The sequence below is a fragment of the Protomyctophum bolini genome (genome assembly GCF_963924005.1).
Source record: "Protomyctophum bolini genome assembly, chromosome: 8".
Classification (NCBI taxonomy): Eukaryota; Metazoa; Chordata; class Actinopteri; order Myctophiformes; family Myctophidae; genus Protomyctophum; species Protomyctophum bolini.
In genome coordinates, this window is record NC_137869.1 from 30,125,253 (window position 1) to 30,196,380 (window position 71,128).

The 71,128-nt window shown below is 41.2% G+C and overlaps 6 protein-coding genes across 9 annotated transcripts; 3 read left to right on the forward strand and 3 right to left on the reverse strand.

Moving 5' to 3' along the window:
• The first annotated feature begins 17,665 nt into the window (after positions 1-17,665).
• On the forward strand, positions 17,666-24,545 carry tmem161a (transmembrane protein 161A). The gene is made up of 11 exons (XM_080769703.1): positions 17,666-17,802; positions 18,359-18,462; positions 18,589-18,672; positions 19,114-19,208; positions 19,764-19,920; positions 20,372-20,587; positions 20,758-20,901; positions 21,071-21,184; positions 21,271-21,445; positions 22,853-22,949; positions 23,045-24,545. The coding sequence occupies exons 1-11, from the start codon at positions 17,800-17,802 to the stop codon at positions 23,347-23,349; spliced, it is 1,494 nt and encodes a 497-aa protein (XP_080625829.1). The 5' UTR covers positions 17,666-17,799; the 3' UTR covers positions 23,350-24,545.
• Positions 24,546-29,168: 4,623 nt separating this feature from the next.
• Positions 29,169-43,771, reverse strand: mef2b (myocyte enhancer factor 2b). Of its 3 annotated transcripts, none has more exons than XM_080771362.1 (9): positions 43,593-43,771; positions 38,407-38,487; positions 37,294-37,497; positions 34,337-34,465; positions 33,438-33,627; positions 32,189-32,307; positions 31,836-31,950; positions 31,618-31,729; positions 29,169-31,184 (listed from the first exon to the last, which is right to left on the reverse strand). In XM_080771362.1, exons 2-9 carry the CDS (start codon positions 38,458-38,460, stop codon positions 30,854-30,856), a joined length of 1,254 nt encoding a protein of 417 aa, XP_080627488.1. In that variant the 5' UTR covers positions 38,461-38,487; positions 43,593-43,771; the 3' UTR covers positions 29,169-30,853. The 3 variants fall into 3 exon arrangements, with proteins under 3 accessions (XP_080627488.1, XP_080627486.1, XP_080627487.1); XM_080771360.1 differs by having other exon boundaries at positions 32,159-32,307; XM_080771361.1 differs by lacking the exon at positions 43,593-43,771 and adding an exon at positions 41,539-41,587 and having other exon boundaries at positions 32,159-32,307.
• A 7,813-nt stretch (positions 43,772-51,584) lies between these two features.
• Positions 51,585-54,904, forward strand: tmem221 (transmembrane protein 221). Its single transcript, XM_080769404.1, has 3 exons — positions 51,585-51,983; positions 52,622-52,707; positions 53,464-54,904. Exons 1-3 carry the CDS (start codon positions 51,676-51,678, stop codon positions 54,018-54,020), a joined length of 951 nt encoding a protein of 316 aa, XP_080625530.1. The 5' UTR covers positions 51,585-51,675; the 3' UTR covers positions 54,021-54,904.
• On the reverse strand, positions 52,827-57,218 carry borcs8 (BLOC-1 related complex subunit 8). Its single transcript, XM_080769403.1, has 6 exons — positions 57,047-57,218; positions 56,612-56,724; positions 55,585-55,649; positions 55,388-55,495; positions 54,918-55,008; positions 52,827-53,165 (listed from the first exon to the last, which is right to left on the reverse strand). The coding sequence occupies exons 1-5, from the start codon at positions 57,081-57,083 to the stop codon at positions 54,939-54,941; spliced, it is 393 nt and encodes a 130-aa protein (XP_080625529.1). The 5' UTR covers positions 57,084-57,218; the 3' UTR covers positions 52,827-53,165; positions 54,918-54,938.
• Positions 57,219-57,469: 251 nt separating this feature from the next.
• rfxank (regulatory factor X-associated ankyrin-containing protein) lies at positions 57,470-60,829 on the forward strand. Its single transcript, XM_080771232.1, has 8 exons — positions 57,470-57,663; positions 57,903-58,028; positions 59,011-59,076; positions 59,188-59,285; positions 59,428-59,553; positions 59,702-59,768; positions 59,858-59,938; positions 60,710-60,829. The coding sequence occupies exons 1-8, from the start codon at positions 57,573-57,575 to the stop codon at positions 60,760-60,762; spliced, it is 708 nt and encodes a 235-aa protein (XP_080627358.1). The 5' UTR covers positions 57,470-57,572; the 3' UTR covers positions 60,763-60,829.
• Positions 60,830-61,349: 520 nt separating this feature from the next.
• nr2c2ap (nuclear receptor 2C2-associated protein) lies at positions 61,350-62,984 on the reverse strand. 2 transcript variants are annotated; one of them, XM_080770084.1, is made up of 5 exons: positions 62,916-62,984; positions 62,576-62,666; positions 62,033-62,138; positions 61,857-61,925; positions 61,350-61,487 (listed from the first exon to the last, which is right to left on the reverse strand). In XM_080770084.1, the coding sequence occupies exons 1-5, from the start codon at positions 62,951-62,953 to the stop codon at positions 61,366-61,368; spliced, it is 426 nt and encodes a 141-aa protein (XP_080626210.1). In that variant the 5' UTR covers positions 62,954-62,984; the 3' UTR covers positions 61,350-61,365. The 2 variants fall into 2 exon arrangements, with proteins under 2 accessions (XP_080626210.1, XP_080626209.1); XM_080770083.1 differs by having other exon boundaries at positions 61,350-61,486; positions 61,823-61,925.
• Positions 62,985-71,128: the final 8,144 nt, after the last annotated feature.

Here is a 71,128-nt window from a genome sequence, read left to right on the forward strand (position 1 = left end):
CATATCGCATGATACAGCAAGGCAATATGAGGGGGCTCGAAGGAACACGTGACTCACAGGAGCCGGCCAATCAACGGAAGCATTCCCCTCCTCTGCTACTAACCGTATTCTCCTCACTGCCAGGTTGTGCACCTTCATCTAATCATACAGTTATTGGGAAACATACAAGTTATATGACCCTGTCTGACTCGTCAAATAGTCTCCTTCCAACAGACAGGAGTTGTTGAATCAGCACCAGCAGATTCCATGCAGGTAGCATGTCGCGTTTCTCCCTCTCTCTCATCATCATTGAGCGAGCGGAGCTTGCCTCCGTTGCTATATACGATTCTAACCACTGTCACTCCACGCTTCTCCCGTGAAAACATATCCCGTATCCCGGCCGGGGTACATAAATCCATTTTTAGCAATTCCAGCTAAATCGGAACGTTCCGTGGTGCGGCAAAGGACGCTGCCAAGCTCCCGGTCCTCTTCCGTGTGGGCTGGATGGATCTCTTCCTCCGGCATGATATGCCTCCGTTGCCTCGGTCCTGTTCCGATCCGCTCCATTGACGGCTCGCCTCGTGAAGTCTGCGGAATTAGTTTATACATTCGGTTCTCTAGCTTTATGATATTACATAAACTCATACAGCTAGATAACCAAAGAGAGAAACTAACCCACGTCCGTCCTTTAAAGGGGCCGCCGGCCGCGTGCCAGGGAGATGCTGCTGCTTCTGTTGTGGTCACATGGAGCCATTGCATTCCGTCTGCATGCATACACTGTGCGGGCATCTCTCTCTCTCTCTCTCTCTCTCTCTCTCTCTCATGCACCGACCAACGCACGCACGCAAAAGTACAGACAAAATTGCGTGAAAATGTAAGCACGTGGTCATGGTCAATAATATGCCCCTATTATAACACATTAAACGCAATATCATATTTTTGCACCTTTGATTGCATATAGGCTAGCCTGCCATTATGCAACCATATAGGCAATGGCATATTACATGAACTTGAGATTGTGCAAAGAAGCTTCCTGCCGCTATGACACATGTCTGCTAGTGCCACCACCAAATATGCTATAGAAGCCTAGCTGTTCCCACGCCCAGGTTTCACTAGAGTGTAGAAATGCCCTTATCCCACTCGTAGGCCTACGCATACATATAAGCATCGCATATATCAAATATATTCTTCTGATCGAGTTTCATTACTATACGTAAAGAACCCGATAAGCTACGATGTGTTGCCCTGGCCATCCATGCACAATGATAAACAAACAACCGACATGCAGCGAGGCAACCTTATCGTTATTTTTAAATGCCAGCTGCCCAGCTCACATCGACCCATTTCAAACCATCGAGCCGCCACAGCTTCCGAGTTGAGTGAATTTGAAAGCATGACAAACTACCAAAACATGATCTGCGGCCACGCATGCTTATGACTGGTTTAAATCATTAAATGTCAGCAACACATGAGTAGGCCTATAGCATCAGGTCTGCAGGTCCAGACGCAAGCCTTTTTCAAAGTAGCCTCTAGTCTAGCCATAGCCTACTCACTTTGCACAGACACTGGAATTTACTTAAGACTATGAACTACAACTACAGTCAGATCATGGCCCTATCAGGCTACACGGTCAGAGATCGAGGGTCTGACCCCAAGTAGCCTAGTAACGTGATGTCACTACAGCATTAATGTGATGTCACCAGACCAGCATTAGGCAGATACAGAGTGAACACGACCGTGACCAAAAGGTCTGCAATTGCCCCAGCATGATTCTCCAAACAGCATATCCTGAGCTTCCCTGCTTATACAATAGCTTAAAATACGTATGAAGAATAGGCTTTGTATGTACACTGCGTGCCATGAATAGGCTACGCCTGTTTGTGGACCTCGCAAAAACATGCCTAGGCCTATATCTCATATATATTCGAACATTTTGCAGATCGCTTTAACTTGAATGTGTGCATTCAAATGTGCTAATATGATTAATATATAGTAGCTATAGTATAGCCATGCATGGCAGACATGCCTATTTCATTTAAACCGTATAAAAAATGACCGCATATAGGTCTACACAAAGTAGACAGCTGTGATGATTGAAATCGAGGTCAGTCTGAATATCAGTCTATATCCTATACATAAACGACCAAAAGTTGGTTATCCCATTACATTAGAAAATAGCCAACCTGGGATAATTACATTTTCCATAGGTATGATTTGATTAAATAAATTCGTCCGCGTTTTTCGCACCACCATTGAAGAAACAGAATGAGCTAATCAGTCAAAAAGCATGCTGCAGGCCAAAGGAATACAATGTCAAAGATCATCATATCCAGATGTATTGAAAATCTGCAGCATTTCACTGCGAACATATCACGCTATAAAATCCCACTATTATCCGGTAAGGCGGTAACATGCTAATTTTAATTTGATATATTGTTCATAATTGGCCTATTAACTCCACGCAGCTGCAAGGCATCGTTTAATAACTCCAGTGAGATCAAAATAAGAATGGTGCAATGGGAAGTGAGAACAAGTGAACAACACATTGCTAAAACATAAATTCGGCCGTGTTAATGTAATGGGTGTAGGGCAGGCCTATACTGTATATAGAAACTGACTGCTGCACGTGTCCATTTTTGACGAGGAATAGGCTAGTTTGTGCTAACACGAGGAGGCGTTTGTATATTTTATGCTCCCCCATAGTTAATGCAGTGGAATCTACCACATTATGGAATGAACCATTTCAGTGTAAGCTGTCATGACCTACTCTATATATTATGAAAGCCTCGCTTAAAACACTATTGAGCTGTGAAGAAGAATATAGCCTGAATGACTTAGGACTACTTTCATTTTTATGTTCCTCACCATTTTCTAGATTGTAAGCCTAGGTGGCATAAAGTCGAACTGCAGGTGTCAAACACAGAGACATATAGCCTAAGCAGCTAAATGACATTTAGACGTTTTATTACTGTATATTAATATGCAGTTCTGGTCTATGCAGTTCTGCAAGAAAACCTGATGTGGTTTGTGTATGTGTATATATGATCACCCAGCAAGGCAGTGTGTGTGTGTGTGTGTGTGTGTGTGTGTGTGTGTGTGTGTGTGTGTGTGTGTGTGTGTGTGTGTGTGTGTGTGTCTGCGTGATAGAGAGAGAGAGAGATTTCACTATATCAAATTCAGTAGCCTACACTATACACTATATTTAAACCCATTTCGGTAGAGACTCATGCAAATGGTAACACACATTTACCAAGCTGAACTCCCCGCGCCTCCTGCTGTAATGATACATTCAGAACGACATCCCCACGATTTAAGAAACGAAAATAGACGAGAGAACCATGCAGTTAGTCTACCATAATACCATTTGCGTCTTTTTTGTAATAATCAGCCTCAATTTAATGTCATAATATCTCTGTGAGCATATAGTATACAATTTGATGCCTTAGTGATTGCCTGGCAATGGCAACGAATCAATTATATTGCTGCAGAAATACTATAGTGCTAAAGATGAAGTAGGCCTATTTGTATTAATAATTGTATGAATAAATTGCATGCAATTTATAGGCCTATATCCGTGTGTGTGGCCTATATATCCGGCCTATATATCCGTGTGTGTGTGTGTGTGTGTGTGTGTGTGTGTGTGTGTGTGTGTGTGTGTGTGTGTGTGTGTGTGTGTGTGTGTGTGTGTGTGTGCAATGCTATTTCTAACTCCACAGATAGCTTATTGCTGATGCCTGATGCTGAATGATAATTGCACTGCATGCACATGTTCCTCCCTCAGCCTCATGTGAATTAAATTGAGACTGGACACCTCCCCTATACCTGCGTCACGTCCTGTAACGGTTATACAGTAAGCCTTCAGTGTCCTCCACGGCTATATTGTTATATTCTATACGATTCTATATTCTATTCTATTCATTCCTTTTACATTTTCTAGTAAACTCAAATCATTCCGTTCGCTGTCTGTTTAATTGCGGGTTCATGTGTGCGTCCAATTCAATGCGTGTATAGGCTACTATAGTGTTCTCTTTTCCCATTGTAATTCAAATGTACTCTTATAATGTGTGATCCCCATAATGTGAAGTGAACAACGCATTTATGAAACCGATCAGTTGATCCATAAGAATACATTTAGCCGACCTGTAGCGAATTTGTCTCAAATAAACGGACTAGTGGGCTATATGGCTCATATAGGCCCTGTCCATGGTGCTGAAACGAATGACATTAGCCTACATTAGCGGGTCACACTAGGCGTGATGATGGTCGTCTTTTGTTTTGTTAAGCATTCAATTACGCGTTCCATATTAATTGTTAAATCAAGAACAGCCGTAGGCCTATATATTTTGTAGAAAAAAGTAGGTCATCATATTGGGCGAAAAGTTCAAGGTGGGCGAAAAGTGTGGGCGAAAAGTTCAAGCATTCAATTACGTTTTCCATATTAATTGTTATATAGAACAGCCGTATATATTTTGTAGAAAAAAGTATATGTCATCATAGATATATTTTGGGCGAAAAGTTCAAGGCTCACTCACACTGCAGTCAATGCTATACTCTGTGTGACAGCATAGGGATCTTTAGTTTGCTTAAATATTCTATTCAAAGAATAGGAAAATATGGACTCCAAATATAGGGGGTGGGGAATTACAAGAGGAGAAATAAATATGAATATTTTACCTTTGATGCTAATCATGCATGCATGGAGGGGTCAAACGCTGTCCTGTCAAAAGTAAATAAAACAAGAAAGAAATGCTGTTAACCTTAAAAATATACTGTAATAATACAAATATTAACTGAACCATTCGCTATAATTATCATTGCTATTTTTAGACAAATGTTAACCATATTCAATTAAAGGCTATCCATACAATGCAATAATTTACAAATAAATATATGGAACATATTGCATTTTAATATATTCTGATTTGAGACAACAAAAACATGTGTTTGAGAGCTGTACAAGAGTGTACCAATGGTGAAACATGAATTAGAAAACCTGTTGCGCTGTGCTATGGGTTATACTGCCAAGAAAGAAAGAAAGAAAGAAAGAAAGGGGCTATTTTGGGGGCTTTTGGGGGATTCATCTGATAACTTTATTATAGGCTAAAAAGTATATCAATTGAAATAGATGATAGGTTACAGTCATGCCAAATGCATGTTCATAATAAATATTCATCTAATTTATCCATGCAGTCTATATTATATTGCAATAGCGCTTGTATTGGTCAAATTGTGGTATAACAATTATAATCGTGTTTTCAGAATTCTCCTATAGTAACTTAAATCACCAAGAGAGAGAGATGGGAGGGGGGGGGGGGGATAAAGTGGAGTCCTTTGTGCTTTTCCCAAGAATTCCCTAACCTAACTCTGCCATTGTCGTCTCCTGCAAAGGCCTGATTAATTAATTTCACACTGTAGTTCCAGGGAAGATTTTCCCACAAACAAGTGACCGAGAGAAAATGTCGCCCAAAGAAAGAAGTCAACATCAAGTTCAACAACGTGCTGGTTCCTCATTAGCATCACAATGGTGTCTGGGTGCACAGAAGTCTTCTTAACAAGAGGGCCTGGCGTCAAAGACCCTCCACCTCCCAGCCACGGGGACATTTTCCCAGGCTCTGCTAACAATCGCACAACTGTTTGTCTTTTAGGCGCAGGCTCTGGGGCCACTCGGTTCGCCTCATCGTTACTATCCGCGAGCTGTGCACAATGAGCGTGTGACATATTAACACTGACACACACACGCACACACACACACACACACACACACACACACACACACACACACACACACACACACACACACACACACACACACACACACACACACACACACGCCCCATGCACTGTGTTTTATATGCAGCAGGATGGAGTTGTAACATCCAATTGTTCCATATTCAATTGTTTATTTTCCATAAGCATTAAGCAAATAGTCTACAATTCCAATACTAATAATAATCATAATAATAATAATATTACTACTATTAATATTGTTATTATTATTAAACACTATATGATATTGCAATTATATATATATATACACAAATATGTGGATGTATGTGAGTGTGTGTGTGTGTGTGTGTGTGTGTGTGTGTGTGTGTGTGTGTGTGTGTGTGTGTGTGTGTGTGTGTGTGCTAAATTATTAAATTATTAATTATATGAAGTCTACAACAATAAAATGCGTAACCAAAGTTGCCATGCAGGATAACTGATCATGATAACCACAAAGCCTGACGAACAATTCAATAAAAACCATGCATACTTACACGACTTAAATGTAGAATATTCCAACCCCTCGGGTAAAAGTCCAGTTTATATTTAATACAGCCGGGGCATCTTTCGGCTGCCTTAACTTTTGAAAGCCAGTCCAGCAGTGAGGCAACGACACGGAGCAAGCGTTCGTGGTGCGCTTCTAATGGGAGAGCAACGCTATTTGTTCCATCCGGCAGCAGCAGTTTCTTGCAAACACTGGCATTACGTTTGCTTGAGTGGCCCGAGACACAAGCCGAGGCGGCGAGAGGAGAGAGCATCCGTACCGTAGTAGGCTGCCACATGTCCACGCTGCTTCGCAAGGACGCTGCGGAGGCAAGTGTGCACACACGCAGAGCAGCGAGCGTGTCGCCATGGTCCGTGGTCCACCCTCACTCACACACACCGGCTGGCTTGGACGTGTACAGAACCCCAAACAGTGTTTGCGCCCCTATTCACTGACCATTGTGAGTTGATGTCCATTGTTCTGCGTGAACGACGGGTCTTCGATTTGAGTTACACTCGGCACATTCTTTTTTTTTAACCATTTGGGAGACACAGAGAGCGACGGATAGAGGGATGCATGCATGGGGTGATGGGGAGGTGGAGAGGGAGATGGGTAGGGACTGGAGAGTACAGAAAGGGGTGGAGGGAATGTCTTGCCGAGAGCCTTTGAGAGGCGGACAGAGTCCGCCCAATGACTTGGATTCACGAGCTGAGCTGAGGAGAAGAATCAGAAAAGCCATCGCTCGTTACAAAGTGTCAACGCACAGTGACAGTCACCATGCATTGCTGGCATGCCACTAGCCGGATGATATTAGCACAGAATACGCATTAGAGGAAGATACCTGTATTGCCAGCCAAGTTGAGCCAACACGCAGACGCAGTGCTTCAATCAGTCCCATTCTTCGCAGTCAGCTATATACACAACAAAGCCGTCACATATATAGGCTATCTATTTTAAGTATTTTTGCACTGGAGGGGGACTTCGAGACGACAGTGCGGTGGTTTCCAAACCTGCGCTGCCTGCGTCCAGTTGAACTTATCGGTTATACACTTGCGTCAATAGCTCGCCGGAAGACCGAACCAAAGCGATATACCGAGATTGCCCAATATGGAAAAGACGGTATTCAATTCAGCCAATTAACCAATGGCCGAAAGCGAAGCGAACATAGGCTATAAATGATGTGGCGTGCACGACGACGCGAACACAGAAAGCTTCCAGCCTGTACAGGTGATGCTATTGCCGCAGCCTCAGTGGTGGGGAGAAGGATGCTGCTACCCGTCCCACAGCACAGCTTCTGGGTCACGTTGCATTACGTGGTGACTGGTGAGCGCGGCGCAACGTCCCCAGCCTCTTACTGCGCGTAACAGCGCACACACGGACACATGGACATTCATGCGCCAAATGGCATCTTTCAACGTTTACTTTTGCATTGAGCATGCAATGCATGCAATAACCACGAAATTTATACCAACACACCAAAGCTAGACTGCAGGTGCAACAGTGAAAGATGTACGTGCTACGGTGATACAAAAACCCGCTCTTGAATTTGACGTGTGTTTGCGTGCTGACGTCATGCGTCCGGATAGGTTACCCATGCTGTTATTCAATAGGTCTATTCGTGGTCCGCGTTTTATGAAAAACTATTATTAGCTTGCCAATCATGCAATCAGGCATCATGGCCTTTTTTTCTTATTTTTTTTGTCAAAAAGTGGTGCTTCCAAAATCACTTGAGCATTTTAATCTGTGATAAAGTGAAGGTATAGGCCTACAATGAAATAGGCTAAATGTGTCGTCTAATAACATCGCCTATTAAATAATTAACATAATAATAGAACATTTCCAATGTCCGTGTGTGTGTGTGTGTGTGTGTGTGTGTGTGTGTGTGTGTGTGTGTGTGTGTGTGTGTGTGTGTGTGTGCGCGCGGGTGTGTGTGTGTGGGTGTGTGTGTGTGTGTGTGTGTGTGTGTGTGTGTGTGTGTGTGCGCGCGCGCGCATGCGTGCGCGTGTGTGTGTGTCTTATACTGTCCTAATAATAATAATAATAATCTCATGGGAATTTACGATGTTAATTTAAAATATATATTTTATTCTAAAATATGCTGCAAAGATAAAATTGCATATTTTCTTGCTTGCTTGTTTGTTTGTTTGTTTGTTTGTTTGTTTGTTTGTTTGTTTGATTGATCCAGATCAAATCAATCGAGGATATGCAGAGAGACTAATAGCCTATATTCTTTCAGTCGTTTTGATGTTATAGTCAGATATCTATTTTATTTGGCTTTAGCTATAGGCCTAGTCTATGTATGCAGTCTATAGAGTTGGTCAGTCTACATCTACGACAAATAAGCCCTCGTATTTTGATGACGTCATTTGACCGTTGAATAGAAAGCTATGGTTTATACTTTATTTATTTGAATGAACTCCATTGTGTTAGACCCAATAGGCATTAAAGGGACAAGGGTATTGTCTAAAATGCCTCATGGCTTAGAAGGAATAACCCAAGGCACAACACATTAAGCAGGTAGAAAATAGTATAGGCCTTTAGTCAAATTCCACACATGGAAGATACTGAATATTTAGCATTCAATTCACCATAAACTGAATGATGAACCGTTTCAGTCGAACGATACAGTGACACCTACTGGATTAAACTAGCATTGCAGCCTATGGCGAAGGCCTATATGAAAACTCGAAGGCTTTGCGCATACAGGCCTACATTATAATAGGCCTACTGTACTGGCTAAGGTGTGTTTAAAGGTATCACATTATCGCTTAATTGATGACTGCCAGAAATTAGGCATAATTCCCATGAAACAGTGCAGGGCCTAAACAAGATACTTTGTCATTTAGGTCACTTTTTATTTTATTTAGTTCGATCATCAAGGTAGGGCTAGAATCATGTTGAGGGAGGTGGGTGCACGGTCAATACTAATTAGGCGTCAGTATTGACCACTTAGTGGAAAGTATATAATGGAATGTTATAATCATAATAATTTCATGTTTTCACAAATCTGAAAAACACGTATGGCTATATGTGATATGAAGCCTATATATATTCCTTTTGTTTATGAACATGCATGTCTTGTCAATTTTAGGCTATGATTTGTATGGAGATTCATTAGCATATTCTGGCGGATGTTGCACATTATTAGTGAAATGTTGTTTCCCACATGTTTGTAGTTTGTATATAGGCTAGAGTCTAGCCTGGCTACATCTAACAATGTAAATCATTGTGACAAGATTGCCTATATTTATTGTTTAACTCATGGAAGACCAAATTGGAAATATTTCCTGACGACCACCGTCAGGCAACACTGCTAATCATTTTTATTTGTAAATAGGCTACGGAACGTGCATCTCTTCAGCAGCCATGCAGGCAATTCCAATGTATAGATTATATAGAAATGTTTCCTTCATGAATATAATTATTTGAATGGGAAGTATAGCCTAACGTTTGTTTTTGCATGAGACATATATTTGATAAACGAAAAATGCGAAAACCTCAATAGACAATTAGGCTAATGCAATACAAATGTTGGTCCGTCTTTTGTAGAGTTTGTATTTGTTGATGACATGTATTATTGTGTTAATTTCTTGTTTATTAAAAAGGTTAGACGCTTAGACCTTCCTGAACGTCGACACAATAAAGAGCAACATTTTGGCAAGACAGTGTGCGGGACCTCTTCTTTGTTTTTCAAAGATACCCTTTTTAATGTATGCTCTATTGCCCTACACGCACCGGTGTGCATCGGCCTTTTGCTAAAAAAAAATCTTGATTATGAATTGAATACACACATATAGGACCACAATGGAACAAGTCCCATTGTATGCCTTTTAGCTTTTAGCCATAATGTCTCATGTAGGCCACGTGCTGTTTATGACTAAGACTCATAAATTATTCAATCAATACAAATAAAAACATAAAACAAATGTAAAATATTTTAGCAAGCATTTGATGTACAAATATCAGTTTATCCAAATAAATAAAAATGCAAACAGGCTAATTGTTATAGCTTTGAAAACGAATTATGTGCCACTTGATCCAGTCCTTTTGTCTAGTACTCTAGTAACTATAAGCCTAGACAAAAGGACATGGATTCATATACTGTAGCTTTGCCTTCGACATTGAACTAGAGTCTAGTTCAATGTCGAAGGCAATAAGGCTTGACAAATTCAACTCAGCATAAGATTTTACAAAAACAAAAACACAGCAACAAATAATTCGATATAGCTATAGATTGCTACAGTCCTAAAGTCTGGTTTACTTGAATAAAGAATAGACTGCATTTTATGCTATAGGGCCTATACAGGCTATATGTGATACAGATATTGACATGGGGATGAAAATCCTCATTATTTAGACTAAACATTTGTTCCAATGTCTTTTGATGTTTGTCTATATCCTTGACTACATGCCTGCTCTGTGTAGAGAAAATAATGAATTAAACCTCAGACTGCATGCCTACACGATTTCACTAGGCCAGGAGTTTTCAACCTTGTGGTCCCCAGCTAAATGATGGAGAGTTGGTAACCACATGGACCCTTATAGACCTTTAACTCTTGAGAGCGTAAAATGAAACCAAATGGACCCATAAGGGTCTCAAGAGTTAAATTGTTGTTAAACAACATGCATTACTTAATTTACAAGAAGTCTACACAATAAGAGAATGTAAAATAATTGTTATTTGATCAACATTTCAATTCAGTTTCAATACAGTATGGAATTGTGGACAAAATCTTATCCAACAATAACAAGTCTTTTGGGTCTGAGAGGCTAAATCTCATGAAATGGTGGTCCGTGGCTCAAATGCAGAATAAATAATGGACCTTGATATGAAAAGGGTTGAAGACTAAACAATTTCACTATAGCCTTGTGTGTATAGTGCAACCAAAATGAGCCTTGTCTCGTTCAATTGGTTACAACTGACCAATTCAAGTGGCCACTTCTGGGAATTGTAATGGCCGCTCTTCAAAGGCTTGACCTGACACAGGGCCATCAAGATGTCAAGGTCAAGATCAAGGTCAAGTTTATTAGTATGTCCCCAAACTGGGCAAAGGTCACATTAAGTCAAAGAAAGCAAATAGGTGTCCCTCCCTCTGACATGCTTCAGATTAGCACCTAATATAGTTGTTCGCACGTTGTTGTTCATATAACATTTTAATTTAATTCTGAGTGAAAATGTAACCAAAAGGACCCATAAAAGGCAGTGATTCTGTCAACCATTTTAATTTCAAGGAACACTTCTGGGGTTCCCAGACCCCAGCAAGTTGTGAACAATTGTATAGGAAGCATTTTGATATATAATGTCTAGACTCTTGGAGTTACAAATTGATATTAACAGTGGGGATTTGACTAGTTCATTCATCTCATCTCATCCAATTTAAATCACTATAAGCCTATCTGATGATTTGAATAATTTAAAAAAAACAACGATACAGACAAAAATGTGTTTAAAGACAGATTACACGTTTTTACAGCATTTTATACTGTCATAGCTTCAAATTAGAATGTGGTATGGACAAAATAAAATGACCACCGACCAAAAATGCTTTGTAATGAACGTGAAAGGCAGCATCAGGCCTCTCACAAATGCAACATCAGACCCACACACACGGAGCCAGGAAATATAGCCTATAGGTAGGCCTATATATTCTGTGTGGGATAGATGGAAAATCCAAGCTGAAATCTCTTTTGGTTATAGCTGTTATAGCCTAATGATTCTACAGTCAGAGTATATACAGTAGCTGCATGGGAAAATGCTGTCCATGCATATAGCTCCGCCTCAGCAGGTGCAGAAATGTCACTGAGTACTGACAGCACTTATGACCGTCATTCTCGCTGGGGCCACTCACAGTAAAAATGCATTATAGGCACATTGAATACAAATGCCATAACCGTTACAACTGCATACTATAGGCTGCTACATTAATGTCCCTATAGCGATTTTGAGCAACCAAACAGGGGTGGAGGACCCGGGCCAACTGTTAATGCTCAACCGTGCTAAGGCAAGCACTGCGTGCCAACAACAGCACAGGACTCGGAGCACTTTGGCCTCAACCCAACAACCCCCGTCCGAACCCCCGTTCGACGGTGTCGTGCGATATAGCTTATATCTGATCTATAATGTCACAAGCGCTCCGCGGTGCCAGGCATTGTACGCTTGTAGATAGGCTATTCTGGGCGGTCGACACCGTCGTATGACGAAGTATACCGACTTGGCTGCATGCCGATGTGACCCAGCAAAATACGTCTCCCATACATTGCAGCAGAAATGTCCAATTGTCCTAATGCAAGGGCTTGCCTTTCAGGGAATCAGCCAGATTTTGAGGAAAATCAGATCTGGACACTTAACTCTGAATAGATAAGAAAGGCATCAAATAAATAAACTGCTGCAGCACTTAGACTTAGACAGAATAAAATTGGATGCAAGTGGCAACCCGCAAATGCCACGTGTGTCATGGGCCATGGGTCACATAAAAAATGCACCCATAGCACAATCAAAATTGAACCTAAAAATGCAATACAATTTCCATGAGGTTGGAAAAGAAAGGCAGGTACAAAGACAAACAATAAAATAAATAAATCCAATGGCTTCATTTGGCAAGGCCAAAAGTCGATATTGGCCTATACATTATACAGTAGGCCTATATGTAATGGAACCATTACGCTTGGAAATCAGACAAAACTTAAACTTAAACTAAAACATTATAGGCTATAGCCTAGTGTAAAAATAAAAAAGGAAAATAATTCAGTTCAATAATAACCATTTTCAAAACCAAAACGTTGATTAACTTACAATTTTATCTTTTCTGGTATTTCCTTCAGAGAGCCAGACGAGGTGTTGATTCATTCCCTGCCATGTGCAAACAGAGTGCTTTCTAGCTGCTTTCCTGGTTTAATTATAGGAACAGGCTGAATTTTATGCTAATGAGCAATGACATCGCAGGCTAAACAACCTACACGCCATAAAGGAAGGGAGCAAGGGCCAAACTCGCGTCTCCTTTCCCAGGCGGTCAAGTTCAAGCGCAATGGTTGTGCGCGCATTGTCATTCATGGGGCAATTTCATTGGGGGAGGAGTTCTCAAGTTTGTTCGATTGAAGAACTATCCATTTGACATTTGAAATAGACTATTTATGCTGTCTTGGAATGTGGGCTTAATGTAGGCTATACTCCATGTACAGAAAAATATTAAAAAGTGACGCTGACCTTCACACCTTCGCAACAGTATATGAATTATACAATATTCTGAAAATATAGTTTATATAGCCTATAGCAACCTCACATTAATGAAGCTCACTTGCATAACCTGTGACTGCAGTGAACAATATATGCTGCAAACATAATTTGATAGGGGAAGAAAAAAAATCCCACTTTTCATCTGGTTTATGCTGGAATAAAAAAAATCATGCATCAATACTGTACATTCTGAACAGTGTGTGTGTGTGTGTGTGTGTGTGTGTGTGTGTGTGTGTGTGTGTGTGTGTGTGTGTGTGTGTGTGTGTGTGTGTGTGTGTGTGTTGTTCTGATAAGCACCCATCTGTGCATGTTGCCCAGTGGATCAAAAGGCATAAGCCAACATGGGCATTCAGTATAATAGAATTACCATTGTACACTAATTACAGGATATGGCCACTGGTTCATGCCATCAAAATCTGTGAGGACAAGTCAGTGAAACAGCTTAACATAATCAAATGAATACCATCCTGTTAATTTGATTCTATTCAGATGATCTGGATACAGCCACAGAATACGTGCATGTGATGTGTGTGTGTGTGTGTGTGTGTGTGTGTATAAATATATATATATAAAGTGTGGTATATTATATTAATCATCAATGCATGTGATTACTTTTCTAATATATGATTCCCTGTGTGCCAGCCAGGCCAGTAACAATGGGTACCTGAATCAAAAACAGCTACAGGTGCTGCATGGTATTCAGTTCAAGTCACACAACATGAGCCACTAACTGTATAATGCTTGCCAGCTTTCCTGTATACTTTCTCACAACCAGAACTCATATTGGATAAAGAAAACAACAAAGTTCACAGCCGTCTAAAACAAGGTGTGTATTTTTGTCATATTGCAGGCTGGGATTGACAAATACCAATGGAACTGGCCTTATGAAAGCGTTTGTACATCTTCCTTGTTGATGTGTTTGAGCTTGTACAGTACAGATGATGAATGCGTGCGTGTACACGTGTGTGTGTGTGTGTGTGTGTGTGTGTGTGTTAGGAGAGCTGTGTAGAATAGGGCAGTAAATTATCTCTGTGTCTTTTTCCACTTTGTTCTCTCGATCCTTCTTTCCCCTTCACCATGCCCTGTGAGGTACAGTATGTCTGTGTCTGTCTGGCACAGTGTGCCCATGAATCCCGGCTCACCTTTCCATCTCTAAGACAAAACAATCCGTGCTCAATTAATGTCCCCAACATTGCATCCATGCGAAGGAAGCAGCAGTTTATATGAGAAGAAAAGCAGGGGAGATGAAAACAGAGGAGACTGTGGGAGTATCCTTTGACAGGGCACCACTGCACATTTGCATATATTCAAATAATAACGTGCATGCGGCAAACAAAGACAAGCAAATGGGAGGGCCGGGGCCGGCTCTGACGCGGGGCTGCGGAGCAGCCGACAGCATCCCAGCAGCTTCCTGGGCGAGACACGGAAAGTGGTGTGGGAACCGAGAGGCCCCTCAGTTGAGCAGGAGGAGCCACTTGTAGCCAGCAATGAATTAGCATTTTATTTGTGTCCTTTCCCCCCAGCAATTTCTGCCGCACCACGTCCACCACAGATGGCTAATATGGCAGAGGGATTACCATTTGTATCAAAGAATATAATGATGGAAGTGTTTTTCTTCCCAGACAGGGCCGTTTCTTCTTGCAGTCGAATTGAAACTTTGATTGTGTGGACGTCGAGCAGATGTGTACAAACATGAACGAGACAATACATTGAAATCCAATAGGCTATAGCTATACTGTAAAATACGGGATGTTCATTTAACTCTGTTCAAGGCTACAAACATTGAGGGTGTACATGTTAAATTTGAACACATGCTGGTGATCAGGTGCTAGAGAAATAGATTGCACACAGTGATGTTATTGTGATGTTGTCATACACAAAGCCTGAATGATAATACAAAATGCACTGTAGCTTATTACTGCAGTATACTGAACCGCAGAGTTTATAATACATTTCAAATAGATTATTGAATCATTCCACACAGTACACTATTACACTCTGCAGAAATAGACTGGAGAAACAAGATATACCTTAATTCTCTAAAGTCATCAAACAAAAGGCAAACAGTCTAAAAAATGTGAATTCTTCATTTCCTTAGCTCTAAAACTCAAAAACAAATTGCCCCAGGGCATCGACTGGAGTTGCATCTACAAGCTTTATGAGGATCAAACAACCACATTTACTTGGAGATTGAATTTAACAGAAAAACAAATTTACATGATTTATGTGCACAGATGCCTGCCCAACGGTGCATTAGTTGCGCACCAGATGCCATTGCTACTTGCTACAATACACAGCTCTGTTTGATCACATTCTCTATATTGTCATTGAAAATGAAAAGGCTCTATAATATGCACAAATTCAGAGGGCCGGGAATCAATTCAACAGGAGGGGTGCCACCAATTAGCAGACAGTGTGAATTAAATCAATTTCTTAGACCACCCAAATAACATGCTAAGCACATATTTGAATGCAGTGAATGGTGTTGGCAGGAGATCTATGGAGGACCTTGTTGGATACAACGCTGTGCACCATTGGAGGCATAAGGGCCCCTGCATTACAGAGGATGATCTGTCATTATAATGCATGTCCAGGCCAGGTCTCTCTCTCAGTGTGTGTGTATGTGTGTGTGTGTGTGTGTGTGTGTGTGTGTGTGTGTGTGTGTGTGCGTGTGTGTGTGTGTGTGTGTGTGTGTGTGTGTGTGTGTGGTCAACAACAGTCAAGCTCATCCTGAGTGATCAAGCATACCACACACTGAGGATGCTCCAATACACACAGAGGTGTCTTCTTTGTAATGCATCAAAGATATTCATCTAACACTGCATGGCGCCTCAGAGGGATCACATCACACACACATTACAATCACTGACAAAGTTTGTATAGAGGTTTGAACATTTACGATTCATTTTTTAGTTTTTTTTACACTCATTAGGCTATTAGTAGTGTGTACTTTGATCTAGGCCTATTTGCAGCCAAATGCAGTGAATTATATATTATATCAATAGCGTGTGTGTGTGTGTGTGTGTGTGTGTGTGTGTGTGTGTGTGTGTGTGTGTGAGAGAGAGAGAGAGAGAGCAGAATGTCATGAGCCTTTAATCTTCATGATTTGCATAATGTTTCTCTTCAGCCAATCAAGATACTTAGATACATGATGCTAAAAGCATAAAACAGGGAGATTACCTCTAGCAGGCATTCGGGGGTATTGAGGAAGAACAAATCTTAAAGAATAATTAAAGAAAGAAAGAAAGAAAGAAAGAAAGAAAGAAAGAAAGAAAGAAAGAAACGCCAACTTTATAGCTTTAATCATTAAGGCTAAAATGGCCACCAACCAAATGGCCACCAACGTAATCAAAAAGGTCAACCAAAGAACAAGATTCCGATACAGGATCTCCTCACTGGTCAACAAAAACACCTTGAAGACCCTAACAGGAGACAGCTTCTGGTACCACAGCACCTCTAAGGCCCTTAAAACAAGGCTCCAGACTTCCCAAAACAAACTGGTCAGGCTACTACTTGGCATCACTCCCCGAACCCACCTCACCCCTGCCCACTTTGACAGGCTGGAATGGCTTAGGGTTGACGACAGAGTACAGCACCTTGCAATGGGTCTGGTCCACAAGATTCGCTACACCACCAAGATACCCATGTACCTGTCTAAATACTTCCTTAATGTCAACGAAGTCCACACCCATAACACCAGAGGGAGTTCAACAAACCATGTGCAACCCAGATTCGGCACAAACAAGGGATTAAATTAATTTCGTTCCTATGCCACCAAAATGTGTAACGCCCTACCAACAGTCATTAAGACATGCAAATCCCTTGACTCCTTCAAAAATGCTCTCAAAGGGCACCTACAGACGGCTGCAATTCGAAACTGGCCCCCGTAAAATCTGAATCCTCCACACACCCCTGTTTCCCCTCACTGTATTATGTTTCTTTTCCCTTTTTACCCCTTATGATGATTTCTTTTTTACTATAGTTGTGTATATTCGTACGTCTCTAAATGTTTTGATGAATTGAAAATGGTGGGCCCTATTGTAAACAAGTGTAATGCTTTATGGTGTCCTGTTAACAGTTTTTGTATTGAGTTGTACTTGAAATGTACTGTAATTCTGCAAACTGTTAATAAATAAATAAGATCCAATGGTAATGCGAGCCCTCCTGCTGTTGTGTGACGCCCACTAACATCCGGGAACCACTCCAGCACAGTCAGTCACACATGTTGTCAGAGCAGCTGTCAAGACCCAAGAGACACACTCACTGATGCATGTGAAGAAACTAGTAGTTACGCTATAGAGTGAGTGTCTCGTGAATTTAACGCCTTCGGGAAAAGATGGTAAGTTTAAAATGTTCTCCTATTATATGCATGAAAAACCGTAACCATTTGTTGTAGGAAATCTCAGCAGCGGGCTCACTTGCCAAGAACGAGCTGCTTCTCTCTCTAAGCTAATATGCTAATGCTAGTTAGCCGGGGCAGCTACTGCTGCTGCTGCTGCTTAGAGCAGCATTGACAGCTGGGGGAAGTTTAGCTAAATTTAGCACGGTAGCAACTTGGTACTAGCGTCCATTCATTTGTGTATTGACTGTAAAATGTCAGTGAATCTTACCTGTTATTCTGAACTTGAACTGAGCAACACGATACCATAACAAGTAGTGTAGCCTACAGTAGCCTGCAACTGCACTCTTCTACGTGGTCATCTAGGCTAGGGTACAACCAGATCGGTAATTTATAACTTTCTTGGTCTCTTGTAATAAGCTGCATCAAATATCGGGGGACTGACTGTCGCAGTTGTAGAGAGAGGGGACCTACCCTGACACACGTGTCGCAGCTCCTTGTCTGAGCAGTTGTCACGGACGGTGAACAATTAGCAATTTGTGTTTTTGTATTGAAGGCGCTGATGGGAATTCAGCTGGTGGTCAGCTTGCTGGCTGCCAGCGTAATGCAGAGGATGGCCCCACACTACTCCTTTGCCCGCTGGCTTCTTTGCAATGGCAGGTAAATGTCACCCATGCAGTACATAACATGTATTTCTTTGAAAACATCACTTTTACATTGCAATGGTTACAGTTACATTACATGTGATGGTTACAGTTACATTACATCTGTTGTTTTCCCTTCCAGTTTGTTCCGCTTCAAACACCCGTCAGAAGGAGAGCTGTGTGCACTAGCAGGGAAGCAGATGCCTAAACCCAACAGGAGAGACAGGTGTGACCTGGGGGAAGGGCCGATGTTGATTGATTGGGGAGAGGAAAGGGGAGACCATTTGTTGTTGTCTGCTCTCGATGTACATGATGAGCACTCTGGGGGGGGATGAGTGACACCTCGAGTTTTCGACACTTCGAGTTTTCGACACATAGCTGGGGCTGGGACGTGTACCGGCCGGGGACCTTCTGTTTCCCAGACGGCCATGCCCTCTATCTACCCATTCAGCTATTGTCGCCCCTGGGCTACATTGTAGTGCTTCCTATGAAAAGTAAAGTCAATTTGTTCATTTACAAGCAAGTTTGTGTATTATAGTGAGCAATCATACATGTGAGTAAAAAGTAGGCTAGACGGAATATTTTTACGTTTAAGGCGGTTGCTGTGTTTCCTTACTGTCCAGTGTCCATCTTATGTGTTTTTACGTTGCTCTCCTGTTATCTCCAGGAGACAGAATGGGGAAAATAAGGCGCCAATCACAGTGCCTAAAGACATCGACCTTCACCTGGAGAAGGCTCCTGTTAATGTCCTTGATGCTCTAGGTAAAGTAAATACAACATACCCTACCCTATATGTCTGAACACAATCAGTACAGAACAGTGTAGGCTTAAGGACAGCAATGTTTAAACCAGCAATTAAACAAATATGAAGACTGGATAGTGTGCTGTGCACAGACCGAAGTCAAGTGTTGTGTTCTTGTGGTAGGTTTGCCCTTTTCATTACGGCCAGCTTTTTAGTACCAGCTGTACCGGCAATGCTGTTGTGTGTCAATAGTCAAACTATTCCTAACTCATAAATAATGCTGATAAATATTGCGGTCATTATCCTCTGCAATGTGACTCAAATAATGTATAAGAGACCCTGAGGTCTGAGGTACTTGGGTTTGTGCAGAAATATTGGTCTCTGTGACAAAGTGAGACATAAACTCACACAGATTATTCATGTGCGGTCCTTACTTTGAATTCTGAGTGTTGTTTTTTTTCCCTGATTGTGTTTTTCTTCCATATCCACAATTATGTCACTATGTCCTATGCAAAAATAGATACTTTGGTCACCAGACATTCATTACTCATTTTATTTTGCTTTCTTTCTTCCAGTGTTGCGTTTCTTTCTCGAGTACCAGTGGCTGATAGACTTTGCTGTTTATGCAATTGGCGTCTTCCTGTTCACTGAGGGTTACTACAGTGTTGTGGATGCTAGCAAAGAGGTCAATATAGGAGCCATCTGGTGTGTCCTGAGTGTTCTATTTGGTCTGTATCCTTTAATGTTTCTGCAAAGCAGAACATCAGTGGGGGGAAATGATCACATAGTGGTTGATGCAGTATAATGTATTCTGTTTGTCTTAATACTTTAACATCTGCCTTCATATATCAGAAATGCATAGAAAGTATTGTATTTGATTTCTTACGAACACAATTTAGGATGTTCCTACGCCTGGTACATTCATACATGCCCATGAAGGTCGTATGTACACCTGCAAGAAATTTGCTTAGTTAAATACAACATTATAAACCTGAGTATTGTATTAATCTATCCAATAACAAGGTCTATATATTGTCTCTGAGTGACACAGAAACTTGCACAAATTACATTAATTCCTAGTGGGGTTTTGATCAACGAGGTTCTACTGTGGTAACTTTGTTGATTAATAAAAAAAGTATAGAGCTATTCCCTCCCTTGGTTTCCCTTAACCTCCCATCTTCAGGAGGACCCTGCACACTCTGATGAGCCACTACTTCCGCTCGGACGAGGGTGGGGAGCGCTCTGTGTGCCTGGCCTTTGGCTTCCTCTCTCTGCTTGTGGCCATGCTGGTGCTGGTGGTCAGAGAGGACTACCTGGAGTTTGGCCTGGAATCAGGCTTTGCCAACCTCTTTGACAACTTGGAAGTCTTTGCCAAACAGCACGGCTATGCTTACTGGTCGTACGTTGTTTCTCTTACTAAGACAGATACCTGAATGTATCGTAACATCCCATTATTAATCATGCACACATATTTGTTAAACACTCTAGACATGACTAGGGTACGTTCTGCAAAGATTGGTATTAAGTTAAAGTTGTAAAACATTCGCTATTGGTTTTGGCTCCCACTAGAGTTCCAGTAATGAAGCTGACGGTAAAGCTGGGTCTTGCTGCATTCTGTGGTTATATTGGTGCTCTCCTAGCCTTTCCTGGACTGCGAGTGGCTCAGACCCATCTAGATGCTGTCCAGATGAACTCGGACCGCCCTCTCATACAGTAAGTACAAGAAGCATAAAGCATAGCGTCAAACCAAATGGAAGCTAATATCAATGACCTGAAATTTCCCCAGTATTTTTCTCTGTGAAGAATACAGTAAGTTAATATTTTGAATTCGATACAAATACACATTTTGCTTTGTTAGTAACACTCATTTTGTTTCTTACAGGATTCTGTTGCACACGAGTTTTGTGTCTCCCATCATTGTGATGCTTCTATGGGTCAAACCCCTTGCTAGGGACTTTCTGGCTAACGCTCCTATGGGGAAGACCTCTATCACACTGTAAGTGAAAGTAAAAGCCTGAACACTACCATATCATTAGTTTGCCAGGTAGAGTTGATTTGATCCCCATTTACCTATTCTTTCAGTGTGCCGAGTGACGTATTTGACAGTATGCGTCTATGGATCATAGTAGCACTATGCATACTGCGGCTAGCACTCACCCGCTACCACCTGCAGGCCTACCTCAATCTGTCCCAGAAGTGGGTGGAACAGATGAAAAAGGAGGCAGGTCGTATCGCTGCAATTGACATACAAAGAAAGGTAAGATTACAGCTTAGCCTAAAATACCCTTCCTGCTCACTTAGATCAGCTAACACAGGATTACTTTTCGAGCCATCCCTAATACAATGCTCCACACGTCCTAGAAACTCTTCTCCCTCCTGGCTCCCAAATAGTAATAAAACTCGCCGTTGCAGTCAGAACAGCAGATTCACTCCTAATTTTCTGATGTAATCTGAAGACTCACCTCTTCAGACCCCCCCCCCTCACCCCCAATACTTCATTCTCCTATACCCCTTCTTGCCACCTTTTCTTTCGATTGATAATAGCAATGACCAAGATGTCTACTATGAAGACATAACTTGGTCACACATTAGTTTTACTCAACCAAAATTTTTAATAATGTAATCAGTGGTTGCATAACCACTGATTGTATCGAATACAAGAACACTCGCCCCAGGTCAAATCCGATAACCTCGGAATGGACCCCACCAGGTATTCCTAAACGTAACCTCAGTAAAACTACGCCTAAACCCGAAAAACCTAACCTTAGTCCTAACCATAACTTGAGTTAAACGAATACAAGAACATGTGGTCCTCCGGCCGACCCGCCGATAGTCATTGATTTTAATATAAAATACTATACTACGGTATGTAGTGTACCGGTATGTTTTATTTAGATTTGTTTATCTTTGATCACAAATGCTAAGAATATTATTTACATACCATGTTGTTTAGACAGATGCTGCTAGGTTGAGGTTTACCTGATATCCAAGTTTCTTTTTGTTTTCTTTAGTTTGCACCTTTTGCCCTTTTCTTTGTTGATGCCATTTGTTCTGGTCTCTCACTTGTGGGCCTAAGAGCATCTGTTAAATGCCCCAAATGATTGAATTAATTGAAATTGAATTGAAATCCAGTACTGTTTATTCAGGTCCCTTTATTATTATTATTACAAAATTATGTGGTTCCCCAGACCAGTTCACAAACATTTGTACCTGTAGTGCTGATTTTAACTATTACAAACTACTTTTAGACAAGTAGCATGGTATGATTCATTACTAATATAATTTTGACATTAAAATTAGCTGTTGGACTGATTTCATGTTGGATCATTATATCACCCAAAAGTTTCAAATCTCACATGCTTCATTATACCACTTTACATGTCTGTAAATAAACATTGCTGTCCTTTGTTACTCTGAAACATTTTATTAGGTTTTGGTCAGACGGTTTCTATAGTTCTGTATAAAAGAGGACATTTAGATTTTGGCCAGTATAAAAATAGCAAAGCAAGAAGTAAATTCCTGCATGCATTTATCACCTCTGCATTGATTCATTAAAAAAAAAAGTAACCTTTTGCTCACAAAGACCTTTCTCTTAATGGTTTTGGCCTCGTTACTGCAAGTTAAAGTTAATTGCCTTTTTGACTTGTATGGTTTATCTTTGCAGGTGACTCGTACGTTCTGCTACCTGTCCGTCGTCACTATGCAGTACCTGATTCCTGTTATGCTCATCCTCTTCACTACATTATCTCTCAAGGCTCTAGGTAAGCACAGATTATACCTTGCATATAATGCTCACACATACAATACCTTTCAAAACATATGAAGGATTAATTTGATGTGGTGGCTTCTCTTCCAGGTGACTTCTCCTGGACAGTGCGTGCCGGGGAGACCCCCGGGGTGACCCCTGCTCTGGTGATGACTACAACTGCGCCAGTGTTGACCGTCGGAGTGGATGAGGACGAAGAAGGTGTGGACTACATGGAGGAGGACGTCCAGGCTACAGTAGCCCGCCTTACAGAGGCCTTCGGTGCACTGCGCTCTGTCCTCACCCCCCTCTTCTTCAGGGGCATGTTCGCCTTCCTAACCTGGTGGGTGGCAGCCTGCCAGGTTATCAGCTCCCTGTTCGGCATCTATTTCCATCAGTACCTCATGGCGAACTAAGGGAGACAAACTACACTACCCACAAAGAGACACCAGCCCCAGCCTCTTGTTAGCCAGTTGTATGTCTGCAGGCAATGAGGGAGACATTACAGCTAAACACACAATAAGCAGACAGAAGGGATCCCTGTGGGTTTCTCCCATATTAGTTTTGGCTGTAACAAACATGTCTAAGCTAACAGACAATGACTTGAAGGTGGACGAGTGATGGGCTCTGTCGTGTTGATTCCTTACTACCTTGCTGTGTGTGACCAGCAGGCTACTGGTTTGTCTGTCACTGAGGTCAGTAAGCAGGGTGCACAAGTGGAATTGGACTGCTGTCATGACATTTTTCTGCAATGTATCAAATATACCTATGCCAATGTTCGTAACACAGAACATTTCTTAATGCTGCAAGTAAGGTTGCATTTGGTAGCAACGTAGTTACCACTATGAACCTGTGTTATTCTGTTTGTTTTTTTTGTTTGTGAGGGATTCCTTGTCCCAATACAGAACCGATTTTAAAGAGTGCTCAATGCTTAACTGTTTTTATGTTCTGCTTTACTGTACGGAGGGCGTAAGTAGGAGTGATCAGATCCAGCCTACACAGTTGACTGTGAATCAACTGTGGTGCTTATTAAGAGTAAATTATTTTTTATGTTAAACTGAGGACTGGAGGAGTTGCTGTTATTTGAAGAAAGCCTATTAATAAACAATTAAGTGCCTGGGAACTCGAGGATATAAGTCAAAGATATCCCCAATTTTCCCCCATCTGTGGTTTTAGAATGTTGCAGCCATCTACTGAACAGGTGAACACACTCCAGACATGTGCATGCTACAGTAACATTTTGCGTGCGGTATCTATTAGGTACATGATTTTGAAATTCTGATGTTCATTTTGCCAAACTGGTATAAAATTGACAATGTAAAACACAAGTTATATGGTCTACAGTGGATTGTAGGAGAGTTTGTGGTTGTTATATTTATTTATAATCTATTGCTTCAAATAACACTTAATTTAAAATTAGTTGTCATCCGTTTGCATTAGCTTTTTGTGTTTATTCTTGTGTTTTGAGATTGTTTTAAAATCATGTTATACTGTGATGTTCACATGAAGATCCCCAATCAATGAAATATTTTGTAAATGCATGGTGTGCAAGCTTTAGGGTTTAACCCAAGTGTATTTGTGTTGACTTAATAAAACGTTTATTTTAAATGTCTTTGGATCAAATTAATTTAATGTATGCAACATTATGGTATCATTTTTGCATTCATATCTTTCTCACTGCTGTCTTCTGTCAAGTAGCGTGGGAGATGGGGCTGCTGAAAGGTGTTTGTCCTGTGAGTGTCTGTACTGTGACAAGTCATCAATGCATGACAATGGTGTCTCGCCAGTGACTGGGTTCTGAACTCTGACCCCAGCCTCGTGAGAAGATCATTCTTTAATCACATTACTATGAACTTGGTGGCCTATAAAAGTCTGGAAACGTCTAACTTGATTCTACAAGATGGTATTGCTACTTGTATATTGTCTTTATACATTATTGCACACAACAAACATGGTCAAATGAGAAAAAGGCATCAGCAATGGTTTTCAGTGGTGTGCTAAAACCATTTATTTGCCATTTATTAACTTTTGGATGTGCTACATTTTTGGATTTGGAAAATTCCTACTTTTTGAAACATGGTCAAATGTCTGCATGTGTCACTTGTGATAAGTTTAGGATGACGAGGGGTATTTGTTAAAACATTCATTGATAGTATTAAAAGTTGGCACAGATCCATGTCTAATTGCAGCTAAGGAATGGGACCTTTTCTCAGAGTAAGACTGGGTGGGCTCTTTGAGTGCTGACATGATTTATTGGTAATATTATTCGACTTCCACATCCAGTCAAAAGACTGGAGGGACATCCACTATGCGAATCGGGACATGTTCACTTTAGTCCATGGGCCATTGGGCCCAGACCAGAACTTTCACTAGTGAGGGACATTTTTAACTTTTTTTTAAAAAGGTCAATATCCCTAGATAATATTTCAACATGATAGCACTTCCCAAGTGGTAGCTTAGTTGTAGCTTCAAAGACAACAACCATAGATTCACAGAATGAAAAATCGCCTAACTGTTTTTTTGAATAAAACTACTACTACTTGAGGATATCAATACTCCTATTTAGGAAAAACTTTGAGAGGGAACCAGTTAACCTTGATGTCTCACACATGATAACACATGTGACAGTTCTTTCTTTTGGAATCTCAAGCTAAATGGGAAACCTGTAACATATTTCCAAACAAAATTATTTTCTTTTTTTAATCAGATTGTGTAGCTTTTGAAAATATAAATAATCTACACTACCTGAACGGGTTCATTTGTACCATATAGTAGACACATACACATACGATCATACTATCACGCATACTATCTTAAGCATGAGTCATTGTAGATCTCAGGTCTGGAGACAGCGTGCCCACTTTCTTTTTGGTTCTTTGCCTCTCAGCCTATGACATAGTCTGGGAGAGTGTCCAGCTTAATGAAGTGGAAGGCGACAGCGTTGATATATCAATATAATCACATTAATTATGTGGATCTGAGCTGGAGGCCTGAGGCCCCCTCAGTCTGGTCTGTGGACTGCAGCAGGCCAGACCAGGCAGACAGAAGGCTGTGGTTGCCATAGAGACAAGTGTGTGTGTGTGTGTGTGTGTGTGTGTGTGTGTGTGTGTGTGTGTGTGTGTGTGTGTGTGTGTGTGTGTGCGTGTGTGTGTGTGTGTGTGTGTGTGTGTGTGTGTGTGTGTGTGTGTGTGCGTGTGCGTGTGTGTGTGCGTGTGTGTGTGTGTGTGTGTGTGTGTGTGAGAGAGAGAGAGAGAGAGAGAGAGAGATTCAGACGTGGCATGCCCTGATCTCAGGGGAGCAGACCAGACACGACCCCTGTGAGACTATCTTTTCATTTGAGGAGGTGGAACGTCGGACCGTGGCTGGGCTGGCCTTGGCAGTGTGGGAGTGTGGCTGATTCAGGCTGTTATTCCCTACTGGTTTTCAGTTGAAATGGACAGGAAGGCAAAAAATGCTCCATGGGGTGGAATAGAAGAATGTCCATGGCAGAATTACAGTGAGATACCCTGTGGAAATGAGGCTCCCCCCACCCCCCCACACTGAATATATTTTTGAAGACAAAGGTCTACGGGCTTTTAAGTGGTCCATTTCTTGTTCTCCCTGTTCCGTGGCTACATGGTGAGAGGACTGACATGAGCGGACAGGATGATGAGAGAGGTTGTGAGTTCAAAAGAGGGTACGTGAATGAGACAAATGAAAGGATACATGAAAGCTTGATAGAAACACAGAACACACCATATTATCTGTCTTTAGACCAAAGACACATCTAAGGAGGGATTTGTGGCTTGTGAATCCCATTTTTTCCACCACTGATTGTAAACTGTGATGTTCAAACATTGACTGCAAAACACCAGAACAAATGAATGTACCAATCAATCATTTTCCTTTATTTAAAATGAGGGACACCATTAAAACTTAAAATGCTCCGTTGATGCATATATAATAGTCTGAGTCAAGTAAAATTTGACGCTTTTCAGCCTTATTGAAGCATTCAGTTAATATGTAAAAACTATAGCTTTTCAAAAATACTGTTTACATGGCATATCATGTCTACATTTATCCATAGTGTCATAAACTGAAGCTGAAATAAAACAATTCAACAGCAGCACTTACATTTGCACAGTTCATCTCTGCGATCTTGAATATTTTCACAGTGAACCTACAGTATATTTTGTCATATCCAATAAGAGTATTCATCAATAGCAAAGACTTATTTTCAATAGACGTTCCTTCCTCCCTACATTACAGTATACAGTACATGTAAGGGTGACCTCTTGTGGGCAAACAATGTAACTTCCAAACTAATAACTAGTATATACTGGAGGAACTATACTGGCCAAAATCTATATTCAACACCGAATTGTAATACATGTTTGTCCATTTCAGAACATAGAGTAAACTAGAACTGCACTCTGCCGAGTGCATACTTGCTTGTTGCACACTAGTAGGCCATAAATGGCCTACTAGTGCGCAAGCAGAGCGCGCAAGTACTTTCGACCGCTGGAAAGTATCACATCTCAGTATCTCTGTGAAGGAACGTTTGAAATGTATAATCATTACGTGTAACTATTTGCTACCTAACTACTTTTTTACAGAAAAATGAATCATTGATATGTGATGAAAAAAAAGGTATATAAACTGAATTAAAATATATTATACAGTATAATTATTTTATTACTTATTGTAAATTGTCAATTGTTTTAAATGTATTTCATTTTGTACTATAGTGATATTAATACTAAATCATGATCAGAGTAATATGTGTCTCTAACTTCAATTTCTGTAATAATACTTTCAAATTTGTTGAAATATACATCCCAGCAGACCAGGCACAGATTTACAAATTACAAATCACATTACAACTACATACAGAGTATGTAGTTGTAATTTGATTAGCAGTATACCGTGGTTACTTGGTTCCAAAAAGTGAAGCCAAGTTTTTTTCAACCGTAAGTCTGTGCCTGGTTTGCTGGGACCAGTTACAACATTACGTCATCGTTGAGAACTGGGACCAGAGTACATGGTGTGTGTATATGTATGACTAGCTCTCAGTGATGACGTAAGAGATATGGTCATCTGTGTAGTCTGTTCCCAGCAGACCAGGCACAGATTTACAAATTACAAATCACATTACAACTACATACAGAGTATGTAGTTGTAATTTGATTAGCAGTATACTGTGGTTACTTGGTTCCAAAAAGTGAAGCCAAGTTTTTTTCAACCGTAAGTCTGTGCCTGGTTTGCTGGGACCAGTTACAACATTACGTCATCCTTGAGAGAGTACATGGTGTGTATATGACGTAATGTTGTAACTTGTAACTTGTAACTTGTAACTTGTAACATTACGTCATATACACACCATGTACTCTCTCAAGGATGACGTAATGTTGTAACTGGTCCCAGCAAACCAGGCACAGACTTACGGTTGAAGAAAACTTGGCTTCACTTCGAAGAGACCAAGCGAAATGATTACTTGCGCGCTCTGCTTGCGCAAGTAACTACATACAGAGTATGTAGTTGTAATTTGATTAGCAGTATACTGTGGTTACTTGGTTCCAAAAAGTGAAGACAAGTTTTCTTCAACGGTAAATCTGTGCCTGGTTTGCTGGGACTAGTTACAACATTACGTCATCCTTGAGAGAGTACATGGTGTGTATATGACGTAATGTTGTAACTTGTAACTTGTAACTAGTCCCAGCAAACCAGGCACAGACTGTATGTAGTTGTTCTAGTTACAACTACATACAGAGTATGTAGTTGTAATTTGATTAGCAGTATACTGTGGTTACTTGGTTCCAAAAAGTGAAGACAAGTTTTCTTCAACGGTAAATCTGTGCCTGGTTTGCTGGGACTAGTTACAACATTACGTCATCCTTGAGAGAGTACATGGTGTGTATATGACGTAATGTTGTAACTTGTAACTTGTAACTAGTCCCAGCAAACCAGGCACAGACTGTATGTAGTTGTTCTAGTTACAACTACATACAGAGTATGTAGTTGTAATTTGATTAGCAGTATACTGTGGTTACTTGGTTCCAAAAAGTTGTTACAAGTTACAAGTTACAAGTTACAACATTACGTCATATACACACCATGTACTCTCTCAAGGATGACGTAATGTTGTAACTAGTCCCAGCAAACCAGGCACAGACTTACCGTTGAAGAAAACTTGTCTTCACTTCGAAGAGACCAAGCGAAACGATTACTTGCGCGCTCTGCTTGCGCAAGTAATTAAAGTAAAGTACCCATAAAAAACATCTAGTTCTTTGGTGTAACACAAAGTATATATAGTGATTTATTTATGTGGATCTTTGGAAGAGAATAAACTTTTTTATATTCTCTCATACATTTGTAAATAGCCATTCATTTGAGGAAAAACACAATCACAGAGCAAAGCCTTCAGAAAAACCTCTTGTATGCAAACTTTGATAAGATTTGTTTTATGTTGTTTAATCAAAATGAACACCATGTAGACAATTGCGAAAGGGATAAATCATGAACACTTTGGTGAGGATGGAAAGCAAAAGATGAAACCATATATAATTTCGGGGAACGTTGCCACTGATGCTTAGCTTATTAACATTTATAGTTTTACAAAGAAATACAGAAAGAGACCCTTTCAAAGCTTTATAGAGAAAGGCAGAAAGCAATCATCCAAATCCCAGAGAGAGACTTATTGATGCCCAGAGTTTCATTAAAAATGCCCATGTGTCTATGTGTGTATACAGAAGGCTTGTGTCACACCACCATCACTATACTAGCACATCTCACTACTCCAAAAGAGGAAGCCGAGACCCCAGTGATAGATGGTATCTAATTGGTCTCATGTGAGCCAACCACTTCATTGATTTTGGGCTATAGGCTGAAGCATTAAAGTAATATATGTACAGTAACGGGGGAGATGAGTGTGAAGTATTACTGTATGCTGAGAGGCTTAATGAATGACCTGCTTTTGTCCTACAGTACAGAATATGCTCCTCACTGCAATTCCCAAACAGAGAGAGTGGAGGGCAAGCATAATTGCCATGTGGTCTCCCATCAATCTTCCAATCTCCACACCGCCATACAGTTATGCTTATAATTTATCCTCTGTCCTACGCTGATGGCACAAATGATCAGATCGACAAGCTACGTACGATTAAGTATAAATCAGGCTTTAGGATTAAAACAGATGTTTACTTGAAGCCTCTGTCCAAGTTCTCTTGCACGTTTTGGGCCTGTTGGTCCCATTGTGCTTCTGTAGGTAGGTAGGTTCAAAAAACGATTTTGATTCAAATCTACTCTTTACAAAAAAAAAAAAAGAACAAATTAAACCGAACAAAAGAGCAATGCCTGTAGGCATTTATTCATAGGATCAATCAGAGTTGTTCATCACCCAGGAGAGACCAGCTCTACATGAGGAGGCACAGAGAGGGATGAATGGACTCCATCTCCCTATACACGTGTGTGTGTGTGTGTGTGTGTGTGTGTGTGTGTGTGTGTGTGTGTGTGTGTGTGTGTGTGTGTGTGTGTGTGTGTGTGTGTGTGTGTGTGTGTGAGAGAGAGAGAGAGAGAGAGAGAGAGAGAGAGAGAGAGAGAAAGACAGAGAGAGAAAGAGACAGAGAGACAGAGAGACAGAGAGACAGACGGACAGAGAGACAGACAGAGAGACAGAGAGACAGAGAGACAGACGGACAGAGAGACAGACAGAGAGACAGAGAGACAGAGAGACAGAGAGACAGACGGACAGAGAGACAGACAGAGAGACAGAGAGACAGAGAGGCAGAGAGAGACAGAGAGACAGAGAGAGACAGAGAGAGACAGAGAGAGACAGAGAGACAGAGAGACAGAGAGAGAGTATATTAGGCCTGGCCACTGTGGCCAGAGGGCTGATAGCTAGGTGAATGGCAGGTGGTGGAGGTTTGGACTGTGCCAGCCAAGCTATCTTTGCCACCCATCACTGATTTCTAATTGCCTGAGAGGCAGCCCACTTTTCTCCTCATCCCCGAGTTGCTGGAGCACTGGCGCATAGCCAGCTTTGGCATACTCCTTTCTCTCATTGGTTGAATAAGGTTCTGGAGGAGTGTGGCGAGCAGTGTCAGGGTTGCTCATTGGAGAATGCTGCCTGAGGTGGTGTAAGGGTGGGGACGTGGGAGAGCACATGTGCTCAGGAGAGGCACGCTCTGATTTGATGCTGAGGTTCAGGGATGGCAGAGATGGAGAGGTCTGGGTGGAGGTTTGAGAGGGGAAGGAGCACCCTCCACTGGCCATCCTAGAAACAACCAGAGAACAGACAAAGGAGAGACACAATTATGAGAAAATAATAAGAATAAGAATTGTATCTTGCACTTGAAACTTTTTGTTTAGAAATATTTGAAGCCAGAAATACTATATATTAAACAAACATCTAATTGAGAATAAATACAAATGAAATAACCTGTCTGTAAAGCACTTTGTAACTATATGTTGGAAAGCTGCTATAAAAATAAAATCAATCAATCAATCAGTAAATCAATCAATCAATCAATCAACCAATCAGTCAGTCAATCAATCCATCCATCCATCCATCCATCCATCCATCCATCCATCCATTCATTCATTCATAGTCATGTTATTAATAGAGGCCAATAGAGGGAATCAAAATGCATGCAGTAACATGGATATTTGAGTCCATATAGTTTGTTATTGTGTATAGAAGTCCTTACACTGGGCTGACATGGGGACCATGCGGCTCCAGAGCTGGAGAGGTTGGCTGCCAAGGATTGACTGTTCCTCGCTGTAGACCGACAGGGTGGGAAAAGCCAGGGTGGCTGTACTCTGGAGAGATATGTAGATCGTATATAAAATATGAAAATAAAAGTAAAGAAGAAACAGCTCAGATCTTTCTCTTGACCCCATGGCTGCTGGTACTTCACAGACTTACCGGAGGATCCTGGGGAAGGGAGGCCATAGCCCCCCAAACTATGACCCAGCAGGCCTGCTTTCCCCATGGCTACCATCGAGCTGCCTGGATGCAGTCCTTGGTACAACAGGCCTCTCTAATGAGCAGAGAAACAGAAAAACATTGATCACTGAACACTGAACAGTACGAAGAGACTTGGGGCAAATGACCATTAATGTGCATAGGAAGACATTGTTCGTTATGCATTGTTGACTGTCAATATCAAATTGCACACACGCTAATGTCTTTGTTTATTATCAATTTTAATTGAATGCCGTAATTTTAGAAGCAGTGCGGATCCTTACAGCAGAGCTGAGGTTACTGCGTGTGCCCACCATGCCAGGATTGCAAGTGTCTCCCCGCAGATTCTCACTGCCCAGATTCAGTGGAGGTGGAGTCTTCATCTCCAGGGCCCGACTCAGGTTGCCATGGGAGAACATGGAGTAGCCAATACCTGCACAGTGAGAGAACAAAGCAGGAAGTGAAAAAAGAGATGTGGGTAGAACACTTGTTTCACTCATGGTATAGTCCTCCATAATCTGACGTATTATTCTTTCATCTTTTCTCTTTCTCTCTCTCTTCCCACTTCTAGCTGCCCCACCTGTGATAAAACAGAACTTCTATTTTTAGTATCTGACCTCTATTAAACACCTGGCAGTGGAGATACAAGAGGCAGAGCCCTGAATGTTAACATTCACAGAAGATCCCAGTGTCTGTCTATGCACTGACAGCAAGCATGTATAACACATACGCATGTATAAGACACACGCACGCCCGCACACACGCACGCACAAACAATTTCTCCCGCTGTGGTTTCTCAGTGTCAAATGACATCTTAGCTCTTACTTGACACCTGAATTTCCCTCCGGGCCTGGATCAATAAAGGTTTCTCTTATCTCATGTTGCATCAAAGAACATCCACACATCAAATAATAGACATGGGCAGTGTGAGGTGGTGTGGATAATAACAGCTGAGCGGACATGAATGGCAGGAAATCATAACAGAACTGTCACCAGATATTGTTTCGCTAGTTGAGGGCCAGTTTCACACATCATCGTATCGTAACCACACAAACACACATGTGCACACGCACACACACAGCCATGCACCCACGCATGCACGTGTTCACGTACAACCGTAGCCACGCACGCATACACACTTCCTGCGAGTTAACCGCTTGCTTGACGGCACAGCAGCAGGATGACGGTATATCTGTATGTTTCCTCATTTCATCAAGGCCCTTGAGAAACATTCAAACAGAGGCGCTTTGCCTCTGAGAGGTCACACAGTTGGACGTCCCAAACACGGGTTCCAAGCTAGCTATCGTTGACACATGCGTTGGTATACGTATAGTGAATCATCTGTCAATCAGCCAGCCCCCTCCAACACACACACACACACACACACACACACACACACACACACACACACACACACACACACACACACACACACACACACACACACACACACACACACACACACACACACACACACACACACACACACACACACACACACACACACACACACACACACACACACATACACGCACACACACAGATTATTATCTTGGTCCTCACCAGAGTGTGGAGACATGAAAGCAGGGTGTGTGTGAGTCCCAGCGGGGCTTGCAGAGCCCGGTCTAGGGCCCAGTGGTTTGAAGGCTGGGGGTCTGTGGGACGTCATGCTGGGGCTGGAGGAGTTGGGGAAGCTGTTCTCACAGCCTGCAGACACCAGGAACTGTGCCTCTGGGGTGAGGAGTGATGGGGCCTGTGGAGAACACGTCAGTCATATGAAGAGTACAGTATAGCTCTAGAACTACTCAAATTGAACATATCGTCGCTGTCAGGTGGAACTGGAAACCTCATTATGTCCTTTAATTTTCAAGATTCAAATGCAAATGTAGCAAGAACAGCAGATTTAAAAACTCAAAACGTTTTGAGCTTGTAGATCTGCTATATTTGCTACTTTTGTGTGACTGTAGTATGACAAACTAAGCCAAGTTACATGCTAAAATATGGAGAGATACTAGCTTTCTGCCTGGCAGAAATGATATTCTAGATATTTTAGAGAAGCGGAATGCACCTTGTTTTCATTCAATTTTATGTGGTTCATCTTTTATGTGGCTTTTCTTTCTTTTAATTTATTTTATGCAGAATTACATTGCCTCTCTGTATTGCAAATATGTTTACTGACAGAGAGTAAATGTGAGACATTTTAAGCTGCCCATGCTGACTGAAAATCAGTGCTGTACAGTGTATATGTGTGCATATGTGCCCGACTCGGCTCTATACTGTATGTCTCTGGGTGCAAAAGCAGGTAGGCGTGCGTGCGACTGCGTGCATGTATGTGTGTGTGTGTGTGTGTGTGTGTGTGTGTGTGTGTGTGTGTGTGTGTGTGTGTGTGTGTGTGTGTGTGTGTGTGTGTGTGTGTGTGTGTGTGTGTGTGTGTGTGTGTGTGTGTGTGTGTGTGTACTGACGTAGTAACGCTGTCGGGCCACAGAGAGATCCATGCCCTCGCTGAGAAGACATTTGTCTGCTGTCACCTGCATGCTCTCCTCCGTCTCAACCTCTGCGCTGTCCAGCCCCAGGCCTTTCCTACGCAATGTCTGATACAGAACATAGAGCACACAGCATGGAAAGCTATCAAAATGGATCTGACTTTCAAGATAGCAAAATATAAATTAGGCTTCAAAGGACCATATACCAGTGTTACATGTCACTGACCATTTAAAAAAATCGGACAAATTTTATATGCCAACTAGATAAATTGCCCCTCGGGGCACAGGTCTCTCCACCAGGGCAGGTCAGGTTGTGGCCTCCTGGTGGCGCTGTAATAGGTTATAATACGTTGTCTGAGATAAATAAATCATGTGAAAAGGACCTATTGAGTGCTGGCATTTCTTCATTCTATCATGTATCATCGAGCCTTGCACCTAGAAGCATTGCTTCTCTAACCTGGAGTGTTGCGGGTTGTCTGCTTCGGCAGTACTCTCTTCTTCTCAGTGCGATAATAGGCCAATGTGAAAAGGGTGCCATTTCTTCTTTCTTCTTCAAGCTAAAAATTCACTTTGAAATGCAGCTTGTAATTTGAAATGCAGACTTGGATAAGAATAATACTGATATTTTCGATCAAATAAACTGTAAACTCTCGTAGAGGTTTTCCATACCGTTTCAATATGAATGATTTTTAAAGGTTTAGGCAGAGATCTACTAAAGTATAACGCCATACACAGTTAGGGTCGCAACTATTGATTATTTTATCATTTCATCACTGCATTATTTTTTTGTTATAAAGAAGCATGTTTTTTGATACAATTTTTTAATTTAATGTTTTATGTATCAACAATGATATTGTGCAAAGTTGGTGAAAATAGCAGATCTACAAGCTCCTAACGTGTCACAAAGCTGTTGTTGTTGTGTCCTTGCAAGTTTTCACTATTTTAATTTTCAATAACATCGCTTAGTTTGATTAAAGGACCACTTCACCACTTTTCAACCTATCTTCATATAATTGGTCCTCACTAATAATCATGAAAGAATAGCACAATTGTTGTCTACTCAGTCTACATAGGAGGGCTGTGGGTAGTTCAGAAACCCGTCCACCAGTGACACCATTATTCATTGATGGGGAATCCAAGCTAAAAGAAACCGCAGGCTCTCTATTCCTGAAAAGTTGCCAATCTCAATATTATTATTGTTTAAATCTTGTATAAAAAAGTCTGTCTAACTGGTTGAACAGCCCACAGCCCTCCTATGAGACTGAGTAGGGAAAGAATTGTGGTATATTATCATGAACATTAATAAAGGAACGATTATATGAAGATCGGTTGAAAAGTGGTTTGATTGATTGATTGATTCATTAACAGTTTGCAGAATTACAGTACATTTCAAGAACAACTCAATACAAAAAACTGTTAACTCTATCTCTACCACTAGCATAAACCCCTTTCAACTGGGCGGTGGTGGCTCAGGGGTAGAGTGCCTGGATGGGAACCGCAAGGTTGCCAGTTCGAACCCGGGCTCCCCCAGAGTTACTGTCGAAGTGTCCTTGAGCAAGACACTGAACCCCTAATTGCTCCCGATGTGCTAGTTGGTGCCTTGCATGGTTTCCGCTGCCATCGGTGTGTGAATGGGTGAATGTAATGCACAATCTATGTAAAGCGCCTTGGATAAAGGCGCTATATAAATGCACCATTTACCATTTACCATTTACCATTTACCAACTGGTTTGCACTGAGATTATATCTGCAATCCCATAGTTGGAACGGTGGGGGCCGCGTTGCTATAGGAACCGGACCAATGTTAAAAGCTTCCGTAGTAGAGACCAGCAGATTGTGGCGGTTAACCGCAGTTTAGGGTCGGTTTAGGGTCAATGGAATATATTATTAATTAATATCGGATAAACCGCGGGTGAAATAATGCTGGAAATAAATTAATGGCATCCATCTATAGGTTTTATAACTTTTAAAACGGAAATTAATTAATGACATCTATCTATATTCTATAGGCTTATAAGTTATAATATAGTTTTTAAAAGGCACAAAATATCGGTGTGCGTGCGTTAGTAGTATTTTAATATTTTCATCAGGCACAAATTAGACGCCTATATTGGCTAAGGAAGGACCACAACAATGAGTGGTCTGCTAGCTGCTAGGCTAACAGCTGAGAGTATGAAAGAAACTTACAACTAACTGAAACAGAAGGGAAGACCGGAAGAATATAAGTTTGGCGTGGGACTCGGTGCCATGGGACTGCATGGGAGCGAGGGCTGGATATATGTATGCCACATGAAAAGACGTTCATTGCGATGTGCGAACGTGAATGACTGAACGGATGGCAGCCTTGTTGCCATGGAAATGGGAATATACAACCGTAACTTTGGTGAACTGTCGGCAGTGGTGAGTGACACAACTTATAAATAGCCGATCTACAAGCTCACAACGCATCACAGCGAGCCAGCGACGCGTTGTGAGCTTGTAGATTGGCTATACTACTGTATACACTTTTGTTTCGCTGCAGCGGATTTCGGGTGGTTGCGGATATATAAATTGGATTAATTAATTAATGCCGTCGGATAACGGGCAGATTATAAATATGCACACTCGGATTCGGGTGACAAAAAAGCTCATCCGCTGATCTCTATTCCGTAGGCATCAACCATTATATAGACGGAGTATATGTTGGGGTACATACAGACCTGGGATATGACGCCACCTAGCGTCAACGTCCGTATATATATATATACAGACTTGGGAAAATAAATAGTTAACTGTGAGTGGACGACCAATAAAGCACTAGACTTGTTTACAAGAGGGTCCACCTTGTTCAATTCATCATAACATTTAGAGACATACAAATACACACTTCTTCACTTATAGCCAAAAAACAGGTCATCATCATCATAAAGGAGGTAAAAGGGTGCTGCAGCACTGACCTCCAGTATGTCCGTGTTGGTGCGGCTCTCGTGCGGCTCACTGTACTCGGTGTACTTGAGCAGGACCTTGTCCATGTCTGTGCTGGCGTACTGGAACAGCCGGTTGGTGCTGTTGAAGATGATGAGGGCGATCTCACAGTCACACAGCACACTCAGCTCATAGGCCTTCTTCATCAGGCCAAACTTTCGCTTCGTAAAGGTCACCTATTAGGCAGTGGTGGCAAAAAGTCATGTAAAAGTATAAATACTGCAATGTAGATGTACACCATTACAAGTAGAAGTCCCGTAGTAAAGTAAATGTACAAAAGTATTTGCATCAAAATGTACTTAAAGTACTAAAAGTAAAAGTATGCATATTGCAGAAGGTCCCATTTCACAAGTTCAAAATGTGTACAAAATATTTTGAAAATAGCAGATCTACGAGCATTGTGGGCTTGTAGAGTAGATCTGCTATTTTCAAATGGCCGAATCATCCGAATGTATATAGGCTGAAGTGGTTAGTGTATGTTTTCTAATCAAAATTTAAATCTCCAAAGTAACTAGTAACTAAAGTTTTCAAATTATTGTAGTTGAGTCAAAGTAAATATTTTGCCTCTGAGATGTAGTGGAGTAGAAGTAAAATTGGAAATACCCAAGTAAAGTACAAATACCTCAAAATTGTACATAAGTAGGCTACAGTACTTAAGTAAATGTACTTAGTTACTTTCCACCACTGCCTATAGGAACAAGTAAAAGTATCAATACTGGAATGTAGAAAGCAAAGTCTGGTATTAAAAATGTACAAAAGTACAAAAGCATTAATTGGCATCAAAATGTACTTACAGTTCCAAAAATGTAAACGTGCTCATTAGGCAGAATGTCCCGTTTCATAAGGTATACACAACATGGTATCATAAAAGTAATGGATATTAACGTAATGGCAATGTGTTGTTTTTTCTTTTCTTGCGTGTTTCAACAATACATTACTGGAGTGAATGAGAAGAATATAACCACAAATGATAAAAGCAGCATATTGTAGAGATGTCAATAAGTATCATAAATAAACACACCAAATGTTAAATATGTCATACTACTGTATATGATATAAATCGAACATTATATGCAAAGACCCACCTGTCGATTCCTCTGGTCAAGAATACGAGAAATCTGAATTTTCTTTCGACCCATTCTTTCCACTCTCCAATACTTCGTCACCTGTGGCAAGCACAATATTTTCGTATTTAGATTTATATCACAGTGCAGAACCTCAACATACAAATAATAATAATAGTAATACTATACTATTTCTTGTGGTACCTCATGAGGATAGATTAGAAAGATAGATCAGAAGGATAGGGTGAAACCAGTTTTCATCACAACGCTGTGCTCAGACAAACAGAACATTCAAGTCACAGGGGAACACAGCTTGATGGTCAGCCAGTTACTGTGTCAGGAAGACTCTAAGCCCCAGTCCGGTAGCGTTCCAGGCCTTATCAAAACAACAGCACCAATGGTCAGTAATATGGGCCTTAACCTTACATTATTCTGATGGGAAAATGAAATCTGTTTGGTTTAAGCGACTCAAGTCCCACCCTCCCCCCTTGCTAATGGCAGGGTGTTTATTTTTACCAGCATGAGGCGATGCGGTCTAAAGTTAGAGCGGCCCTTGCCTGGCCCGCAGTCCACACAACCTAACGCCCCCACAGTCTGGGTTACCCCAAGGCTGCACTGTGCTGCTCGGCCCCGAGAGACAGGGTGTAAAAATACATATGAAAGCTCCCTTTAAAGGTAGAGCGAACCCTGTTGAAAACTGTGTGTTTTCAACAAAATGACCACGGGAACAGTTTGCTAAAGCTATTGCCACCCCCTCCTCTCCCATGTTCAGCCAAGTCACAGAAAAAGAGATGGCGGGGGAGGGGGGAGGGCGTAGGGGCAGAGACCTGGCAAGACGCGGAAGAACTATATCCTGGGAGTATCCTCATGCTAATCATGTTGAGACTGACTTATTGTTGTAGAAAAATGTTTGCAATATGGAATCTTTGAAATCAGATTGTTTCGGTTTTATCGCTGCACTTTGTATCCCTGCCAATGGGAGTCAGTCACAGTCAAGAAGATCACAAAGTGACTCCACACCCCTGCAATATTATATTAATACAGATTAAAACAAAACAAAACACACAAACCTTGACAGCTCTCTTCATCCGTAAACTACACTATCAGTCTGGCCATGTTAAGTGGCTGTCTGACCTCTTTGACCTCTGCAGTGCAGTACAGTACGGATTCAAAGCCCAGAGGACCGTCATCTGGTTTTCCCCCTCATATTGGACATGTATGACCCTTTCTATATTTGGTTCCCTGTTCTCCTGATGTTGAACGGATATGGTGCCTGTGTGTTCCCACGACTCCTAAAAGTGCCCGATGCCCTCTCGGCCCACGCTTGGCACACAGGCATCAGTAGTATGTCTGCAGGAATCCACCTCATCATTACCTTATAAAGATCTGTACTAGAACGAATAGTCCACAAAAGCACACCTTAGCAATAACAGAAAGAGGCGCACACTCGTTGCACTTTCACTTGTTCACCTATATCAGTCAGACATCATCTGCGCTGACTCGCCAGAAACTGCTTGATGAAAAGAAATGTTGTTGACCAGAGCTGGTCAAAAATAGATCCAACCCTTTGGTTTCCAGTCTGAAGTCAACTGACAACACAGTGAACACACAGGGCTTATTTTTCAACAAAAGAAATCTAACAACATATCATCTACTGGCGAGAATAAAGGGAAGTGGGAGATGAGATGAGTGCTGAATGAGGAGTCAGATCATCACAGTGATCTTTATCTCAGAACTACACCGGCACCACTGCAACTTCAGAGTCAGACAGCCTTCTCGCCCGCATGGCTGGTTGGTCAAATATAGCTTAACCTCCAGCCGAACGGTAAAGAGTTTGCAAGAACTCTGTGGTTTTTCAAAGCCTTAGCGAAACCAGCCAGTAAAAAGCATGTGCTGTGTGCATCTGCTAAATCTGGATATTTCTGTCCCATACGACAACTGCTGCTTGAGGTCAAGTCTGTGAGCGTTAAATGCAGGACAGGCCAGCATCAACCTAGTATGTGTTTAACCTCCTGTGTGAAGCCAATTGTCTGACTGACTTGCACTCAAACCCCATATTAATTTAAGGGATTCAAGGTGTTAAGAGAAAAGAAACAATGTGTAATAATGTAGTTGACTGATTCACAAAACCTACAGGCAAATGCCCACAGCATATTTTTGGTGAACTAATGACAAGAATCTATTGAACTGTCATTTAGGATATAATTCTCATGTGCTCTGTAGCCTCTGTAATAGTGCAATTATTGCACACACTTGCACATGTTTGCCCCAGAGTATGTGTAGCTTCTATGGGGAGAGACAAGGCCGTTTTCTCTGCCACCTTCCCAGAGGCTATAGGCAGTGGAAAATACTGCAGACACACACGCACACGCACACGCACACGCACACACACACACACACACACACACACACACACACACACACACACACACACACACACACACACACACACACACACCTATTACACAGTATACTACATGCCCACTATAACTATCCCCGAGGAGTGGGACCTCCTGGGTAACCACTAGAGATCTCATTGGGACAACACTGTACAATGTATACTTACTAGTGAACTGACAACAAACAGAACACAGTAAAATCCTCAGTGTCAATTTAACACTGAGAGTGTACGGCCGGACAAACAGCACACTGTATCAATGAGCTATGGGTTTGGTCAAATGCTGAGGTTCCATACTTCTTATGGAGTTCAATAGATATCAAATTATGGAATGATTAAAGCCATAAGAATATATTGCATTTTCTTTATTTATTTTTTGTCTTTTAATGGAGGTACCTCCTCTTTGATTTTCATGTATCATCTGGATTAAGCTAATGTTCATATCATTATGTCTTATGCTTACGGCATGCATGTGGTGTGTGGTTGAATCTGAAGGGATGCCATATACACTGAGTCAACCCATATTTTAATACACGTTAAATAATTCATTTTTGTCTATGGACTCAAAACATTTGCATAAACGTATGAACTGATATATAGTCGTAGCAGGAGGACTGTAAATGTAAGCAAGTTGTTTGTAGCATAACTCTGAGTGCATGTGAAATGCATGTGGATGCTGATGGCCCACAATCAGAGCAGTGCCGAGCCCTGTTGTTTTCACTATGAGTTTCATTAGTCATCTCATCTATACTCACTGGTGAAACTAGGCTCAAGAAGACTACTGGTGTGTGTCCAAAAATAGAAGACCGGAATCCTGCATTTGCATGAACCAATACAGGAGAAAAACGGGACACAGAGAACCGTTATTGTGAAACACTCAAGAAACAACCTTCAAATAAAAAGGAAATGTTTTTCTTTTTTTAAGTGGAAGACCCATTGAATAACGTAGATATACCAGTACGTCAATGACTTCCATCACAGGGTCAGAGGCCAATGACAGATATTACTGAGGAAATCAACTAAATCTCCTGAATGTCTGTGTGTGTGTGTGTGTGTGTGTGTGTGTGTGTGTGTGTGTGTGTGTGTGTGTGTGTGTGTGTGTGTGTGTGTGTGTGTGTGTGTGTGTGTGTGTGTGTGTGTGTGCGTGCGTGCGTGCACAAGTGTGTGCGTGTGTATTATCTTGTGAGGGCTAAATCTCCCTACAAGTATAGTAGAATTTGAGAAAGGGACATTAGGACAAATGTCCTGGTCCTCACAAGAGAAATAGTTTCATGGTAAAATGTGAAGTGAGTGGTGCAACTCTGTGTGGGGGTCCCCAGGGGGTCCCCGGAACTTCCAGACACACAGGACAGGAACGAGCCCAGGGTGCTGGCCTGTTTCCGGCGAGCCGAAATGGTCACAGGGGGTCCCTCTACTGTACTGTCACTCCCAAAATCATCATATATACAGTTAATGTGTGTGTGTGTGTGTGTGTGTGTGTGTGTGTGTGTGTGTGTGTGTGTGTGTGTGTGTGTGACAACGCTATTTCCGTGCTCGGACAGACAGACCTAGGGACCCAGGTAGAGACACACAAGCTCTATATTGGAGGACTCAAAAAAGGAAGAAGGGGAGTTAAAATGAGGAAAAGATTCAGGTTGGGGTTAGGGTTAGGAATAGGCATTTAGAGGTTAGATTTATGGTTAGTTAGAGTATGCCTCATTCATACTTATAGTTGAACACTGGTGTCATACACCGAAAATAGCCGACAAACTCCTCATAAAATCAATAGTGAAATGTGTGTGTGTGTGTGTGTGTGTGTGTGTGTGTGTGTGTGTGTGTGTGTGTGTGTGTGTGTGTGTGTGTGTGTGTGTGTGTGTGTGTGTGTGTGTGTGTGTGTGTGTGTGTGTGTGTGTTCGTGTGTGTTTGGTGGTTTGTGTGTGTCTGTCTGTCTGTCACATCATCATGGTCAGACAGTTCGTGTGCTTACTGGGCTGGGTGGGGAAATATTTGTCTAATTTTAACATGAGTTAATTGAATTGCTTTGATATTTCTGATAGAACCAGAATAGAAAAGCCCCATGAGGTGAACAGTTTGAAAAAGTTTTTTATAGGCTTATTTATTTTGATGTGATCATATAAAAACTTTCAGGTTACAAATGAATGGCTGTGTCTATTGAAAACCAGAAACAACACAGACAACATCATGCAAAGTCATGTTGTCAAGAGTTACTTATTCAATTCACACATTTTGTCCATCCATCCATGCAGTATCTATCCCATCTACCTGTTGAACAATAGCATGTTGCTGTGTCAGGCAGTGGAATTCAAATATGATAGATTTAAGAAACATAAAAATGTTTAAAAAAAATAGTTTATGGCAATAAATAAATAAATCATTATGGCAAATCAGATGTTTAGCGTATCAATTCTCAAACATCAACTAACGAACGTAATGTTTAAAGATGTTATGGGATATGTGACATATATCTATATTTCATGATGTCAGATTTAAAAGTGTTCATCACTATAAATAAAAATGCAGAGTTAAACATGTTTGCAGTCAATTATCAATTTGTTGACGTCATTCAACACCACGCACATCATGTTAAGAATAGCCTGCCCGTCCCCAAGTTACCAAGCATCTCTATCTATTTTAGCTGCATTGATGGGCTTCTTGTAATAACTAAATTGGCAGGCAAAGTAACAGCAATATGAATATGGTTATGCCTCTTAAAACGGTCTATTGTTGGTTTCAACCCCAAAATCAAAAACAATTTAATAAGCTATGTTATGACAAAAAAAACTAAGCAAAAAACAGCATCGAATCTCACCTGTTCCTTGATGTGTCTCTTAAATTATTCTGCGTTCGACACCGTTCTATGACAGCGAAAGTTCCTTGTGAGAGGTTTTGTCTGTTACCCAAAGAGTCCAGCAGCGCAGCCTCGAAGGGAAACAAACAGAAGATAAAGAAATCAGATGTTCACCTGATGCGCTCGATGCTGATTCTCTTCTCCAACCGCCGCACGCATGCACGTCAACAGCTGCAACAGCTGGCAGCAGCCCATCTCTTGCCATGACCAATCTAGACCGCCTCCTCGCGGCGCTGTCATTGGCTCATAATATTATGCTCCATTTAGTCTTCGTCGCACAGTGGTGTCGCGCACCGAAAATAGCCGATCTACCAGCTCACAAGGACGCAATGCGACGCCTTGTGAGCTTGCAGATTGCTATTTTCGGTGTGATATGGCATAATCATGGTTCATTCAGAGTAGAGACGAGCTAAGCAGTCGAGACTAGCTGCAGTATAGCAGACCAAACGAGTCGCCCAATTACCAACTCAATCTGGTAGACTATTCCTAAAGTAACCAAAATAAAGTTAAAGTATGCGTTAAACCTAACCTTATTCCTAACCGTAATTCCATTAAACCCATGCCACGGAATTGCCACCTAACCCTATTCCTAAACTTAACCCCAGTAAAACTATTCCTAACCCTAAACTTATTTCTAACCATTGGCTTATTATATTTTCAGTAAAACGTGACTCGCGTGAGGGCGAGATGGATTATGGACGACGCTACCTGATACTGCAGACGACCTAGCTCTGGTCCATAGCCTAATTTATGCTCTTGTTACCTTACAGACGAACCACATCCGAATCAAAGGTTAATCGTGTCGCGCACTGCAACTTTATTTAGTTAATTAGTTCAACAGTCAAGACGTCACGAATGACGAAACTGTCTCCTCTTAATATAGTATATTTGTTTGCACCCTCATTCAGAAAACAGGGCTACATTTTGATTGATTGATTGAATACTTAATTAACAGTTTTCCAAAAAAAAACACAGGACAGTAGGCTATAGTCTATATACTTTTCAATACAAGGTCTGCTGCTCTTCTAAGATGATTTAAACCCCAATAAAGCATATGGCTTGTTTCCATTGGGGTCCTTCATATTCAATTCATCATTCATGTTTCATTAGCCCTGAAACTAGGCCTACAGCCTCTGATATGCTCTAAAGCAGATAGGGAATTAATTACATTTTAATTAATTCTCCTCTGCTAGCTTTTAGAGCAATAAATCCCATACTAAATGAGGCTGTATTGTACAGGATACAGCATTTCCTCTTTATGAGAATATCCATATTTAGGCCTACCACTTGACGTGTGACGTTATATAATTTCGAAGTTGATGGCACTAAAGGTCAAATGATGCAACTCAAAAGTATAGCCTTAACAATAGGCTACTAACTACCGGTAACCAGCCTAGGCTATACTATTTGTCCTGTTTTCCTTTTTTCAGTTGAGGAATTGTTTTAGTTTTGTTCCAATTCAGTTTTGGTGTTGGGTTAGTATTTTGGGTAAGTTATCTTCGGTGATACATAGCCTATTGTTGATGCATATGATGATGAGATGAGAATGCTATACTATATATTGTTTTGATGCTTTTGTATGTTCTTGTGTGTTCTGTGCTGGTTGTCTTTGCTATGTGTAATTTCCTCTGCGAATGCTGTCACTTTCCCTCTTACCTTATTCCTCAGGTCCTTCCTCATTGTCTCTCAATGCAGAGGAAGAACACTAGTTCTACTGTTTGGGTGGGCAGGGGTTCTCAACATTTTTGTCTGGGGACCCAGTACAAACTGACCGCTACAATAACCTTAATAATATAGAGACAATAGGCCTACATCATAAATAAATACTGAAACCAGATTATTCCAGATATAATCATTAAGGAAAGTGTATGCATGTACTAACTAGCCTATATGTAAACTCTTAATTTCCATTTTCCAGCCATTCAGTTTAAAAATTTAATAAATCTGGGAACCCCCCAAAATAATTTGCCATCCCCCCGAGGGGTCGCGACCCCCATGTTGAGAACCCCTGCTATAGGGCATAGCAGTGGGGGTCATTTTGTGGTGCCACAACAGAAACGCCATTCATTTTCCCATAGACATTTCCAAAAATATTTAGTCATGTATAGACCATATATAGGCCTACAACATTTGATTCTGTGAAATGAATTATATACTAGAATACCCTTTGTTCTGTGGTTTTATTTTTTTTAATTATTTTCACAGAATCAAAGGTTTTAATGGTCATGAATTACCAGGATCCTGGAATCCTTGTTCCAGGCTTAAAATAATGAATATGAATATTTTCGGAAACATCTATGGGAAATACGAATGGAGTTTCGAATCATGGAAAATGCCTGTGTTTTCCTCGTTTAGTGTCTGCTCTGTGTGTGTGTACTCTCTCTCTCTCTGTGTGTGTGTGTGTGTGTGTGTGTGTGTACTCTCTCTCTCTCTCTGTGTGTGTGTGTGTGTGTGTGTGTGTGTGTGTGTGTGTGTGTGTGTGTGTGTGTGTGTGTGTGTGTGTGTGTGTGTGTGTGTGTGTGTGTGTGTGTGTGTGTGTGTGTGCGCGCGCGTGTGTGGGCGTAGGCTTGGCAAGTTGGCTCCAGTTACCACTTGGCTCACCTGCTCCCAGTTCCCTCATTCTTACCACTCCACGCACCTGCCTGCCATCAGCTCATCACCTCCAGAGAGTCCAGACTGCTTCTATGATCTCCGCATTGCCAGATCATTGAACAATAGTAGACGCTTGTAAACTATTTGTAGTTCCCTGTGAATGTCAGTATTCCTATTGATTTCATTTTTGCATGTTGGATTTTTGCCTGTACTGATTGTATAGCCTACTCTTCTCCTCCACCTCAGATCTGTGCACCTGCCTGCTGCCTGCCTGTCTTTCCACTTGGCTGCCTGTTGCTCTGCTTCGCCTGCCTTCCACCTTTCCCTCCCTCCTTCCACCTTTCCCTCCTTCCACTTTTCCCTCCTTTCACCTTTCCCTCCTTCCACTTTTCCCTCCTTTCACCTTTCCCTCCGCATTCCATACCCTTGAACTTTAAGAACTTTGTCTGTGTCTACAAGTTCTTGGTATTGTGACAGGAGTATTTAGTTAAATATTTATTTTTCATGTGTGTATGTCAGAGAGGCAGTGAGGGAGTGAAAGTGGAGTCAGAGAGACAGAGGCAGACAGAACAAAAGAGAGAGAGAGAGAGAGAGAGAGAGAGAGAGAGAGAGAGAGGTGAACATATTTAGTGTGTTGGATTAAGGAAGTGTCAGGTTCCGGGGATATGCACACTCAAGTATTTTGCAGACTTTGGGTTATACGCTGCATTTGTAATGCTGAACATCCCTAAACAAAGTAGTAGCAACCATTAGCACCATTCAGGTGATTGAATAATTGAGGCAGGTCGACTCCCAGCGAATGCTTCGTGGTCCCCTTCGTAGTGCTCCATTGCACTTTGCTTCATTTATCAGTAGGTAAACAACACACTAACTGCTGTGAGCAGCCAGAGCTAATATACTCTGGGGGACCCCATGGCTATGCATGCGCACGTACGTGGCCACACACATGCATGTGCAATTGCGCATATGATAATAATCAGCATTGTTTTTTTGTTATGATATATTTTTTTATCCCACGATTTTGTAACCCATTTTTCACCTGAGCGCTACTCTCCCTGTGCCAACCTGAGGTCATAGTAAGTAAGTAAGCCTTGGTTATGGCAGGAGCCTATCTCCTGTTTTGTTTCTGTAGTGTAAATAAGGCAGCTTGATGTACAAGTACACCCCCTGGACATGATGCTAGTATGTCACAGGGTCTTGCCCCCGATCCAACCCTTGATGCCGATCGAGTGCCAAGCAGGGAGGCACTGACTGAGTCCCATTTTTCACAGCCTTGGTATGACCCTGACCTCCTAGTCCCAGGGTGGACACTGGACAGTCTAACCACAAGGCAGATGAACTGAGCTCATGCTAGCTTCAATGCATGATGAGTGGCCACTCCTCATGCCACTCCTTATCTCCTGACAGGGGGTAGTTTCCCCGGTAGGACGTAGCACGTGGAAGGAACACACTATTACAACCAGTTCCTGCATGTTTTTTGTGAGGGTACCTACCCTAGGGGACACGGGGAGAACATGAAAACCCCATGGGCGGATTGGGCTGATGGAGGAGAGAACACACCTCCAGCGTCCCCAGCAGAAATCGAACTCAGGACCTTCTAGCTGTGAGGCGACAGCACTACCAACAACACCCCCATGGTTCTATGCCTCCACCAATCTGTATACATCGGTGTCTATCCACTGTATCCAGACTCATAGCCTAGTCATTTTCTTGCAACCAAAGGTCGCAGTTAACTATGGAATCGTACATTTCTCAAACCTCATAGATCTCCATATATGAAGCTGACCTGTTCTGACATTCCATATGTTGATCCTAACCCATCCATCCTTCCTCTTCGATGTCTCCCTTTTGACTGATACCTGTCCATTAATAACTAAAGTTATTAGTGCAGCCGTGCCTGGCAGCAGGCCAGAAAATTAAGATCTTACCCCCCATGCCAAAGCACCAGCGCTCGCCCAGCAGTCTGCTGTCACCCAGGCAGATGCGTGCACGAGACCTTGCCCTCAGACGTCTTACTGGTATGTAGAGAATGAAGAGTTTGAAGGAATTTAATTAACATGTTTTGTGACATAATTTCCCTTGACCCTTTGACCACCTTGGTTTCAGTCACATTATCCTTGAAGCCAAATGTCATGAAATTCCCTGTGTTGCCTTTTTGACAGACTCTTGAGAGCTATTGCGTGGTGCGTCACAAGAAAAGTAATGCATTTGGGTTCAAACACAACTCAGTCATAACACAGAGTACAAAAACGATTTATCATGACATGAGCATTGGTGAGGAGTCTTAGGGACTAAATATATGAATATAGGCTTTTATTTATTTATATGTTTATTTAACAGGGACAATACAAAATAAAAGTTCAACATTTTAAAATGTGCTTAACATATTAGCGTTCGCACCTCTGGCCTGACTTCAAACAATGTGTTTGATTTGCACCTTTGTGTTTTCACAGATAAGTCAATAATTAACAATTTTTTTTGATAAAAAGAAAATCTACAGACAATAGCCATAATGAGGCAAATGTTACTGTACAGCAGATGCCTTGACGACTGAGTTTGACACAAAGGTGATTTTAATACACAGTATTGAATATAGTCAAGCAGCCGCCAAAATGACATTATATGAAACTCTTCTACTGTACTTGTGTGAGTTGGCTAAGGGAAGGTCTGCTGTCAGCTTAGCCTTAATAGATATATTTAGAGGTAAGGGCTCAATCACTTACATGAGCTGCATTAGTCTTGACTATTTGGGGATGTGATACAATGCATGCAGTGCTCCTAAAATATTGTAGGGACACACGTTATTAATGTAACAATCAGACCCTGCTCTCTCTTTGTCACAATCACATCACATACGCACGCACGTATGCATGCATGCGCGAGCGCACTCACACACGCATGCACACACACACACACACACACACACACACACACACACACACACACACACACACACACACACACACACACACACACACACACACACACAAACACGCACACACACGCACGCACGCACGCACGCACGCATGCACACACACACACACACACACACACACACACACACACACACACACACACACACACACACACACACACAGAGAATATGCACCTTGCTTGGAGAGTTTACTTTTCATAATTTGTCTTTTTTTCCTCTCTTTTCCCTGAAAGCTCTCACTTCTGCTTTTGACTAGATCAGCTCCGGCCTTACAGAAGCATGTGGTAAGTCTGCACTCGCATGCAGAAATAGCCATCATGGTCAGTGGCTCAGTGCTGTGCATGTGTGAACAATTCTTCACATGGTGTACCTTTTATAGTTACATTCTTATCCATCTCAATAGAATGAAGCTACGTCTCAACCTTCATTTTTACAGTCTATGGTCTCAACCCTCCAACTGACTGTCCACTATCTTACCACACACACACACACACACACACACACACACACACACACACACACACACACACACACACACACACACACACACTGCACTATAAAATATCTTAATTTTCTGGCCTGTTGAGAACTCTAGTTTTCGCCGGGTGCCGGGCGTGGCTGCACTAATAACTTTGGGCAGGCCCGTCTAGAGTTAAAATGGACAGGTATCAGTGAAAAGGGAGAGATTGAGGAGGAAGGATGGTTGGGGAAGGATCAACATGTGGAATGTCAGAACAGTTCAGCTCCATATATGGAGATCTAACTTCTAACTACATTTTAACTATGTTATATTAATCGAAAACACCCGTCCTTTTTTCTGGGGACTGAAGTTGTCCTTCAAATACGTGAGGGGGGCGTGGTTTTTTTAATTACTGTTTTCATTTATTTTTAAATATTGTTTTTATTCTTTAGTCTCCTCCGTCACGCAGTGTGGTCAGCTGCCTCCTCCTCATTCTTTTCCAAAACAATATTTAAAAATCACACCCGTGTGAAGTGAGTGGTGCAACACCATGTGGGGGTCCCCGGAAGTTCCAGACCCACGAACGCGTTTGAAGTTACAATGGATTTGTATAGGGAGGGGCAGCTAAAATGGATATCAAATATCTAAATACTGAATCGAGCGACTTAAACTGTCTGGGGTGTTCACATAAGCCTTAGTAGACTATGAAATGACCAAAAGTTTTTTTTAAAGTGTAATATCCCTTATAATGTGTCATGGTGTGGTGTGGTGTTATGGCCGGTGCCTATGCGTAGTTGCATATACACATCATCTAACCACATTAGGCCTACTACTAATTAGGATTAGCCTATTCAAGTATCAAGTAGACAGTTTTAACAGGAATATTCTAATAATAAATTATAATACATTTTATTTGTTTAATATGCACTTTATATTTGAAGCCAAATCACAAAAGTGCTCAAAGAGAAAAAGAAGAGACTATAGGTCCTCAAAGCCAACCCGAGAGAAAACAGGCCAGGCTTCACCTGGCAAAAATAATTAAAATGATAACAGTAAAATCAGAATGTTATAAAGTTGATTCTGTGCCCAACATTGTGAAAGTAGTCTACTAGGCCTATATATAGGCTACTGTAAAAGTAAATGTGTGTTGTTTCCAAGGCAACTAGTGAAAAGTTAATTAGATTCAGAGTTGATACTTGAGCTGGCCTATAGAGTTAAGAATGAAAGGGCTAGGCTGTGCAGTGGAATGACAACTCCAAGGTTGGCTAAACTCCTCAAAATGTGAGCTGTCAGGCTCATTTATATACACTTGCTCCCCTCTATTGTCCAATTGAACAGAAACAATAATTCTGTATTTCAGTTGAGTGACATTGTAGTTCATTGTACTGTCTATATTGGTGTATAAATGCTTATGTAAACATTGTCAAACATATCAATGTGTAAATATAGGCTAATCCGCAGATTATCTGTTGGATGTGGATTCATTTAACCGATCATCATATACATGTCAGACAGTCATATGTTTCTTTTCACTTCAGTCAATTTTTCCTACGCAAGAGTAAAGCTAATAATAACACTCATAGGCAACACATTTCGACAATTTTCTTTTGGAAAGAAAAATGTGTGAAATTCAATTTTAATAATTATAGACTAATTAGAATAAAAACATGGCACACTATATGCCTAATAATACCGATTTAATTTAGTTTGTTTTGTTGAGGCAGTGAATGGACTCAGCTTCGTATTGTTGCCGAGAATCCAAGTGAAAAGTCCATTGTTGTGAAGTTTGTAATCTGGGGATTTAAAGCACATCACATGCTCAGGCAGAACGGTGCGTGCACACTCCACAACAGGCAAACAACAGCCAAATCCATAATCGGGAAAACTTTTCCTCTGCGGCACCAAGTATTAAACATTCTGGAGTGGCGACTGCAATGCTTACGACATTTATGGATTGGACGAGTAAATGTTTTAAGACTGGCGCTGCTGCTGCCTGCGAATAGCGGAGAACGATTCACGTCGGAATAAGTTTTTTCTTTTCTTCCAAAGGACACTTGATGCGGCCTAAAATGACATACACCTACAGCCAGCGTTCACTGATGGTTTTAACTTTATTGGGGATTTTATCCGCCATAATGTCCGTTTTGTCGGTCATTCTTATATTCCAGCTTCAGTCACAACAGACGCCGGTGAAGGAATCTCCCCACTCCACCATCGTGCCAACTCATGTTTTGGCAGTTCTCTTGCCAGTTTCGACCGTTCTTTCTGCTCTATCCCTTACACTCAACTTGAGCTCCGTTGTCGTATGCCTCATCCACAGCTATTTGACTACAGAGATATGCAGAGGAGAACAAGACACAGAAAGGTATTCACCCATAATGGTTCAGATTAAACGTGGTTACGTGGTATGTTGCGATTTGCAATAACTTGTGATAGTGTCATCATTGTGACTCAGATAGCCTACATGTTACATTGGCAGATTTGGCACTATGTAGCAGGCCAATTATTAAACATAATAAATAGGCTAGCCTACATTTTAATTGAGAATATATATCATGGAGAAATAAATAATACGTTTAATAATGTGTCGGTCAGGGTGTAGAAGCTCAACCCCCACCTCTGAAGTCCCTATGAATCCCGTCTAAACAATGACATTGTCCTCATTATGCACCCAAAGCACGGCCCCTGGCTGTCCCTTTCCCACGTTGGTAGGGAGCCACCAGCAAGGCTTATATACAACCTTTATGGGGGGACATTCCATGGCTGTCTAAAGAACAACAAAATATATTAAAAGGTATTTTATTTTAACACAACGTTAAAGGCAGACATTGAGTCAGAAAATGATCATTCAAAAATGTTACAAAAGACTAAAATAAATAGGATGAATGCAATTCAGTGATACACTGGTTGTACACTGCTATGCATGAATACATTTAAAAACGTTTATAGGGTTTGCTTCATTTATACAGAAGTTATAAGCACTCATTACATTTTTCTCCACAGAGCAGACTGGTTTCTTCTGGACAGCAGAGCTGTACGGCATGTGGCTATAGGGTTATTCTGCTTGGGAGTTTCAGTGTACTTGGCAGGTAAGAAAGAAAATAATAATAATATTCTTACTTTTTTTTCTCTTTTTGTGCCACCAACCATATGTCTGCAGACCATAAGTCTGCACAGTGCACACTACAGTAAAATCCTGTGTTAATTTAACTCTTGAGAATGTCAAAAATGACCCACACATTTGGAGCCCATGCATAAAAGCAGCTTACAAATTTGAGAGTGTAATGTTTAGATTAGATGTAAAACCCATGGCCTTGCCATGGCTCTTTATTCCACTGGGTGGCTGGGTGAATGTGTGTGGGGGCGATGACACTGAGGGCAGCTGTTCCATTGAGATGGAAGACCTCTTAACCCCACTTGTAGCTTTCAGCGGGAACAGAGCATGAATCTGCAGTAATACCACCTTCATCAACATAAGTCACATCACATCCCAGAGCTGGGCTTGTCGCCGCCATCCTTCAGCATGCTTGGGTCCATGGTCCTTCTCCTGCAGATTTGAAAAGACGATGAGTCAGCTTACACAAGCAGTCAGGCAAAACCGCCTCTTTGTTCAAAAACTAGGTTCTTTACAATTAATAAAAATAATGTATCGGTTGACTATATGCAATGCAACTTGGCTGATGTTGCATAGAGCTGGGAGATCCAACTAAAAACAAAAGTGTTCCAATAAAGTTTAAAATGTTCATGCGTTGTAAAGTAGCCTCCTGGGTATATATATAATATTTTTTAAACATTGGTTGTAAATAGCCTTTCTCTTTGTTTCTGCATCCTTTTTCTCCCTTCAGCAATGTCCATTTATATGCTCCTGATGTTTGAAGTGGAAACAGGCATCGCCAGTGCATGTGTCCTCTCCTCTGGCATTCTGACACTTCTGATTGTTATAATCCACTCTCTGGTCAAAGCGTCACGTGCAACCAGGCTCTACGACAGCGAGCGGCCAGACACCCTGTACCGGAATGAGCACGGAAGCAGCAATACACCCGTCCCCCGGCCCTGTGAGCTCAAAGTTGGTGTGGACAAACCCCGGATACCTCGCGGCCAGTCTCAGCTCCTGCACCAGTTCTCCTACCCGCCATGTGCCACTGCTAAACAGCAGGAGCAGCAGCAGCACCACCACCACCATCAACAACAGTACTCCCCTCCTGGAGGGACGCAGGGTCCTGCTAGCGATAAGGATGGCTATAGCAGTGGTGGTAGTTGTACTCGGATGCACAGGACCCTGTCTACAGAGTCTGGCTTACTGCAGGCCCAGACTGAACCCTGGAATGGGGTCAATAAAGAGATGAGAAGTGTGCTGGCGCGGAAGTCTGGGGTTTCCACAAAAGACTCTACTCTTGTGTGACCTGGAAGGAGCTGAGGGGCCGTTTAAAGGCACTGCCGGCTACTGTAAACAGAAGGAGACAGCTGAGGGGCCATTCACAGTACTGGATACTAGGGACAGGAGAAACTTGAAATATGTGTGGACTCACTGGACTGCTAGTCATAATCTCAATACAGACCTAAATACAAGTGACAAATACAATACAAAGATTGACAATACAAAGATTTGAAAGTGAAAATGTTGTTTTCCATGACCGACAACATGCTTTGTAAATGCTGTTATGTCAACTGAGAATTTTACACCTTTTGTCTGGATCTGGTAGCAGTAAAACCGTAGAGAGATTTGAAAAGCGTTTACAGAATAATGTAATGTTGAGGTGATTGATCAAAAGAATGAAAAACTAACTACAGTATATTATATCAACTACATTTAGGCAGTTTTCATAGGCAATATAATATAAAAATGTTGAGCACAAAATATAAGGTGTAGTGATGAACTTTTAAGCATTTAAAAGTAAGTATTCATCTATTAATCAAATTGGTATAAGGTATCACTGATTAGTAACTGTAAAATGCTTTATTTTAAGGTACCGGTATATGGTAAAAGGTGGCTTGTGAAATATACTTCCAAATATTAGTACACTACAGTATGTTTAATTCAATGTTATTATACATTATCAAGGTTATTATGAACACATTATTAATACAAAGTATTACCAGTAATAACAGACTCTACAGATTCTAGGGAATGTAACTGCACTTCTACATCATTAAAACAATTATGCCAACAAATGACTAGATTCACTTAAAAGGGCACTCAAGTGCATGCATGTTTTGCTCATTTCCAAGTGACCGAATGGGAGCATGTTCTAAGTATAGATTTGAGTGTGATTGTGTCATAGCTGGAGGAACTACTAACCTTGTACACAGCCCCCGGGGGTCATGAGGAAGTGGATGGGGGATGTGAAGCAGGGGCAGGGGGACCAGGAGAGGGTGCCACATCATGTAAGCTGCATGCATGTGCCAGTGAGGAAATCAAATTAAAGGAAGACACAACGACAAAAATAAAATAAAATAAAATAATGCAAAAACTATAAGGAACAGACATAGTTAGTGATGAAAAACTGCAAGCAATGCAGGGATAATTTAACTGTCATGGCTAATGGTTCTCCAGTCCAAAACGAGAAGGAATCAAGTGAATGCATTTGTTTTTCTCTATGGTGCAAGAAATGAGAACAAACATGATTAAACACAAACTATATTTGAGTGGTTTTCTCTCCAAGTAGCCTAAGTCTTCAAATGTGCATTTAGGATGAAGCAGGAAGCAAATACAGGCACTGAGGTTTGACACTTGGGCCTCATTGAAACAAGATCTCTGCTGCCTCCTACCTGCGTCCTTGAGAGTTGCCGATTTGCTCCCTTATGCTGATGGCTTGACGGAGGAGGCCGTCTATGCTTTTGAAATACAAGGTGCTGTTTGTCATGCTCTTCACGGCACTAGACACAAACAGATGAACAGTCAAAGTTGAGGTTGTAGGGTAGCTAATAAAAATCCTGAAATGTGGGAATTTAGCCATATTTCTTACCTGCATGCATACTCTACTGAGTAGATGGCTCCTTGGCTCTGTTCCTCCCAGCTCTGCATGTCTGTCTGTGGAAGAAAGCCAATATGAAAACTTAAAACTTTGCAGATACTGCTGTCTGTTGAACTCATTAACACAATGAGTGACACCTGCTGGACGAAAGTGGTATGGCACTTGGGTGCCGGTGATTTCTGGCCAATCAAATCATTGCTATGGGGTACACACAAACACACAAGGCTGGGCATAGCGCCCCTCAATAATAATAATGGTTTTCATTGTTTGTTGAGGAAAGAGGGAGAGAGAAGGGGAGAGACATGCAGCAAAGGTCATCATGAACGGGACTCAAACACGCAAAGCGCTGTCAGGCCATAGCCTGGCTAATAAGCCAGAATCAAATCACACTGTCGTGCGCCGGCAGGCTGATTCGGTCTGGCTTATTAGCCTATGTTGCATGTGCCTGGACCACTAGGCCAGCGGTCGCCCAGATGTCATTGTTTTTTTACGTTTATCATGTTCTGTTCATGTACTGTGAAATGCCTGTATAATAACAACTGGTCATGACATCTGTGTGTGATGCATGTGCATGAATGGATGCACAAACAAATGGATGCACAAACTAACATGTTCCTGGTTTGGGGGCTGAAAGTAAGAGTAGCTCTCATGTGGAAACAATGTTTCAGTGGTTGTTCCATTCATGCTCATTCTTTCAATGTATTTGCCCAGATAAACCTAGTGTTGTGCACCCTTCTTAACCCCAAAGTGCCCACTAGTGCCCAGAATGTTTTGGTGCCCACCTCTCCTGTTACCGTTTGGTAGAACACATGTCACTAGCTGACTACTACTGCCTGAAGTTCAAAAGAGCAATATCTCATGGGAAAGCAAAGATATAGCCTGTGCTTTCTCCTGCGAAGACAGTCCTGAAGACCCAGCGTTCAAATTGCAATCCTGTGTAGACATATTAACAGAAGGATTTTTGCACTGCGTAACTTTGAGTTATTTCCCATAACACGATGCTGTGCGTTTTAATTACCTTATGTTGCACAAGTTCTGGCAACGACCTCCTGACGTGTTCTTGCAGCCGATATAGGGCCACAGATGGTTCATTAGCCAGCACGTACATACTCTCCGTGAACTTGTCCGTCACTGTAGATCAGCGTTGTATACGTTTACAAATACAATGTATGAATAACAACAGTGAGTGATGACAAAACTGACACTTCTTTGAAATGGAAAACACTGCAGATGCATGGTTGCCGACTGCAGTACCGCGAAGGACCACAATGGAAACAAGGCAAGGCTTTTTGTGTTATAAGTGTTCGCGACTACGTTACCGCATTATACAATGCAATCGCATTGTATAATCGTACGTCGTACCACAAACTGTTAATATAGTATTAAATCAATCAATCAATCACATTAAGGGACACGACCTACAATCTGAAAACTAATATCGTAACTACCTTACCTCGTTTAACTTTCAACTGCATCTCCTGGTCTTCCATAATGCATGGATGCAATAAATCAAACCGCAGTTCGAGAGAAAATTATTATATATAATCAGCAAACACAAATTACACAATGGATTTTGGTCAGCTCAGCTGACAGCTCCTTCCGTAGTTTTGTTGTCATACAGCACATATAACATTCCGGAATGAAACGTGGATCTGAAAACAATAGTTCCTATACGTGATTGTTCTTTTAATAATCACAATGCGATTTGGGTGAAATGTAACATTAGCTCAAAATGGTCTGGTTGGAAATGAAGTCGTTCATAGAGTGCAAATTAACAGTTTAATACATATATTTGTTTTAATTTATATGGATATTTAATTGCTACCACAATGAAACGTGTTTTTTCACAATTTACTTTCAGTTTTGACATCAGGAAGTTAGAGCAGGTCGATGCTGCATTCACACGAGTTATAACTAAATCAAGTAAATTGACATACATTTAATGCCTGGATTATTTTTCAATTTCCTCTGCAGTGATCATGGACTGCGTGAGCGATACAAAGTGTCGAGATGTCCCCAGTAATGAATTACAAGACAAAAGTCTTCTCGATACCAGCGAGAACACTGAAGGTATTTGTAGGCCTACCAATAATATCATTATCATGTCATGGAAATGTGTCACTTATAGTTTATTATTATTATTATTATTATTATTATTATTATTATTATTATTATTATTATTATTATTATTATTATTATTATTATTATTATTATTATTATTATGAATAATGTATTTCTCTCACTTTGTCAGTAGGTTTTTACTAAACCGTTAAATACTCTAACGTAAATTAATATTTCATTGTTAAAAGATATGTTTGTACTGGAGCTTGAGGTTACACCTCCCGAGACTCTGGTTGTGGATGAAGACATTTTATACAGTCTCACCAACAGGCAGCGTGGGAACGAGAATACTCTACGCCCAGCAACATTAGACTGTGAGTAATATAGTGGCTGAAGCATGAAAATATTATATATTTCAACAAATGTGTAGCCTATAGCATACTCTAATTATGGATGTTAATTGAACTCATATTAACATATAACACTAGACTAGTATAGTACTGTGTAAATGTGTGTATACAAATATGGGTATAAAATAATGCAATCCGTCTCTGTACCAGCACACCAAGTTACCAACACATTTTGACAGAGCAGGATATTATGTATCATCTAGTCTAGTTGTATTGGTACAGTAGACGAGATCTCAGTTTCACTACTCATGCAATCAATCTGTATGATTGTGTTAATACAATATAATTAGGTTGGCAACCATTGGCTGCCTACTTTCCCATTGATACATTTACTAGAACTTGCAGGGTCTAAATTATTTTGATATTGATTGATTGATGTTTATTGACAATGTTTACATGTACAGGAAAAAGCACATAGTTATACATCACCACCAAAAGGATAAATGCAAGAAAGCCAACGGCTTATTTCCATTGCAGTCCTTTAGTTAAAAATGAAACACAACAACGAGGAGTGTATGAGTGAGTGTGTCCATGTGAGTGTTTTAGGAATGTGTTATTATTAATAATATTTTTATAATTTTTCTTCTCGTATGAGTGCGTATGTGTGCGTGTGCCTATATGTATGTGTACACAAGCGACAATGGGTACATGACACACATCAGGGGGATATGCAATAATAAGAGGATACAGCATTCAATGTTCTTGCCATTTACTCTTCCGATGCTGTGTCAGGAAGGACAGTTACTGGTTGGCAATTATATAGTACAGTATTTCTCCTTGAATCCCGGGCATGACATGGAAGTTATGGATTGTAGCTTTAAATTAACCTTCCCAAATTTCCTATGTCAAAGGGAGTTACTTGCCAAGAATACATCTATTCTTTTTGGCAAGCAATGCTGTAGCAACACAGTGTAAATTAGGCTTTATTCTTACTTGTTATCCCAAGCTCTATCCATACACCAGCTAGCAGCTCAGGGAGAGATCTCACAGGTCATTGGACACCTGAATAAAGGTGAGATACTTGGTGATATCTTCTGGGCAATATTACACAATACAAATTATTTACCCTGATCTGCAGTATCATGTGTTTTATAAATTGAACGAGCTATGTTTTATTGTTTAGACAGTTCATTACTAAATAAACAGGATGAACGGGGCTTCACTCCCCTTATGTGGGCAGCGGCTTTTGGAGAGAAAGCAGTGGTTGATTTACTTTTGGAGGTGAGTAATAAAAGATTGTCCTTTTGTGTGGTAATGCGACCAGGAATTGCAAGGCGTTGCATTGGCATGGTTGACCTTAAAACTGTTTTGTTGCATTGGTGTGGTACTGTGGTTTGGGCTTTGTTTGTTTGTGTTGTGTTAGAGGGCAGACCCCAAGATTATTGCCTTGGAACGAGAGAGTGCCCTAACCCTGGCTAGCTCTGGAGGTTTTGTTGATATTGTCGAGTCTCTACTTGGACATGGAATAGATATAAACAACTACGACTGGGTATGTTTACGACAGTCTCTAAGCGCCCCCTCCCAACACACACACACACACACACACCATAATTTGTGAGACTACATTTTGACATCGAAGAGTATGTGCCTCTTTTGCAATGTTTTTGTATGAAATATATAATATTCAACTTTTTCAGAATGGCGGTACTCCTCTCCTATATGCTGTACGAGGCAACCATGTCAGATGTGTGGAGGCACTTTTAGGTAGCATACTGTAGTATATATTAGAATTGTATTTCAAGTGATTGCTTCAATTATTCACTAATGGTCATCATTACTATACTGTATCTCAGCCAAAGGTGCAGATTTGACCATTGAGTCTGACTCTGGGTACAGTCCACTGGCCCTAGCTGGTGCTCTTGGACACAAAAAGAGTATGTACATTATTTTACAAACTAAAAAGTATGTTCTGTATTAGAAGTTACAGTGTAACAATGGCCTTGGCCTTGTGGTTAAGAGTGTCAGAGACTGGGAGGTCAGGGTTCAATCCCCGGCTGGGTCATACCAAAGACTCTAAAAATGGAATGCCTCCCTCTCTGCTTGGCACTCAGCATCAAGGGTTGGATTGGGGGTAAGTCCCTGCGACATACTAGCGTCATGTCCAGGGGGTGTACTTGTACATCAAGCTGCCTCACGCTATAGAAACAGGAGATAGGCTCCTGCACTAACCTCTCCTTGTCCAATAGGCACATTAGCAGCAAAGCGACAGGTCAAGCTGTCCTTCTCACCCATTGAGATGCATGTTAAATATAAATAATGGATCATTTCAGAAGCAAAACCCTCAAAATGTCTTCCAAATCTAGTCAACCAGACCTGCAGTATAGGCTATGCACTGGGCAATTGTGCATGACATTATTTAAATAAACTAGAACAACAGGAGTTTTCTTGTTGCATGGCAAGACTACGGTCATTAGTATTATTGCCATCACCTGGGTGGGTCAGTCATGTAACTTTCCCGACGTTAATCAATGTAAATGTTAAAAAACACAGCTATGCAAAATAACATTGACAGCTATGAGGTGGCGAAAGCTTGACCTGCATAGCAACAGTTGCTAAACTACTTGGATTGGCATTGGACAATCGCTTTTTGGAGTGGGATTTAGCAAGGGGCTAATTGTACTGTATTGTTTTTATTTTTCTTTCAGTTCGGAAACTGTTGGAAGACCATATTCTGAAACTCTACAGGTCACATAAATGACACTAGACAATCCAGTCATAGCAGCAACAGCAGCCAAGTTGAAACACAACGTACCAAATAAATTGAAAAGACGGTTTCAATAAATTGGTTATAGCACGTCTAGTCGTCTACATACCAAGTGCTGAGAGAAGATTGATCATCAACATGTTATGAAGTTCAATTTGATATAAGGATGCTTTTATTTATGAATTTGATTGTTTATATCAGATGATTTCTTTATGTAAACAAGTTGCAAATTAATTTGACTAAATGGATTGTAAACAAAACATGTCTGAATAACATAATACAATATACTATTTTTATACTGTGGTCAACTGAAGTGGCACATTAACGGCAAGGCAAAAATAATAAAACTATAATAATAAAATCATCAGTATGACAAATATGCAATAAAATATAAGATTCAATGTCAATGTCCTTGCATTTGCCAGTTGTTTGAGTGATGGGTAAAGGCCAGGTGGCCAACACCCAACACCAAAACCCTCTACACCAAAAAAGGCCATTAGTTCCGTTCACAAAAGTTCATATAAGGTGATGTCTTGTTTCCTGAGTGCCATGGCATCATTCGATGTTCCTGTTGAGTCTGTGGCCCTGCCTCTCATGTCACGAAGATCTCTCCCCAAGGACATCCAAGGAATAAACAATAACTCTCCCAAAAAAGTCGGCACTGTTCTCAAACACTATTTTTAGTTTTTGTGCTGCAGGGCCCTCCTGTATGGGAAAGCTGTGGGTGGGTAGTTAAGAACAAGACGCTTGTCAGTGAAGTGAGATGTGCCCAGGAAAATATTGTTTGATACTTAAACATGAAAGGAACTACTATTCATATAGTGTAATATACAGTATGATGTGTCCATATAGGCATGAAAAGGAACTACTATTCATAGTGGAATATACAGTATGTGTCATGTCCAATTCAGCTATAATTTATATCTTTTTGCCCATTATTAACAAATGGCTGGCACCGTTTCTCAAATAAGAATGGCCTTAATCTGAATGTAAAGATAAAGATGAGATATATTTTACATAATTGTTTATTTCTTATAAACACACACACACTCACTCTTTTTTAATCACATCCATCATAATAAAGGATATTTGAAGTGAGTTGTCATCCTCTGGATAAAGATGACTGATCAACATAAAGTCTCCATCCTTTTTGCACCCTGAGGAAAATATTAGTAGAAATGAATGCTTTAGAATATAGTTCATAAGACAATTACAAAAACAACTTAATGTTATAAGGACAGTGGGGTTTGGACATGGACAGTACCTTCCAGTTTGCATGTTTTCCCAGAGAAGCCTCCTTGGAACTGAATTTTTAGCTCTGATACCTTGACAGGCTGTGGGAACTCCATAATAATCCATTGGGCGTCACCCTGTCAAGAACATATAAAAGCTCACAATTGGAATGTGTTAAGTTGACAATTTCCTCACTTAAATTAAGTTAACTCTAGAGCAGTTTCTCAGTCTCCAGTACCCACTTTCTGAATCCAAACACCCCCTGGACAAAAACACTTTGATTATAAAATACTGACATCAAAAGTGTATGTATGGTATGGTTCAAACTAAAACATCAGCAGACGGCAGGCAAGTATATATTTCTATTCAGTAATATTGTGCTAGTCAAGATGTGTACTTGATTTTAGTTTGAAGTTTTACAGAGCACTGAGCAGCACGTTCACACAACACAAATGTGTTTGTTTTATCATTAAACATTCACGTGACGTAACATCTCTCAAGTAGGCTACCTCTGCAGTCTGCATATAACCCCATTTGAGAAAAACCGCCGACGTATCAGGAGGCTATCTTTTACCTGGTCTGAGTTCCAGCATGTTTCTTCATTGTGGTCGAACATGTACTTCTTCCCAAACTGCTTCACGTCTCTGTTTAGCACTGAACTCACCCTTGAGATAAATACGAAGTGTTAACTGTTATTGTGCATTTACACACTTAACTTCACTTTACACTCTACTCCACATGTACTGTACACAGTACACAATTCATTGTTGAAATGAATTATCGCCATCCATGCAGTGCGGGCTACATGCTGACTATAGCTCTGGTCCAGGTGACCGATAGAACTATAGCCGGTCTTTCCCTGCAGTTATTGATGAATCAATCGAAATGATTGATCTGTTATTATTACTATTTACCTGCTCTGCGTTTCACTGCAGATCAATGAAGAAGCCATGTTGGAGTTTAGGACATGTGTCGTAGAAGCAGTTCACTTTACGACAGTAACGGCTACAGGCTGGAGTTGGGCAACGCTGTTACCGAAGTCTCCACTAGGTGGCAATCACGTTCTTTCACAGAGCAACGGTGGGGTCTGAGAGGAGGAGGAGGAGGAGGACGGCGGCGGCGGCAGGGCGCCAACCTTCAGTGTCATACATTCCAGGTAAAACTCTAAACGAAATACTGTGAGTTTAAAACATTTAGTACCGTTCAAATCATTTTGTCGGTCCAATAAAATACAAGCTATCAGTGTCGAGACTCGAGGCCTATCGAGGCTCTTTCTTCATTTGGACCGGTGACGCAGGTGCACTGCAGGTCATTACTTAGAGACTGCAGTTATCTAGAATGGAATTAATTAGACTATATAGGAGATGAGTTGATGCGCTGGACCACACAAAAGGTGAATTGATCCGTTAACCAGCTGGCAACCTTTGAACAACACCATTAACGTTAATGGTGGAGAAAAAAAGGTACATAAGGTCTGCTTTGAAGATGATTCAAAACCCAAGAAAGCCTATTAGCTTGTTAATGCTATCACATAATGTCAATTTTAAAGACTGCACCGCCACCAACCAATGTCTGCTTTGTTGTTGTTGTTGTGCGTGTGTGTGTCGTGTGTGCGTGTGTTGTGTATGTGGCACATGCATGGTTCTATACAGATGGTGAGACCCCCTGCAAAGGTTTGGTCATGGTTCCCCCTGTCTGCAGAAAATCAATAGGTCTAAATTACAAAACCTGATGAAACCGAGGCTCCGTGAAAATTGCCCAAGGGGGTTTACTTTGTGGAGGCCAAATGGAGCAATGGTTTGGAACAATGGGGAACCTCCTTCCCATTCACCTTCACTGTGACTTTGTCTTTGTCAGGTAGGCTATTTACATTTTGTTTCTTCTGGTTCATATAGTATTCAAGACAGACGGTTACAGACAGTTGTCTCAGTGTGTCAGTTAAATTGTACATTTTTATGTAGGCTAGGGCCTATATATTGCCTGCCAATAAGACAAGAAAATGTGAGTCCATTGGGGAGCAGCAGAACTCAAGGACGTGGGATTAGCTGTGGATTTGTGAGTAAGAGAGATGTGACACCCCCCCCCACCCCAGTTCAATCTGATAATGATTATTATGAGTGGATTGTATTTCATCACAGAAATCAGCAAAAAAGTGAGGAAGAGATAAGCACTGATAAAGCAGCTGATTGATATATTTTATGACTGCTGATACAGTATGCCCCACAAGCTTATTTTCACACATGGCAGTGCTGTTGTATTTAAACATAATTAAAAGTGGACATTTCAGAGTTGCATCCACCATGTTGTTTCATACTGAAGAATACTCGGGGGAAAAAATGCGGTGAGGCAGCTTTCTGCTTCTACGGGCCAACAGCCTAGAATAAACTCCTGACAGGTACCCTATGTAGATGTCTTTAAAGCACAGCTCAAAACCCACCTCTTCACTCTTGCTTTTAGTTGAGCTTCTAAAACCTCTCTCATTGTTCTGCCTGATTTGCTGCCGATTTTATAATATTTGCTATTGTTTTACTGGGGCTCATCCCTATGTTCCCCAGGTTCTATGTTCCCCACTCACCCGGCCCCCCAAAAAAGGTTCTATGTTCCCCGCTCAACCAAAAAGAGGTTCTATGTTCCCCACTCAAAAAAGGTTCTATGTTCCCCACATAACTATAAGAAAAGGTTCTATAAAAGGTTCTATGTTCCCCACTTAACCATGGAGGCTGTGGACAGTTCAGAAGTTAAGTTAACATGTTATTATGGAAAAAAGCCTGACATGATGTCACTAGAAGGCCCGGCCCGACCCTAAAACGTCGAGTCGGGCCTGCTCGGATTGGTGCAGAATTTGAGAACTCTACAGAGAGTAAAAGTGAAACGCCAGTCAGCAAATAAATACACAAACAGACAGAACAGAACTATTATTTTATTATTATAAACAAATTCAATGTATATAATTATATTTTTTTTACATGGAGCCAGAGGCCCGGTACGGCCCTACTGATTAGCAAACATTTTAGGCCCGGCCCAGCCCTAAAACGTCTGGTCGTGTTCGGGCAGAGTTTGAGAACTCTACCCCATATATGAATGAATATAGCCGAGAACACAATGAGTCTATTTTGAAAATTGACAGAAAGAAAACAGGCATTTCAAATTTGCATTTCAAAAGTTGTATTCTGATTAAATACTTTGGGGCATGTAAAAGAGGCTACCGGCTCAGTGGCCTTGTGGTTAGAGTGTCTGCCCTGAGACTGGGAGGTCGGGGTTCAATTCCCGGCCAGGTCATACCAAAGATTATAAAAATGCCTCCCTGCTTGACACTCAGCATCAAGGGTTGGATTGGGGCTAAGTCCCTGCGACATACTAGCGCTATGTCCAGGGGGTGTACTTGTACATCAAGCTGCCTCATGCTACAGAAACAGGAGATAGGCTCCTGCCCTATGGGCCCCATGGCACTTATGTAAAAGAGGGTGACATTTATTGAAATCATATCATCCATGTAAATGCAGTTAATGGCAAACACTATCCGCAAAACATACACTCTCCACATGCCTTCGGCCTGGTGGAGACTATTAATGGACTCAGTGTTGAAAACCACTGCTCTAGTCTAGTCTATACCACCAAGATGGCCACCAGGGTGCCCTTAGGTCGCCCAAAGGGCAGGTTTCTGATAGCAATTCATCCCCATTATGTTCCGTTATGTGTGTTTAGAGATTATATTAATTGAAATTAATATTAATTGAAATTCAAAATTAATATTTCCTGCATTTTTGGGTGAGTGGGGAACATAGAACCTTTTTTTAGAGGAAAATGGGTAACATAGAACCTTTATAGCTAAACGGGGAACATAGAACCTGGGGAACATAGAACCTGGGCCTGGGAACATAGGTACGCTGTGCTCCCGTTTTACTGTCTTAATGTTACTCTGTTTTTGCTTATTTTAATTGCTAATATTAATTATCTCTTTATTTTATTAAGTTTTTTCTTGTTTTTCTCTTTTCTGCCCCGTAAAGCACTTTGCGCTGCAGTTTTATGTCATGAAAGGTGATATATAAATAAAGTTTATTTATATAGTCCTCTGGACAGAATCTTGCCAGTACTCCAATGTTTTGAACAAACTTGCAGCTCGAAAGAACGGATGTATCTTTACCAGATAGCCTAGTGTATCCCTATTTCGTACACCATAATAATGCAACGCCAATAATGACCAATGGCTCCTCGATCGAAGCTTGCATCGAATAACAATCACCCATCACTAGAGTTAGATTTTTATTGCATTCTATTTATGTGACTATTTATTTACCCTGTCATTTGGTGACCAAGGTACATGCCATTTACTCCGATCTTGCACTTAATTTAGCAGACACTAAGAGTGTCTGCTAAATGCCTAAATTGTGAACTGATAGAGAGAGCCAGATAGATCACATAGGCTTGCAAAGCCAAAGATAGGGACACAGGGAAGACAATTTAGCAAGTTAGGCACTTAGACACTTATCCAGATGGACAATAGTGCAAATGTGGAGTAAGCATGCAGTATGAAACCTATAGTCAACTTACAACAGGGTAGTCACTGCTCACTGAGTAATTCATGAGAAATGCTAGAAAACAATTGTGGAGCTAAGTAATTATAGGGTAGCAGGCCTATAACAAACCTACTCTAGCATATACAGTATCTGCATGCATGCAATATTTAGCATATGTGAAAATAACACGCATCACACAATCTATAAGTAAACATATACCTAAATAACATAACTAGCATCTACTCATTCTACGGTATCTAAATAGTACAGATGCAGAGATGCAGCATAAAATGGGAACTAGTCCTGACTGATGGACTCATTCCACAGCTTGCGGGACAGGATGGAGAAGAGTCTTGGTTGCCCGGATCATTTGCCAGGCTGTCGTACAGAGACGCTGGGATGTGACACGTCCTGTGTTTGCTGAATGCAGTGTTCGGGAAGGCGTTTGGCGGTGGATCATATCCTGCAGGTAGGGGGGCCATGCCCGTGGCCGAATTGTAGGTCATCACCAGTGTTATGAAAGGGATGCAAGGAGCGGCTGGGAGCCAGTGAGTGGAGTGAGTGAAGAAGTGCTTGCACATTTTGGGATGGTGGAAGATATATGCATGTGTTGGCTATCTTTGTTACCTAAATATCCAGGGCTTTATGGGACATTGTGATCTATCCCAGAGTTTATGAGCTACGGTCATTTGTGCAGATTGGTCCCACATTTTGAGATGGTGGAAGACATATGCATGTGTTGGCTATCTTTAGAGAGTTACCTAAATATCCGGGGCTTTATGGGACATTGTGATCTATCCCAGGGTTTATGAGCTACGGTCATTTGTGCAGATTGGTCGTGATGAGTTTGGTCATTAATCTTTGTACCACAGGGACACAGTGGCCCAGCAGACCAGCCGGGCTGGGACAGCACCAAAACGTATGTAGGTCTCTGCCCTGCTTGTCCACATAAAAAAAACCACTACACTGACAGTCATAATTGTGAAATGAGTGTTTCTGTAGTTAACCACTTTCAAACTGCATGGCGTCCCTATTCTGGGCTTGACATAACTTTCTCAAAATCGAAATAATGTTTTGAAAAGTTTTTCAAAGATCTACAAGCTCAAAACGTGTTTAGGTAAAAAAGCCTTGTGATGCAGCTCCTTTTTCTGTGCAATGTTGTCATACCACAATGTATACCGTAAATAGGGCTTACTTACCAGTGGTCGTTCTACATGGAGAGCATCCATATTGAGAACAAAAATGGAAGATAACTTTCTAAAGTTTGATTGATGGAAAGGTCACAAATTAATTCTGTAATATCCAATGAGAAGATTGTTGATGATGGCTGTAGCTAATGATTAAATATGCACTCCGATGCTCAGAGGCACAGACACACTTGGGTGTTTATTGAATTAGTTGGAAGATTTAGGAAATGAGAATGACATGATGTTGCTTACCGGTCGTAAATCATTTAGTTTAGGAAGACAACATTTGGTGTGCTTTAGGGGCCCAGCGCATTTTAATAAGGTAGGAAATAGGCAAAAACTTAAGGCACATCTGTTGGTGTTGTAGCAATTAACACAGGGTCTTGAGTTGCCATGCTGTTCCCTGTCGAAGACCCTCACTCATCTCTCCATGCTGGAAATTTCTGCTCCACTTTGAGTGAGGTTCCTTAATTAAACCATTAAAAAGCAAGGCATTTGCACAATATGCTCCACTACTTTCATTACAAAGCTCAATCACTTCACTTGTAATTTATTCACTTAAAAAAAGAGAGCATTCGATTTGAGTTGTTTTCTGTCTTTGTCTGCATTAACACTGAAGGAGCTCACTTTCAGTGATTTTTCCTCCATTATTCTCCTATTCAGTTTAAAAATACCGGTAGATGTGTATGGTTTCACTCCTCCAACCTTACAAAGAGATTTATGAATAGCTGCAGCGTATTCTGATTGTGACCAGAAGGTATTGGGATAATAAGTAGGCCTATTATAACATATCCAAGAAGAATGATACAAATGAGACAATGCCGCAAATCATGAACGCAGCGTCTGATTGCGGTGAAACTGTGCACGCATATTCCCAATAGGCTGAGGAAGAAATGCCACTTGACATTTTTCCTAAAGCACTCCTATCCTGGTGGAGACCTATGCCCAGAGGGGCTCTTTTTGAGTGGTGCTAGCCACTCCTATGCGGAGCTATGTGTATCAGGCCTTATTTTCCAAAAAGACTCAAAGTTAGAATATGGAGATGAGAGGTTTCTGCCTGACGGCAACGAGATCTGCTGAGCAGCACCTCCACAGGTGACACGGTTCCCTCATGGTTCACAGGCTGGAGAACACACACACACACACACACACACACACACACACACACACACACACACACAACTCTAAATCTACGGCACTCTCCATGGTTCTCCAATGTTTTGTGATCATTTCTGATTTCAGCATGCATCTCGTTTTAAATATTAACGCTTCTAGAGAGTCTTAGTGAAGTGGCCGTGGTCCTGACTGTATATACTGTATGGCTGTATTGGGTTTGTTATGTCTGATTAGAGTGACGTGGCATCACTCTGACTCAGACCGAGTCTCTGACTTTAGGCTATTGCGAGAGCCAGCCGGTGATTTTAATACAGGAAGAAGAATTCCCACCATTTCAAGTGGTGGGAAAATAATATATAGACTATGCATTGTATACTGCAAGCCTAATTGTCCAGGCGTTTATAATGTAAGATGTAACTTGTTCATACTTGTGCAGCACTGGATAGTCTATAGCGTGGATTTATGTCTACTGTATTATGTCACTTTACAGCATTTAAAGAGTGGACAAGGCTGTGTATTCCCAAGTTGTATGAACCTGAGTATAAGCCGTGTGTCAACAGGCAAGATTTATGAAGTGTGGCCACTTCCATCTTCACGCTTCAGCAGCCAGAATCCCCACTTGCTCATGATATGGTTGGGGGCACACAGGATATGCCTCGGTCTCCAAAGCCCCCTTTACCCACTTTCTCACAACCTTAAACCCCTCCACAGAGCGACTCTGACCTGTCACAGGGCCTGTGTGACTGAAGAGCACATACACCGACCGCACATAATACCATGGCAGGGTCACTGACAGGGGATTTGTCACGATCAGGAATGGATCTCATGGTTCAGGAAGATTCTACGTGAAACCGCAGGTCCAGTTCATGACATCCACCTAGATGTTTGGCTCAAGTCACCCCTGTAAATAACTTTTTCATCCACGGCACCCCTGCATTACATTGCTAAATTATAGCACCTTTTGTCATATTAAGTAAATGTGTAAATATTTCCCCCAAAGATACAGTAGGCCTATGTCACAAGGAAAACTGGGTAGAATATTTGTCTCCATTAGAAGAGACTTGGGGCTCTATTTTTGTCCATGCTAAACCCCTTATCCCTAAACTACTTTTCTTTTTTTACTATTTTTAAAAATCTACATTGACACGTTGTGAGCTTGTAGATTTGCTATTTTAACTATTCCAAAATGTTTTGATTTTAGGTTTTGTGCGGCTGTGGCTCAGGAGGTAGAGCAGGTCATCCAATGATCCTGGGTCGGCGGTTTGAATCCTGGCTCCTCCTGTCCACATGTCGAAGTGTCCTTGGGCAAGACACTGAACCCTACATTGCCTCCAATGAGTTGGTCGGTGTTAGCTTGCCACCATTGGTGTGTGAATGTGCCACTTCACCTCGACTGTTCGCCGCTTCACCTCCCAATGTATGAATGAATGAACCATTGTAAAGCGCTTTGAGCACTTGGAAAAGCGCTATACAAATTCAATTCAATATAAAAATGCAATTCTTTTAGCATGGACGAAAACAGAGCCCTTGGTGTACTGTAGGCTGAAAAATAACCCACCCAGTACAGTTTAACTCGAGTACTTTTTACTAAATATAGAGGGTATAAAGTGATTAAACTGAAGTGATAAATCCCCAAAAAGTATTCTGAGGCACCCCTATACATGCGTCAAGGTCAAGGCACCCACTTTGAGAAACCCTGACAGAGCACTGGATGCATGATCACATGAGTCACATTCTTAAAGTTTCAGTTCACAGCTGCAGTCTCCGTTTTAAATTAAAATGTATAGGGTGACCTTTCAGTTGCACACTAATTATATGTCGCCATGATGGTTAATTGAGATTCAGTCACCAGGCCTGGATTTCTTCAAAGATATTTTGCTCCTCAGGTCTTTGAAGTTTTCACAGACCCATTCTGCTGACTGTCTGGCTGCCTAGACTCATTCCATTAACTCCATTCCATTAATCCTCCCTATTTGTTCAATCTCTTTGTCTCGCTTCATTCAGAGCATGAATACCTTATGAACATGGGAAGGAGGGCATGAAAGCTGCAGTTCACACAGAAACACGTTGTAGGTAGAAAAGTAGGAGTATTACTACATTGGGCTTGTTATTTTCCGTTTCACACTAGATTATGGGAGGCAGACATGGCTACATGCTATTGGATATATTTCCCCAAGTACGTTATGTGTATTGGAAAGCAAATTATTGTATTTTCAAAACTGTGGACCCTTTGAACTTCATTTACACGTTCCCTGTCCCAATGCAGTTTTATTGCTATGGGTGCGGATTCTTCAACCACTTCTCCCA

Coding starts and splice junctions, on each gene's coding strand:
- tmem161a (XM_080769703.1), top strand. Junction 18,673..19,113: donor AAACCCAACAGGAGAGACAG/GTGTGACCTGGG, acceptor TGTTATCTCCAG/GAGACAGAATGGGGAAAATA. Junction 19,921..20,371: donor CTGAGTGTTCTATTTGGTCT/GTATCCTTTAAT, acceptor TCCCATCTTCAG/GAGGACCCTGCACACTCTGA.
- mef2b (XM_080771360.1), bottom strand. CDS start 38,460: ATGGGTCGAAAGAAAATTCAGATTTCTCGTATTCTTGACCAGAGGAAT. Junction 33,628..34,336: donor TGGCCCGACAGCGTTACTAC/GTCAGTACACAC, acceptor TGTTCTCCACAG/GCCCCATCACTCCTCACCCC. Junction 31,951..32,158: donor GCAGTAACCTCAGCTCTGCT/GTAAGGATCCGC, acceptor TCTGCTCATTAG/AGAGGCCTGTTGTACCAAGG.
- tmem221 (XM_080769404.1), top strand. CDS start 51,676: ATGCGGCCTAAAATGACATACACCTACAGCCAGCGTTCACTGATGGTT. Junction 51,984..52,621: donor GGAGAACAAGACACAGAAAG/GTATTCACCCAT, acceptor TTTTCTCCACAG/AGCAGACTGGTTTCTTCTGG. Junction 52,708..53,463: donor AGTTTCAGTGTACTTGGCAG/GTAAGAAAGAAA, acceptor TTCTCCCTTCAG/CAATGTCCATTTATATGCTC.
- borcs8 (XM_080769403.1), bottom strand. CDS start 57,083: ATGGAAGACCAGGAGATGCAGTTGAAAGTTAAACGAG. Junction 55,496..55,584: donor TCAGTAGAGTATGCATGCAG/GTAAGAAATATG, acceptor GTTTGTGTCTAG/TGCCGTGAAGAGCATGACAA. Junction 55,009..55,387: donor GGCAACTCTCAAGGACGCAG/GTAGGAGGCAGC, acceptor ACATGCATGCAG/CTTACATGATGTGGCACCCT.
- rfxank (XM_080771232.1), top strand. CDS start 57,573: ATGGACTGCGTGAGCGATACAAAGTGTCGAGATGTCCCCAGTAATGAA. Junction 57,664..57,902: donor TACCAGCGAGAACACTGAAG/GTATTTGTAGGC, acceptor CATTGTTAAAAG/ATATGTTTGTACTGGAGCTT. Junction 59,286..59,427: donor TGGTTGATTTACTTTTGGAG/GTGAGTAATAAA, acceptor GTGTTGTGTTAG/AGGGCAGACCCCAAGATTAT.
- nr2c2ap (XM_080770083.1), bottom strand. CDS start 62,953: ATGGCTTCTTCATTGATCTGCAGTGAAACGCAGAGCAG. Junction 62,139..62,575: donor CATGCTGGAACTCAGACCAG/GTAAAAGATAGC, acceptor TGTTCTTGACAG/GGTGACGCCCAATGGATTAT. Junction 61,926..62,032: donor GAAAACATGCAAACTGGAAG/GTACTGTCCATG, acceptor TATTTTCCTCAG/GGTGCAAAAAGGATGGAGAC.